This window comes from Pristis pectinata, chromosome 4, assembly GCF_009764475.1.
Source record: "Pristis pectinata isolate sPriPec2 chromosome 4, sPriPec2.1.pri, whole genome shotgun sequence".
Taxonomy (NCBI): domain Eukaryota; kingdom Metazoa; phylum Chordata; class Chondrichthyes; order Rhinopristiformes; family Pristidae; genus Pristis; species Pristis pectinata.
In genome coordinates, this window is record NC_067408.1 from 102,053,982 (window position 1) to 102,112,808 (window position 58,827).

At 40.7% G+C, this 58,827-nt stretch overlaps 1 protein-coding gene across 3 annotated transcripts; it reads left to right on the plus strand.

Moving 5' to 3' along the window:
* Nucleotides 1-2,420: 2,420 nt before the first annotated feature.
* LOC127569575 (uncharacterized protein C21orf62-like) lies at nt 2,421-47,359 on the plus strand. Of its 3 annotated transcripts, none has more exons than XM_052014338.1 (2): nt 2,421-2,569; nt 43,274-47,359. In XM_052014338.1, the coding sequence occupies exon 2, from the start codon at nt 43,327-43,329 to the stop codon at nt 43,990-43,992; it is 666 nt and encodes a 221-aa protein (XP_051870298.1). In that variant the 5' UTR covers nt 2,421-2,569; nt 43,274-43,326; the 3' UTR covers nt 43,993-47,359. The 3 variants fall into 3 exon arrangements, with proteins under 3 accessions (XP_051870298.1, XP_051870300.1, XP_051870299.1); XM_052014340.1 differs by lacking the exon at nt 2,421-2,569 and adding an exon at nt 4,111-4,144; XM_052014339.1 differs by lacking the exon at nt 2,421-2,569 and adding an exon at nt 35,784-36,035.
* The last annotated feature ends 11,468 nt before the right edge of the window (nt 47,360-58,827 follow it).

Consider the following 58,827-nt stretch of genomic DNA (forward strand, 5'->3'; position numbering starts at 1 on the left):
TGGCAGGATTGACTGGCCAAGAGTAGCTTTTCAAATTTGAACTCAGCCTAGGTCAATGTCGAGTGATCCATTCTGCTTAATTCCTTTTATCTTTTCTCATGACAGTTTGGTATAATTAACTGGCTTGCTAGGCCATTTGAAAAGGCACTTGAAAATGAGCTATGCTGCTATAAGTCTGGAGCTACATGTAGACCAGACCAGCTAATGATGGCAGATTTATTTCCTTAAAGGAAATTTGAAACAGATGGGCATATTTAATTTTCTAGTATATCTACTTCCTCAGTCTGATCACAACTTAAGTCAGAAAGCTGGTATCTCTACCACTACTTAAAAAGATCATTATTTAAAGTAAGGGAAATTGGGAAGCAGATCTGACACCCACTTCCTTCAGTTTTTTGGGAGCCTTGAGATGTAAAGCTTTAAGTGTGAAGTAATGCACTTCGAGAAATCAAATTTGAAGGCAGAATACAAGGTTAATGGCAGGACTCTTGGCAGTGTGGAGGAACAGAGGGATCTTGGGGTCCACATCCATAGATCCCTCAAGGTTGCTGCGCAGGTCAATAGGGTTGTTAAGAAGGCATATGGTGTATTGGCCTTCATTAGTCGGGGGATTGAGTTCAAGAGCCGTGAAGTAGTGTTGCAGTTCTATAGAACTCTGGTTAGACCATGATTGGAGTATTGTGTTCAGTTCTGGTTGCCTCATTATAGGAAGGATGTGGAAGCTTTAGAGAGGGTGCAGAGGAGACTTACCAGGATGCTGCCTGGATTGGAGAGCATGTCTTATGAGAATAGGTTCAGTGAGTTAGGGCTTTTTTCTTTGGAGAGGAGGATGAGAGGTGACTTAATAGAGGTGTACAAGATGATAAGAGGCATAGATTGAGTGGACAGTCAAAGACTTTTACCCAGGGTGAAAATGGCTAACATGAGGGGCCATAATTTTAAGGTGTTTGGAGGAAGATATAAGGGGGATCTCAGGTAAATTTTTTACACAGACAGTGGTGAGTGCGTGGAACGCACTACCAGCAGAGATTGTGGGGGCAGATACATTGGGGACATTTAAGATACTCTTAGATAGACACATGAGTGATAGAGAAATGAGGGCTATGTGGGAGGGAAGGGTTAGCTAGATCTTAGAGCAGGATAGAATGTCGGCACAACATCGTAGGCTGAAGGGCCTGTACAGTGCTGTAATGTTCTATGCTCTCAAATTTTAATTCATCACTGCTAGGTTGAATGCAGAACTAAGCAGCTTTATTGAACCACTGCTGCATTTGCCATGGTCACCATCTAGTTAAGGTGCTGCTATGAATCTATGATTTGTATTTTTCCTGTTTCCTATCCTCCTGAAAGTGCAGTGAGATTAGTGCTGGCAACTTAGCTAGTTGAAGATAGTTGGATCTAGAAAGCTACCTTGATGAACTCCTATATCAATGGTCTGGAGCTGCAATGTCTAGCAAGGACACAATGGGCCAAGTAGTACCCTCCTGTGCAGTAAATCTACATAATGTGGTAATTGCTTTCCAACAATTAAAGCCAACTTCCTTTGTTCTAGGTATGATTCCAACAATAAGAAAAGATTACTATCTTCCTCTGCCCACCCTCCCCTCATTACCATCCCTTACACTCCTATCCCTATTTTGTTAAGGCTCTCTGGTGCCACACTTGCTTACTACTCCAGTGGTGTCAAAGGCAGTCAATCTAGAATTCAAGTCAATGTTTGCACTGTGACTGTGGTGAGGTCCGGAACCAAATCGTCTTTTCAGAGCCCAGACTGAGTGTCATTAAACAGGAAATCAGTGAGTAAAAAAACACTTGATAACTTCTTACATCATTCTGCTGATGATTGAGTGTATTAATAAGATAGTATGTGACCAGGTTGGAGTTGTCCTGTTTTTTGTGGGCATAACATAAGACCTGGTAAACTTTCCAGTTGCATTCAAGATCTTTTTAAAAAAAAGTAATGGGAGGAAAGCTTCTCCAACCATTATGTGTTATAGATATCTTGAACATAGCAGGAAGATCTCCTCTCAAATATATTTCCAGTAAACTCATAGAAGTGTCTAAAAGAGCAATTTCCCAATTTTCTTGGAAACAGTGTTTGAAGGAAATCTTCCTGCTGATGATGTTAATTAATTTCAGACATGCTGATATATTTGTTATTTTTGTTCTCCTTAACCTTTTGTTCATGATTTTTAACTTAGTTTGGTAAGTAAAATTGTTATGAGTTCCGTAAACTCTGAATAAACTTCACAATATTACAAGTCTGAGACAGTGTACATTTGGAAGTTTGGAACAGATAGAATAAATTAAGGATACTTGTCATTCTGCTGTGTTAATAATTAAGTCATGGGTTTTGGGCTGTCCTTTTTCTTAAATCTGTTGCTGTGGTAACAGCTGAGGGTTATGGCCTCCACTGAGCATTGAAAAAACAAGTCCAAGATCACAAGGCACATTCCATTCACTTCCAGATTTATAAGACTGTCAAAGAGGATGGTTGGTGTGAGGCATGAGGTAATATAGCAAAAGAAACTGATTTAAACAGACTGGAGAAGACTAAATGTAATAGGGGGTAAGTAAAGCACTGTATTATCTGAATGTACTCCCTGAAGTTTAATGGTTTGGTAGCTTTATAATTCATTGGTGTAATTTTATGATCAACATTTCAGAGTTTAAATCAAAATTGTTTTCTGAAGAAGGAGAAAGTAGGGGAATTAAATGGTATATTTTGCAAGCAAAAGTAGGAAAAACATTGGAAGTAAAATTTTGAGTGGGTTATTTATGTTTCCTCTGACTTACAAAAAAAGTGTTACTGTCATCACAAATTCTAAGAGGGAAATCCTTCTGAGAGAATATAAAATTAGCAGAAACTAAGGGCAAGCAGGTTCCTTCTTGGCTCACTTGTGTTCCAGATTTTGGGAGCATTTTTCTTCCTTTTATTTGTTTCAACATCACAGTGTAGCCCAAATGGCTTGGCTCATCATGAAAATACAATGATTTACCCTCCATTCCTGTGCATACAACCATTTTATACTGTGGTTAGTGTTCTATATAAAGCAAATTGCTTGTTCCATGCTTTCTGCCAAAATATCTTGAGCTATATTGGCTTGGGTAGCCTTAGCATCATGAAAGTGTTGGTTTTAAATGTGTGATATGATGTTGTCATTCAATCAGTAGCAATCATCATTTTATTTATTAATTTCCATTAAAGTAGTGATCCTTGTATCCTACTGTGGTTAACATTTGGATATGGATGAATTTAGCAACTTACATCTGCAGTTCACTCCAGACTGCAACCTGATCCCATTTCTGGGACTTCAAGAACACATTCTATAAAATACAGTAGCTTTCACAGCAATGAATACCCACTTACCCTAAAACACAAGCTTCAGGAATGCTGACTGGAAGCCAAAAATTCTAAAATGAGCCACTATTTCCTGCCAGCTTGTTTGATTGTCTGTTCTGCAGTTGGACTCAACTCTAAACCCAGTGGCAGAGCAGTGTCATACTGAGGTGAGGAGATTGTCCACATACATCTTGTGTCTAGCCCATAGCATTATGTCAGGGAGGTTTGGTGTAGAGACAGTGCCCCCTTTCAATTGAATGAGGTTGTCAACTTTGTGGAAAATGCTCAGTGCTTGACTTACTTTATTTTAATATGCTTCTAATTTTTTTAAGTTACATTTTTTTATTTTAAATCATTTATATCTATTTTGAATAGTTTTGTTTTAAATGTGTCTGAGACATTGAAGAACTCCTAAAAGGCTTTTGACTGCTGGAGTGTTGAGAGAGGCTGGGCTCAGGATCCATTGCGCAAGGCAAACTCACCACTCAGAGCCCTCTCCATCTCAGCAGATGCTTCTCAAGTGCAGAAGCTCAGCCCATTCAGTCCATTCAGCCCTCTGCAACCAGAAAAGTACAGGTGGTGAGACTAGACAGTGGTCAGGTCCAGACTATCCCTACCCATTGAATAAGCAGAGCTGAGGTTCCCCGACAATGTAGTTCCCTGGAGCTCTTTGAAACATTCCATGGGAATACCTCGAGCTTGATGCTAATTTCCTGCAGTCAACCACTCCACTGATGTAATGAGCCTTGCTCCCCAATGTCCAGCGAGCAAAATGAGTACAGCAGATGCATGCCATTCAAGGTAAGCTGTTTCTATCACCGCACAACCACATGCGTTCCTCCTCCACACTGAAGAGCCTTTAATAAGGTACGGTTTTTTGTTCATTTTACCCCAAAACACTTACTGATCAGTCCTTAACAAATTCTGACCGTGAGGCTAACAGAGCTCCATTCTCAAGTCTTGGCTAGCAACATTGGGTCAAAGCAAGAAATTCCCAGCCCGTGTCCCAAGCCCTTGGGGAGTAATAGTGAAAATCAAAATAAAACTACAGATACTGGAAATCTGAAATAAAAACAGAAAATGCTGGAGACACTCAGTAGGTCAGGCAGCGTCTGTGTGGAAAGAGAAACAGAGTTAATGCTTCAGGTTGAAGACCCTTAATGTCCTGCTGGAGAGAGCAGACATAATGACAAACCATGGGAATCCTGTTCATAGTTAAAGACACTTTATGATCTTTCAGTAGGTCAAAGGAGGGAAAACTTTCATTCAAAAACTTCACCAGCTTGTTAGGATATAGTGAGACTTCCCCTGCTGGGGTATCTCAATCTCATAGTTTCACAGCAGTCAGCTCAGAAAAGACATTTCTTCACCAAAGAATAGTGAGTCTTTGGAATTCATGACCCAAGAGGGTTGTGGAGCCTCAGACACTGAGAATATTTAAGATAAAAATCAATAGATTTTTAGATATTACAGGATTCATGGGACATGAGATGACTGCAGGAATGTATCAAAAAAAAAGCTGAGTCCTGCCACAGACAAAACTGAATAAAAATAACCATCTCATAAAACTGATACAGCCATATGCTTGGGTTCAAATAAATAACATGAAAGAAAAGTTTTGTGGTTATGTAGATTCTTGTTTAATTATGTTTTCCAAATGCACATTTTTATATTGTACCTTTACCACAATAAACTGGTACAAGAAAAATATAAGTCAATACAATAGATCTGAAAATGAATCTAAGAATAAAGTAAGTGATTTTTGCAATTAAACTAAGGCAGTATGCTCCACAATGTTATTTTTTTATCTTTCCTGTACCACCAAATGTTTGCTAAGCTTTATGTACTGGAAACATCTCTCTTTTGCACGTGTATTCTAATGCTAACATTACATAATTATGAAAGCAAAATGTGAAAAATACAAACATTTTCAATCTTGTGAGAATGGGTTGATATTCAATGAGAAAAGAGGAAAAGACATTATAATACTAGATTTGTTGTTATCTGTTACTGACACCTGCTCATTTATTTGATAACACCACTCCCTTCAAAGTGTGTGCTGTTACATTCAGCCGTGAACTCTGAAGGCAATAACCTCGATCATTCAGAAAATATACATAAAAGCTGATGTTCATTTCAAAGAAGCTAGCTCTTTGCATTTCCTTCTATCCTCTGAGAGGTCAATCGTTTCTCAGTCCAGGTGTAAGGAAGCTGGACACATTTCCTTTCGATAACCAGTGTACTTTGCTTGATCAGCTTTCACTGGAAATCCAAGTTCACATACATATCACTGTCTCCAAGAAGAGTAAAATCTGGGATGAAACCATGGCATGGATGGTAACAAAGAATCTTACAGACCATTGTGCCTGTATCAGCTCTTTGAAACCACAGTTAGTGACAGCAAGAGATCTGTACCCAACAACACTGTACACTGGTGATTAATGGTGACAGATCTGTGCTCACCATTAATGTAATCCAATCTTATACAGTGAATGACCTGAGCACATCACTTTTGTATTCCAGCACAGTGCAGTGACATACAGTACTTCCTCCAGTGACTTACATTGACAGACTTGTATCCAACAGTACTGTACCCTGTTTTTGTTACAGACATGCCACCAGAGTGCTCTGAGGTAAGGATACTCAGTGAAAATGAAACAATGGCAGAAGCTTTTCAAGTCACCTTGGTGTGTGATGGAGGGAAACCTTTAGGTGGTGGTGTTTCCATTTCCCTACTGCTCTTGTCCCTATATAAAGTGTATTTAATGGGTTTGGGAAGTGCTCTGAAGAAAATTGGTCCTGGTTACGGCCAGAAGAGCCAAAATCATGCCACATGGGGTGAGTGTAGAGCAAGGATCCACAGATCAAGTTACTGACCTTTTCCTTGATTTAATCGTTGCATCCCACCACTAACATCAATCCTGGAGATTACTTTAAATCAACACCTTTAATCATTGCCATCACTCAAGGAGATCTGAAGGAACACATGACAAGCACCAGATTAGTTATGAAAATAAAAAGGATTTGATAACATATTTCTGCTGTTTTAAAAGATCAGACTCCAACACACTGCTCAGTAGTTTTGAATTATAACCATATTTCTTCACAGATTCTGCTCAAACATTTGTTCTTTTATTACTAAATAACCAGTTGAGTCACTACAGGAACTCCTCTCAGATATCACTTATGTGATATAATAGAACCATAGAACAATACAGCAAAATACAGGCCCTTCGGCCCACCATGTTGTGCCGACCTTCAAACCACATCTATTTTAAATTCCTCCATATGCTTATCTAACACTCTCTTGAACTTGACCAACGTATCAGCCTCCACCACCACCCCAAGCAACGCATTCCATGCACCAACCACCCTCTGGGTGAAAAACCTCCCTCTGACATCCTCCTTGAACTTCCCACCCATTATCTTAAAGCCATGCCCTCTTGTATTGAGCATTGGTGCCCTTGGAGAAGAGGCGCTGGCTGTCCACTCTATCTATTCCTCTTAATATTTTGTATACCTCTATCATGTCTCCCCTCATCCTCCTTCTCTCCAATGAGTATGAGATGTTGGAGAATTATTGGCCAATCTCACTTCTCAGAAGACTATGTTATGCATTTACCATCACTACTGTAACAGTGACATTTCATGCCCATGGCACATTCCTCAACAGAGTTGTTGTGTCATATAAAAGGGATAGAAATAATCACATTTATATACTGGATTTGACCGAGGTCTACCCTTTCTGTTTTTAAGTTTCTTACAAGAACACAGCCATTTGTTTAAAAGAAATCAATTTTTAGAAAATGTGAAAAGTTTAGATATTTAGCATGTCAAGATTAAAGCCCTTTAAAGATTTCAGTTTCTCTATGGGTGAATAGTTTTTTGTTTCATTAATGGAATGTTTGCGTCACTGTCAAAGACAAAATTTATTGCCCATATCTAACTGCCCTTGACAGTGATGTCAACATTCCATTAATGAAACATAAACTATTCACCCACGGAGATACCAAAATCTTTGGATTTTGGAAATGGTGGAGATGAGTCACCTTTTTGAACAAAGGCAGACGTTCCAGCTAAGGTACTCTTGTAACACTGTCGAAGATAGTGTTCCAGGATCTGGTTATCATGTCAAAGAGTGAGAGTCAGAATAAATCAGTAACAAGTGCAGTGCCCCAGGGATCAGTTCTTGGCCCACAATTATATACTATTTATATTAGTGACCTGGAGGAGGGGGCAGAGCATAAAATATCCAAGTTTGTCCATGCCACAAAATTAAGTGGAAGACATGTTGTGATTAGGTTAGTGTGACTCTGCAGTGGGATAGGTGAAAACTTAGCAAATTAAGTTTAATGTGGGAAAGAATAAAGTCATGCACTTTGGTAAGAGGAATCAAAAAGCAGACTATTATCTTAATGGAGAGGGAGGATAGTCATATCAAGAACGGCTAGAGAAGTTGGATCTGTATTCTTTGTAGTTTACAAGAACGAAGGGTAATATATAAAATCCAAAAGGGGCATGACAGGAAAGATGTTGAGATGTTTCCACAAGTGGGATATCCTCAAACCAGGGCATATAATTACAAGATAGGGGGACAGCCACTTAAAACAGAGGTGCATAGAAATTTCTTATCATAGAGGGTGGTGAATCTTCCTTGTCCCAAAGGGTTGTAGAGGCCAGATCACTGGAGGTATTTAAAGTGGAAGTAGATGCATTTTTAAAAGATCAGAGAAATGAGTGCTATGGGAACTGGTATAAAAGAACAGTTGAAGCCTGGGACAGATCAGCCATGACCATATGGAATGATGGGGCTAGATGACCTACTCCTGCTCCTTTCTCCTTGTGTTTTCCTGCGTTTAAATCCAGCAATGATGAAGGCATGTGATTTTCCAATTTAGGATGAAGTGCAACCTGGGGCAAGCATACTTTCATTCCCAAGCACCTACTGCCCTTGTCTTTAGTGTTACAGGTTGTGGGTTTGGGAGGTGATGTTGGAAAGTCTTCTTCTTCCACTTGGGCAGCAGATGACTTGCTTCCACATCACTTCAGCGGGTACTGAGGTGACTAATTGGACCAATTTTACCATAGGTGGGGTGAGATGTGCTCTGCAGGATGGGCATGTGGGTTGTTTGGGTGGTGGTGCCCTCCTTTTATCTTTTGCACTGGGCATCTGTGTGCTTCTCACACATAGATATGAGGTTATCAGTGCCATCCTGAATGTTTCTCCATTTTGAATTGTCATGTGACAGGGTGACCCAGGATTCACTGGAGATGTTACACCTTCTCAAGTGAGGTTTTGAGAACATCCTCGTATTTTTTTCTCTGTTCATCTGGTAATCTCTTAGCATGACAGAGCTTGGAATAGAGTTTCGGGTGTCTGATGCCAAGCACTAGAATGATATGGCCTGCCCAATGTAGCTGGTCGAGTGTAATTACAGCCTCACTGCTGGGGATGTTGGTTTTAGTTTTGCCCAGGAAGAAGATGCTCATGTTGGTTTGTTTATCCTGCCAGTGGATTTGGAGGATTTGGTAAAGACAGTATTGGCATTCCCTCTCCAGTTCCTTGAGGTGGCTACTGTAGGTAGTCCACTTCATGATGTCTACAGATGGGCAGGGATCACTGCTGCCCAGTGAACTATGAGTTTTGTGCCAGTTTTGAGCTCTTGACCTTCAAACACTGTTTTCCTCAGATGGCCAAAAAGCTTGAAGGCAATGGTGAATTTCTTCATTGATGGTGGAATAACTTGGCAAGTAACTGAAGTTCATTTTGTAGATGGTGTACACTGCAGCCACTGTGCACCAATGGTGTGTCTGTTTAGTAGGTGGATGGGGTGCCAATGAAATAGACTGCTTTGCCCTGGACGGTTTCATGAATGAAATTGGAGTTGTAGTCATCCAGGCAAGCGGAGACAATTCCATCATGTTCCTTAATTTGTACTTTGTAACTGGCTTTGGGAAATCAGCAGATTAATACTTCATCTTTGACCTGTTTATCTGCTGTATTTATGTTGGTGGTCTAGTTAAGATTCCGGTCAATGTTAACTCCTATATTATTGATGGAAAGAGACTCAGTGATAGTAATGTTGTTGATCATCGTTAGTTACACCCTCTCCTGTTGAATATGCCTAGTGCTTTGCACATGTACATCATGAATAATACTTGCCACTCAGTAGACAATGCCTCAATGTTGACCAGTGGACTGTTTTCCCTTTGGTACTCATTGACATTGATGTTCGTTTGCTTGGGTTCCTTCAGGCCATGCTTAGTCAAATGCTGTCCTGATGTCAAGGACAGTCACTCCCAATTCACCTGTTCAGCTGTTAGATCCTTATTTGGACTAGGGAATAACGAGACCTAGATCTGAGTATTCTTGGTAAAACCTGCACTGGGTATTAGTGAGCAGGTTATTGGTAAATAGGTGCCACCAGATGACGGACAACTTCCGTCAATTTGCTGATGATTGGGAAGTGACTGGGTGGGTGGTAATTAGTCAGTTTGTATTTGTTCTGCTTTTTGTAGTCAGGATATACCTGGACAACTTGCAACATTGGCGCTGATATTGGTATTTTAACAGCTAGTTCTGGAGAACAAGTCTTCAGCTCTATAGCTGAGATATTGTTTAGTCCCATGTTTTCATTACTACTATAATCACAGGGACTTGAGTCAAATTGGCTGGTTTCTGTGATGCGGGAGACCTTTGAAGGAGGTTGAGATGGATTATCTAACAATTAATTTCTGATTGAAATGCTTCAGTTTTGTTTTTGACATTTATGTAGGTATCATGTATTTAATTATATGCATGTGGCACTAATCACATCAGAATTTAAATTTAAATTTGCAGTCAATCTGGGGAAGCTGGAGTAGAGAAAAGGGCTAGAAAATCACAAACTGTCCTGCTAGCATTCTCAACATATACAGAGTTAGCAATTTTAAGCCTTGTGGTGAGCAGACCTTGTCGGGAAATTCTGGCAGTTCTATCCAAACTGCCAACATTTCCACTCACACCCTGCTCTTTGGAACCATCATAGCAACACCGCCCAAGCATGTTAGCCTGACTGCAGTAATACTGGAGAATCTGCCCGCTGAACTTGCTTTGCCAGGGAAGAGAAAGTGTAAGGTAGTTTGTATTTTTTAACTGTTTTCATTAATGTTTTTAATTACAAGTCTTTTAAGTTTGTTTAGTTTTAATAATCTTTAAAATTGCTTAATTAGTTTTTGTGCTTTTTGAGTGTTTCTGAATGTCAGAGACATTTGAAATCATTGACAGGTTTGACAGCTGGCAAAGCCCAGGTGTATATCACAGCCAACAGTCAATGTTTCTTTAAGCTGTTTTACGGGTGGTATGTTGTATTCCAACCATTGTTAAGCACTGATGTACCAACCTTTCATCCCGGAGCTTTAGTTCCTCAGTCCTGCTTCTCTGATAGGAAGGACATGGCTTGCTATATAACAGAAATATGGAAATTAGTCATAGAATTGCACAGCACAGAAATGGACCCTTTGGCCTGCAATACCCATGCCAACCCTTTTGCCCATCTACACTAATCTCATTTGTCTTCATTAGCAGCATATCTTTTTATGCCTTGCCTATTTAAGTGCCTGTCTAAATACTGCTTAAATGTAGTAATTGTATCTATTCCACTACCTCCTCTATCAGTAAGTTCCAGATATCGACTACTCTATGTGTAAAAAAATGTACCCCTCAGATTCCCTTTAAAGCTCGCTCATCTCATCTTAAACCTATGCCTCCTTGCTTTTGATACCCCTACCACGGGAAAAAGATTTTGACTGTCTACCCTATCTATGCCTCTTACAATCCTATATACTTCTATAAGGTCACACCTCAGCCTTCTTCAGCCCAGGGTAAAAAAGCCCAATCCACCCAATTTCTCCCTATAACTAAAGCCCTCCAATCCAGCCAACATCCTGGTGAATCTCTTCTGCACTCCCAAGTTCAATCCCACCCTTCCTATATTGTGGTGACCAGAACTGCACACAATATTCCAAGTGTATCTTGACCAGTATTTTGTAAAGCTGCAACATAACATTCCAACTCTTATATTCTTTGCCCTGAGCTATGAAGGCAAGCATGCCATATGCCTTCTGCACTACCCTATCAATCTGTGTTGTCTCTTTCAGGGAACTATGGACTAGAACCCTTGGGTTTCTCTGTCAACATTATTTAATGCCCTATTATTCACTGTATATGTCCTACCCCTATCTGACTTCCCAAAATGCAACAAATCACACTTGTCATGATTAAGTTCCATCCGCCAATGCTCCATTCCACTTCTGTAGCCTTAGACAACCCTCTTCACTATCCACAACACCACCAATTTTCGTGTCATCCACCTACTTACTAAACACACCTCCTACATTGGCATCCAAGCTGTCAATATATATCACAAGCAACAAGAGTTTCACCACCATTCCCTGCAGTACACCACTAGTCACAGATTTCCAATCAGCAAAATACATCCTTCCACCACTACCGATCACCAAGCCAATTTTGGATTCAATTAGCCAGTTCATCTTGGATGACATATGCCTTAACCGTTTGGGCCAGTCTACCATGTAGGACCTTGTCAAATGCCTTACTAAAGTCCAGATAGACAAAATCTACCACATTGCCTCCATCAATCTCCTTTGTTACCTCCTTGATAAACTCAATCAAATTAGTGAGGCAGAATTTCCTCCACAGAAAGCCACGCTGACTATCCCTGATCAGCCTCTGCCTCTCCAAATGTACATAAATCCCATCCCATAGAATTTTCTCCACTAATTTCCCTAGCACTGAAGTAAGGTTCACCAATCTGTAGTTACCTGTCTTACCCCTTAAATGAAGGAATACCATTAGTTATCCCCCAGTCTTCTGGCTTTGGTAACCTGTGGCTGACAATGATGCAAAAATCTCCATTAGGGCCCCAGCAATCTCCTCCTCTGTTTCCCAGAGTATTCTAGGATAGATCTCATCTGGCCCTGGGGACTTATCTACCTTTAAGGATTCCAAGACATTTAACACTTCCAACTTCTTCAAACAGATATGCTCCAAACTATCTACATATCCATCCCTGAAATTACTATTCTCCTTGGTGAAAACAGATGAGATGTATTTATTTACAACATTGTCCATATGCCCTGGCTCCACAGTTAGGCCACACATGAAATATTGTGTACACTTCTGGTCACCACACTATAGAAAGGATGCTGTGATGCTAAAAAGAGTGCAGAAACAATTCACTAGGATGTTGCCAGGACTGGAGGGCCTTATTTACAAGGAGAGACTGGAAAAGCTGGAATGATTCTCTCTAGAGCTCAGGATGCTGACAGGTGACCTTCTGGAGGGTTATAAAATTATGAGTGGCATAGATAGGGTAGACTGCCAGTGTCTTTTTCCCAGGGTAGGGTGTCTAAGGTTTATGGAGTCTATATCTAAGAAGACGTAGTTTTAAGGTGAGGGGAGAAATAGTTAAAGGAGACCTGAGGGCAAGTTTTACACAGGGAATGGTGGGTATATGGAACAAGCTGCCAGTAGTGGTGGTGGAGGCAGGTACAGTCATAGCATTTAAAAAGCATCTTGACAGTTACATGGATAGGAAAAGAATGGAGGGACTGGGGGCCAAATTCATCTGGGATTAGCATCGATGGGCATCTCGGTTGGTATAAATGAGTGAGGCTGAAGGGCCTGTTTCCGTGCTCTATGACTCTATGATTCGACACACATAGATTACCCCTGATGGTCCCTCACTACCCTCTTGATCCTAATGTATTTACAGAATGACTTGGGATTCTCTTTAATTTTACCTGGTAAGCACATTTCATGGCCTCTTTTTGCCCTCCTAATTTCTTTCTTACATACTCTCCTACATACTCTATATTCCTCAAGGGATTCTTTTGATTGTTGTTGTCTAAAATCATCATATGCTTCCTTTTTTTTCCTGATCAAACCTTCAATATCCATATCCTTTGTTATCCAAGGTTTCTTAATCTCGCCACCTTTGCCTTTCACCATTACTGGAACATACTGGCCTTCAACACTTGCTAACTCTGTTTGAAACAACTCCCATTTGTCAGATGTTGCTTTACCTGCATCCAATCTACTTTTGCCAGGTGCTCTCTCATGCTATTGAAATCAGCCTTCACCTTATATAGGAGTTTAACTTGTGGACCAACCTTACCCTTTTACATAACTACCCTGAAACTTACAGAATTGCGGTCACTGTCTCCAAAGCATTCCCCAACCTACACTTCCACCACTGCCTGGTTTCATTTCCTAAGATGAGTACAACTCCTTCACTGGTGTAGCAACATTGGTTTTGTAAACAACAAATGGGCAAATGACAGATAGTAAATCCCGAGTTCAAGTTCCCACTCTTGTCGTACTCAGCCTGACTATTATATTATTTCCCTATTCCTACTCCTCCTCAGAATATGAGATCTTTAGTTCAATGCAGATCAGTTCCAATAGGAAACCAATGAAGATTTCTGTTTTCCTACTGACTGTTAGTTGTGTGTTCAACCCATTCAAAGCTAATATTAAGAGCGATACTGGTAGTGTTCAATTGAGAAACAATCTCATTAAACTGCCCAGATTATAAATTTTTGTTATCTTTCTGTTGTAAACAGTAGTACTCCCCTCTCACCAAGTACAGGTGGAGATGAGGAGAGCAAAGAGCATGGCCATTTTCAGTCAAGACTGTTAATGTTCTAGTAGCAATCACAGGCAGACATGAAACACAGAGGCAAGACACATGTAACTACGTGATTCTTTTTTTTATTTCACAAATGGACTTCATTCATAATAAAAACTATGTACAAAAGAAGAAACAGTGCAAAACTTTTACATTCATGGTCATTACATTCAGTGGTGTTAACTTATTTTTCTAAAAATCCATAGCACCATTACTATACATGTGGCCCCCTGGGGTGATACACCCCTTCATTGTTTGAGGGGCTTCCCCACCCGACTCAGCCCCTCCATGTGCGGTAGCGGAAGGGGCCTATACTGTGGTCTTTCCCCACAGAGCCTTAGCATTGGCTGCATCAAGCTTCAGTGCATCCCTCAGCACATACTTCTGCAGCCTGGCCTGTCCCAGTCCGCAGTATTGCCTTATAGACATCGCGCTGTGCTGGAAGACCAACAAGTTTCGGGCAGACCAAAGGGCGTCTTTCACCAAGTTGATGACTTTCCAGCAGCACTTGATGTCTGTTTTGGTGTGTGCCCCTGGGAACAGCCGTAGACCAGAGAGTCCTCTGTTACGCAACTGCTGGGGATGAACAGAGACAATGACCCTTGCTTCTTTCTCCACACCTTCTTAGCAAAAGTCTGCAAAGAGATGGGTGACTTTCTCTTCCCCACCACAGCCATCTACTTGATTCATTATAGTGCATTCCAATGGCACCTTAAAGCAGTGCTAATTTGGTTGTTTGCCAGTAGTTCCTTATTTGCACTGATTTGGTTGTACTGAAGTTAGGAAGTTCCTTAAAATGGAATCACTTTATGGTGACTATGATAATCATTGTATTCAATACAGAGAGGCTTAACCATGGAAAAAATCAGTGTAAGATCTAGGTCAAAGTAGGACACAGACGTCAAGCAAACACAATGTTGCTTCAGAAACAGCAGTAATGCCAAGAGGATTGACTTTCTTGGAGTTTATCTCGAGATATTCACTTTCTCACCTCAACTGTCCCTGTAAACCAGCTGACTCTGAAAATGTGCCCCTTTCAAGAATGTGTGATCCTTTTTGAACTTCCCTATTTAAACTTCTTTGAGCAATTTAATGCACAGTGAGAGCAATTTAATCACCTTTTTATGCTATGTGTCATTAATGGTTGTGTCTTTTCACATTTTGCTGGTTTATAGACGGTGTTGTGTACAGTTAAAGTGGCATGGGATAAGTCTAGAAGCCCAAAATAGAGATCTCACTGTGACAAATAGTGAAACTGAAATGATAATTCTTGTAATATGTGGGTTGCAAATGTAGTGCCTTCTTAATGTGACAACAAGGTATTTAATTGTGAAAAAGAGCACTAAAAATGCAATGAAGTCAATAAGGAATGGATTATAAATTTGGCTTTGTCAGTGGTATCCACATGCAAGGAATTCCAAACCAGTAATTTCCCACCAGCAAAAAAAATCCCAAAGTACTCTGACACAGGAAATTCTGCAGATGCTGGATGTATCTGGAGCAATACACAAGAGGTCCTGATGAAGGGTCTCGGCCCGAAACATCGACTTTTATTTCCCTCCATGGATGCTGCCTGACCTGCTGAGTTCCTCCAGCACTTTTTGTGTATTGCTCCCAAAGTACTCTGTTGTGAGTGTCTATCAAAAAACTGACACCAACTCACATAGATGGGTAGATGTCCAAAACCTCAGAATTTAAGGTAGGCTTTAAAGAATGTCATTAAGAAGGAACGAGAGATAGAAGCACAAGAGTTTGTGTGGAGGGATTCAGGAGCTTGGGCCTCAGCAGCTGAAGGCATGGGTATTGTGGGTGGCATGATTACCAGAACTAGAGGAGAGCAAATATCAGAGGATCAGAACAAAGAAAGAGATATCAAAAATAGAAAAGGGCAAGCTTATGGGAAGCTTTCTAAACAAGAATAAGGATTTTAAAATCAAGGTTTTTCCTAAGCAGGAGCAAGTGTAGATCAGCAAACACAGGGGTGTCTGATGGATGGAATTTAAGAAGCTTTTGTAGAAATTTTCAATAATATTGTTTGCAGACAATAGAATGTGTGAGGCCAGATAAGTTTAGAGGTAACAAAAGCAAGAGCAATAGTTCCAGCAGCAGATGAGCTGAGGTGGTAGGGAGACTCAGGTCATGTCACGAAGGTTGAACTAAGTGATACTAGTGATACCACCTGAGGTCTGAAGCTGAGTTCAAGGTCAGGTGTGACTCCAGTTTCAGACATTGGCTAGGCAGAGGTGTGGAGTTGGCTTGGGGACAGAGATTGTGATGGGGACCAAAGAACAAGGTATCAGTCTTCCCTACATTTAATTTGAGGAAATTAAATGTAATGAATGTGGGAAAACAGTTTGAGAATTTAGAGCAGACAAGAAAGATGATGGTGAGGTGAAGTGAGGGGTCATTAACGTACATGCAGAACCTGAAGCCACATGTCTTTAGAAGTTGTTGAGAGACAACACGTAAAAAAGAAATGTCAGGGATAGATCCTTGGAAGATATCAGAGGTAACTGCATGAAAGGCGGATACAAGAATATAGATAAGAAAAGAAACAGGCGACTGCAGTCCCACTGAGCTGGATGACAGGAGAGAAGCACTGGATAGTGTTATGGTTAATTGTGTCAAAGGCTGCAGACTAGTTGAGAAAGTCAACGTGGTCCAGGTTACCTTTGTCATGACTACACGTGACATCATTAATGACTTTGATCAAGACTGCTTCAGTATTGTGACAGAAGTGTGAATCTGATTGCAAGGATTTCAAAGAAGGAGTTCTGTGTAAGGTGGACATGAACTGGGGAGCCTTCAGCACATTTAAGGAATGTGGTGAGGAAAGGGAGTTTGAAGATGGTGCAGTTGTTTGCAGGGAGGGGTTACAATGGGAGATTTGAAAGGAGATGTTGCCTACAGAGAGAAGTGCTAACACTCTGGGGTCAGCAAGAAAGGGTTGGTGGTCTGTAGTTTAGATGGGGTTTAGGATAAGGGTTTAGTGGACAAGATGAGTTTAGAGAGTAACCTTGGAAGAGAAACTAGAAAAAATGCAAATTTTGTCCAGAACTGGAGTGCTAACAGCACAATAGTTGACCGTATCGGACATCTAGACAGTGTAAATGTTAGTCGCACAAAGTGTTGTCTGTTCTACGTGGATAGACATATTCCCTGTTTTGAAAACATTCACCATTTTGTGTCTTCTTCTGGGTAACAGACATTTTGAAAGCCTCCCTTTATCCTGCCAGGAGCATATCATAGTATGGCAACATCATAGTAAGGCTCCCCTTGCTGGCAGGTGGAATGAGAACAAGTCCAAATTAACAGGCAATGTGAAAAACGTGCAGATGCAACAAAAGGAAATGAAAGAGGCCAAGAGAAACGCCAGCCAAATCACTACGTGGACAGCTTTAAGGAAAACAGGAAGTGCTTCCTGCTGCTCCTGCACTGTTATTGGCTTTTGTGTTCCTTTTTTAAAGTGTGTAGGCACATGATGCTGCTCAAAGCCAAAATGAGCTGTAAAACTATGACTGGGAAACACAACAACTATTCAGTTCTATTTCAGCCCGGCAATAAAGCTTTGTCCACGAAAGATTAAGAGTCTCCTATTTCCATACACTGCCTGGGCAAAAATCACCATGCAGCTCATTATCTGCATCATTTTTATATTGCAAGGATTCTACCTGCAAATTTCCTTTTGCATTTTGTGCCCTGTGTACTGTAGCAGTTTTCTTTCTCCAATTCTTAGTGCACTACTGTTGTGAGTATTGTAGGAAAAGGTTCTAAAGTTTATAATGGAGAAAAGCATTAGCTTTGGGACAATTGTGGAACTACACTAAGTATGTCTGTGCAATATGTTAACTCTCAGGAACAAGTTGGATTTTGATATTTCGGGTTTTTTTCTCCTATTCTCTTTATCTTGGGCATTTATGCCCTTCAAAGCAGTCAGGTGACCTGCTTCCAGACCATTTCGGAATCAGGAACTGCCAGGGGCACCATTCAAATAGGTAGAGTGGAATCATTAACAGGAAGGCATACAGTGTTTACAAAGGCTAATATTAGCTCTTTCTAATCATTATTCAATTAATTTTGTTTCCTGAAAATCTTTTTCCAACTCGAATAGCAATACAAAGAGCCCAATTCACATAATGTTTATAATTCATTTAAAGAATGCTAGTAATGTTGGCAAAGTCTGCATTTAATGCCCATCTCTCATAATAATCAATATATTGGACCAATGACCTCATGATATTTAGATTTAATATTGTTTTTCATTCATTCCAAAGGTTAGTTTAAACAATGCCAGAGTTTTTGAGCGGTTAAACAGCATAGGAAAGTTTTAGCCTCAGACTACATGGAACAGACATAGGGAAATGAAAGAGACAATGGTTATTAATGGAACCATTAAACATAAGACACCAGAAGCAGAGAAGCGGTTCTGCCCAGCTGTAGTTGAGCTGTGATGGACACGCAACCTAATGACCACAAGTTTAAAAACCACAACTTTGAATAATGTTCACAATAGTCAGCCCACAATGGGTAATCTTGTCAGGATACAAATCTATTCTTCGCCAGGTTGCCAATGAAGAAAAGTAGGTACATAATCTGAATCCATGAAAGAAGCAAAACATGGCATGACTGATATCATTCCAGAGTACAATCAATTGCCCAGCTTTTCAGACTAACCTTGACCGAAAACAAGCAAAAGAAGAATGGGCAGGCCATTAAGCTGCTTGTGCCTGCTCTGCCATTCAATAAGAAGGTGGCTGGTCTTTATCATATTGCCACTTTCCACAATCAGTCCAGTATCCCTTGTTCTCTTATTACCCAAAATTCTATCAACCTCTTGCTTGAATATATTCGGGGACTGAGCTTCCACTCTCCTCTTGGGTAGGGAATTCCAAAGATTCACTGCCTTCTGGGAAAAGTTTCTTCTCATCTCTGTCTGCAGTGATTGGTCTCTTATTTGAGATGGTGACCCCTGATTCTAAACACTCCAGTTAAGGGAAACCTCAACCCCATATGTACACCATCAAGTCCCATGGGAATTGTGTAGGTTTCAATGAGATCACTTTTCATTCTTCTCAATCAAGAAAGCATAAGCCCAATCTGATTGATGGGACAGGAGAGCTTGAGTTATCAGGAGAGACTGGATAGGCTGGGACTGTTTTCCCTAGAATGAAGGAGGCTGAGGGGTGACTTTATAGAGGTTTATAAAATCATGAGAGGCATAGATAAGGTGGACGGTCAATGTCTTTTTTCCAGGGTAGGGGAGTCTAAAACTGTAGGGCAAATGCTTAACATTAGAAGGCAAAGATTTAATAGAGACGTGAGGGGCAAGTTTTTCACACTGAGGGTGGTGCTTATATGGAATGAGCTGCCAGTGGAAATGGTGGAGGCAGGTACAGTTACAATGTTTAAAAGGTATTTGGACAGGTTCATTAAAAGGAAAGGTTTGGAGGGACATGGGCCAAGTGCAGGCAAATGGGACTAGCTCAGGTAGGCACTTTGGTCATCATGGACAAGTTGGGCCAAAGGGTCTGTTTAAGTGCTGTATAACTCTATGACTCTATGATCGATCTCTTCTCATACAACAAACTTGCCTTCCCAGTAATCAACCTCCCCTGCACTCCCTCTGTTGTAAGAATTTTCTTCTTAGGTTGGGAGAGCAGAGCAGTACACCATATTCCAGATGTTGCATAAGTGTAGCATTTGTCAAAGTAAGATGTTTGGTTATTTAGATGTTTAGATGTATTAGTCTCACAATACCAATAATAAACCAATACCAATACCAATCTCCTGATTTATACTGGGCCCTATATTACAGCCAGTGTTTTCTTCTCCTTGCTGTTTCTTTGCACCAACGAAACAGATTTTTCTTCTTGACTTTCTGAGGCAAGATCCTGTTCCTATTTTCCATTCTTTAATGTCAGAGCCATCTGCCTCCTTTTCCATTTTGCTTATCTTTTCCAAAAGAGGGTAAGAGCTATAAGGAGAGGTTGGACAAACTTGGGTTGTTTTCTCTAGAGTGTTGGAGGCTGAGGGGAGACCTGATATAAGTTTATAAAATTATGAGAGGCATAGATAAGATAGACAGTCAGAATCTTTTTCCCAGGATAGAAATGTCAAATACCAGAGTATATGCACTTAATGTGAAAGGGGGAAAGTTTCAAGGAGAAGTGCGAGGCAAGTTTTTTATACAGAGAGTGGTAGGTGCCTAGAATGGGCTGCCGGGGTAGTGGTGCATTCAGATACAATAGTGGTGTTTAAGAGGCTTTTGGATAGAACATAGAACATAGAAAAGTACAGCACAGGAACAGGCCCTTCAGCCCACAATGTTGTGCTGAACCAATTACATAAGTAATAAAATGGCCAACTAAACTAATCCCTTCTGCCTACACAATGTCCATATCCTACCATTCCCCTCACATTCATGTGCCTATCTAAGAGCTTCTTGAACACCCCTATCATATTTACCTCCACCACCACCCCAGGCAGCGCATTCCAGGCACCCACCACTCTCTGTGTAAAAAAACTTGCCCCGCACATTTCCTTTGAACTTATCCCCTCTCGCATTAAATGCACGCCTCTGGTATTAGACATTTCAACCCTAGGCAAAAGATACTGGCTGTCTATCTATGCCTCTCATAATCTTGTAAACCTCTGTCAGATCTCCCCTCAGCTCTGCCACTCTAGAGAGAACAACTCAAGTTTGTCCAACCTATCCACATAGCACATGCCCTCTAATCCAGGCAGCATCTTGGTAAACCTCTTCTCCACCCTCTCCAAAGCCTTGACATCCTTCCTATAATGGGGCGACCAGAACTGAATTCAATACTCCAGATGCGGCCTAACTAAAGTTTTATAAAGCTGCAGCATAACTTCCTGACTCTTGAACTCAGTGCCTCGACTAATGAAGGTAGGCATGGCATATGCCTTCTTGACTGCCCTGTCAACCTGTGTAGCTACTTTCAGGTAGCTATGAAGTTGACCCCAAGATCCCTCTGCTCAACACTCTTAAGGGTCTTGCTATTAACAGTGTACTGTCTTGTTACATTTGATCTCCCAAGATGCAACACTTCACATTTGTCTGGGTTGAACTCCATCTGCCATTTCTCTGCCCATATCTGCAACTGATCTAGTTCCCACTGTATTCTTTGCCAGTCTCCTATGCTATCCACAACACCACAAATCTTTGTATCATTTGCAAACTTACTAACCCACCCATCTACATATTCATCCATATTATATATATACCACTAGTCACAGACCTCCAGCTAGAGTAGGTCCCATCAACCGCTACCCTCTGTCTTCTATGGGCAAGCCAGTTCTAAATCCAAACGGCCAATTCACCATGGATCCCATGCATCTTAATCTTCTGGGTGAGCTTCCCATGAGGGGCCTTGTCAAACGCCTCACTGAAATCCAGGTAGACAACATCCACAGCTCTACCTTCATCAATCACCCTCATCACCTTGTCAAAAAACTCAGTCAGGTTAGTAAGGCACAACTTGCCCTGCACAAAGCCATGCTGACTGTCCCTAATTAGGCTATGGTTTTCCAAATGCTCATAAATCCTCTCCCTAAGAATCCTCTCCAGTAACTTCCCTACCACTGATGTGAGGCTCACCGGTCTATAGTTACCAGGATTATCCCTGTTTCCCTTCTTGAGTAGTGGAACAACATTAGCTACTCACCAGTCCTCTGGAACCTCACCCGTGGCTAGAAAGATATTGGTCAAGGGCCCAGCAATTTCATCTCTTGCCTCTCTCAATAACCTGGGGTATATCCCATCAGGCCCTGGGGACTTATCCACCTTAATGCTCTTTAAGAGACCCAACACTACCTCCTCCTTTATCCCGAAATGCCCTAGCATATTAGTATACTCCACACTGATCTCCCTAACCTCCACATCCTTCTCCTTGATAAATACTGATGCAAAGTACTCATTAAAGACCTCACCCACATCCTCCACTTCCAGCACATGTTCCCTCCTTCATCCTTGAGTGGTCCTATACTCTCCCTAGTTATCCTCTTGCTCTTGATGTATGTATAGAATGCCTTGGGACTCTCTTTAATCCTATTTGCCAAGGACTTTTCATGGCCACTCCTGGCTTTCCTAATACCATTCCTGAGTTCCTTTAGGGCTTCTTTGTAATCCTTAAGTGCTCTGTTTGATCCTAGCTTCCTAATCTTTACATACTTTTCCTTTTTCTTCTTGACTAAATTCACCATTTCTCTTGAGATCCAATGTTCTCTTACCTTGCCTTCCTTGTCCTTCCTTCTTACTGGAACATACCTGTCCTGTACTCTGTGCAGTTGGTCTTTAAACACCCTCCACATGTCAGATGTGTACTTGCCCAAAAACAGCTGTTCCCAGTTAATTTTCCCTAGTTCCTGCCTAATGCTCTCGTAACTTGTCCTGCTCCAATTTAATACTCTCCCGCAAGGTCCATACTTATCCTTATCTATAGCTATCTTAAAACTTAAGGAGTTGTGGTTACTGTTCCTTAACTGTTCTCCCACTGAAAGGTCAGTCACCTGGCTAGGGTCCTTACCCAACACCGGGTCCAGTATAGCCCCTCCTCTCGTTGGACTATCTACATATTGATTTAAGAAACCCTCCTGGATGCACCTAACAAATTCTGCACTGTCTAAACCTCTTACACTAAGGAGGTCCCAATTTATATTAGGGAATAATTTGGCCTGTTCCTGTGTTGACCGTTCAATCTTCTATGTTCCCAAATTTAATCATTTTGCATCATCTCTATAATAACTATTAGCTTATTTGATTTATTTCAATTTGGGCCACTAATTACCCTATCTTGTTATGAATGCTGTGTGCATTCAGGTAAAGAGCCTTCAATTTTGTCTCTTCTCCATTTTTTCCTGTTCGACTTTGTATGCACTGTCCCTTCCTGATCAAAGGCTGCGATAAGTGCAGTTGTGAAATCCTAGAGTGAAGACATACCCAAAACGAAATAAACAAACCCGTAAATAAAGTGTTAGTAAACATAATCACTGTTGTTTCAACACCTGTGTTCTCTTAATTAAACACTGTCGGACACACAAGACTGCACATTTGGTACTGGAAGAATTTATCTTCAAAGTTCTCCTCCACATTCCAAGGAAGTACTGCTTTCAGTGATGTTTACATATGGCAAATGTAGCCCATACAAACTCCTTAAACTCCCCACAGTGATCTGTAAGTAAGATAAAATGCAAACAACATTGACTAAGGCCTTGAAATTGGGCATTTTAATTATGTTTTTGATGAACACAATGTAAAAGTTTCTCCTATTGAAAATCTACATTGTTGGGGTTTTGCACTAACAAATGAGGCTCAACATGTATTTCCAATCTGTTATCTGACAGCTCAGGCTCTGTTGTTCTGCTAATCAACCTCACACTTTTCTATCATGGTATCATGAAATATCTCAAGGACTTTTACAAGTGCTGGTGAAGTACCTTGTGAATTATTATGATCAAAAAATTATGGAGGTTTGGGAAGTGACCGAAGACAGAGTTGAATATTAAGATTTTAAGTCTTTTGAAAATGGGAGTTATGGTAAAGGAAGAATGTTTCTAAGTACAGGTTCAAAGTGGCCAATTACTCTGCCTCCATTGAAGGAAGCATGGAAAGTCTGGTAAAATCCCATCCAAGTGAAAATGTCCTTTATAATGTTTTGGTCCTTTCAACTGATGCACTCAAAATAGAACAACTCGTGCCATGATACATAAAGAGGCACGTGAACTTCTATTATACTTATACTGGAACATTGCTGAAATCAGAGGAACCAACAATTTTTCAACTTTTGCTTTCAATTAAGAATAAAATTAAGTTATGAGTTCCTGCAAATGCTGTCTGTTTCAAAATAAGACAGTTCTTTATGTTTTAATTTAAAAATAAACATATTTTCTTTTAAACAATGGCATTGCTCATTACTTAACCAGGGCTGAAACTTTACCATGATATCTATCAATGACTGCACATTCTCACTCTACCACTGTTTGTAAAGAAGACTTTCCACATAACATTATGGGCTAGATATTAAAGAATGTCACTTTGTAATTCAATCACTCTGTTTTGCTTGCTCACCGACAATAACAATCTCAGTTGGTGCAGTCTCACCCACTGTACCACACTGAGTGTTGTTTTAAATTAACCTTCAACGTATTGATCAGATATCCACAACAGTATTACTCCAAAACTGTTAACATTACTTTCAATCCAAATCATTGTTCAACAAATGTCAGTGATTTACTTAAATCTCTAAAATGTCTATCAATAATATTTTGATCTGTGCTATTTTTTCTGTGCACATCCTTTAGATTGAGGAGAGTTCAAAAGAGTAGGTGGAAGTTGTGATTTTAGGGACTTCAGTAACCCCAGATGAATGATGAGGAATATGCATGTAAAATTGCAGCTGAAGAAGCAAACCACTTTCAGGTTTTCTCTCTAGCTGTTTGCAGATTTAGCTCTCATTCTGTGCTTGTTGATTAAATTTGCAGGGTGTCAACTCATACTGAGCATTTCCTTTCAAGTTTACCTCAGTAAGTGCTGGAGTTCATGCTTTAACTTGTTCTTGTGCAATTACAAAATTCTGCTAATTCCTACAAATAGTCCTCTGAGGCTTTATTTTCAATAACTTTCTTTTACGTGGGTTAAGGTTTAAAAGCAAATCTCTGAAGGCTATGTAACTATTTCATCCTGTTCGGAATCTATAAAAATCCTTTAAGTTACTCATTCTGGGAACTATAAAGTATTGGCTTGAATAGGTAAGCTTGTAGTTCTTTCAAGTTCAATTTTCCTGTCAGCACTTTGTTCCAATCAATCCCTCGTCCTCTCTACCACTGTGTTCCAATTCTTGTTTCTAGATGAGCTCCAGCCCTGACCTCTATATTGTGTGCCTCCCACCAAACTATGTTCAATGCTTCAGGCTCCCAGCTGCCCGCACTCCTTCATCTAAATATCCCTGACTGTGTTCCATTCCATTCCCCAATGCCTTCTCCCACTGGTTTACATTCCCTCTTCCCATAACTGTGTTTATATCCCTGTCATGGACGGGATGGGCTAAATATCACAAGGGTGTTTCATACCAGCCCCAAAGCAACCTCATGAGAGATCAGCTGCAATCATGGAATTTTTTTAATGTATGGGAACTAAAACACATTACTTTAAAAATTGGATTTCCATTCAAGAAGGGAAATTAAGTAGATCCAGAGGTAAAAAGCTATCACCATGGCAATAACAATATTCCACAAACAACATATTTTATTGACAGAAAGCGAACAGAACAGAAAGACCAGCACGCACTGAACCAGCAAAAGCTGAGTTTGGTTTTTGAACAGATAACTGAAACACCAGAGTAATTCAATGGAGGCACAAGAGACTGCAGATTCGGGAATCTAAAGCAACAAACAAGCTGCTGGAGGAACTCATTGAGTCAACCAGCATCGTTGGGGGGAAGGGATTTGTTGATGTTTAGGGTCAAAACTCTAAATCAGGACTCTGTTTCTAAACCAGAGTAGTTTGTACTCAGTCATTCAAAATGGTAAATCTATTTACTTTGGATCCAATAACAGGGTGAAACCATAGTCTCTAATTATATTTACACCCTTGATTTATCTTACTTCTTCAATTTTCAGGATATGAAAATAGCTGGCAAGGCCAACATTTATTGCCCATTCCTCATTGCCTTTGAGATGGTGGTGGTGCTGCCTTGAATTGTTGTGGTCCTTCTGGTGTAGGTACTTCCACTATGGTGTTGGATAAAAATTTTTAGACACAGGGGCGACAAAGGCTCAGCAATATATTTCCAAATCAGGAGGGAGTGGAACCTGGGTGAACCCAGGCAACTGGTGCAGGTGGGTGGGTAGTTTGTGAGGTGATGCACTCTTTCCACTGCTCTCAGGGCCTCTGGTTGCTTCTGACGCACGGTCTCAATATCATCTTCAATGATCCTTTTCCACTTGGAGTGGTTGTGGACCAGAGATCACCCAGATTCAGTGAGGAAGTTGCATTTTCTCAAGGAGGCTTTGAGCATGTTCTTGAAATTTTTCCTCTGTCTGCCTGGTAATCTTATCCCATGAACAGGAAGATACAGAAAAGGCAGGATTCAGAGGAATAAAGATTTCAGGGACAGGGTGTAGCATCAGAAACAGTTGCTAAGTTATGAGACAATGAAGAAATTTAAGGGTGAGAATTAGGATTTTAAGTTTGATGCATTGAGGAATAAGGAGCCAGTGAGAATAGGACAGGGTAGAATTAAAGAGTTCGGAAAATTTGGAGTTTATGGATAAAATCAGAATAAGAATTAGATTTATTATCACTGACATATGACGTGCAATTCGTTGTTTTGCAGCAGCAGTACAGTGCAAAGACATAAAATCTATAAATTACAAAAATAAATAAATAGTGCAAAAAAAAGGAATAATGAGGTAGTGTTCATGGGTTCATGGACCGTTCAGAAATCTGATGGCAGAGGGGAAGAAGCTGTTCCTGAATCATTGAGTTTGGGTCTTCAGGCGCCTGTACCTCCTCCCTGATGGTAGTAATGAGAAGAGGGCATGTCCTGGATGGTGAGGGCCCTTAATGATAGATGCCAAGTTCTTGAGGCACCGCCTCTTGAAGATGTCCTCGACGGTGGGGAGGGTCGTGCCCATGATGGAGCTGGCTGAGCCCACAACCCTCTGCAGCCTCTTTCAATCCATAGCAGGCTGTGATGCAAGTCAGGATGCTCTCCACTTTACATCTATAGAAATTTGACATACCAAATCTCCTCCAACTCCTAATGAAGTAGAGCTGCTGGTGTGCCATTTTCATGACTGCATCAATGTGTTGGGCCCAGGATAGATCCTCTGAGATGTTGATGCTCAGGAACTTGAAGCTGCTCACCCTTTCCATGACTGACCCCTCAATGAGGACTGGTGTGTGTTCTCCTAACTTCCCCTACCCAAAGTCTACAATCAGTTCCTTGGTCTTGCTAACGTATAAATGTATATGATGTGAAGAAATACAAGGGAGACTATAGCGCAAATATAGCTCAAACAATTGAATCAGAAGCTGAGCATCAGGGTAAATGGAAATTATAATGGAAAGCATTAGTGACGGTGATGAGGAGCTTATAAGATCAGAAACATACCAACTTTTATCAATGCACCATAAAAACCATGGACGGTAACAGTCTTTTTACCCAGGGTAGGGGAGTCCAAAACTAGGGGGCATAGTTTAGGGTGAGAGGGGAAAGATTTAAATGGGACCTAAGGGGCATCTTTTTCATGCAGAGGGTGATGAGCATATGGAACAAGCTGCCGGAGGAAGTGGTTGAGGCAACTACAATAGTATCTTTTAAGAAGCACTTTGATTGGAACATGCAGGAGAGAGCTTTAGAAGGATATGGGCCAAACACAGGAAATTGGGACTAGCTGGCTGGGCACCATGGTCAGCATGGATTTGTTGGGCCAAAGGACCTGTGTCAATGCTGTATTGCTCTATAAATTATTCTTGTGTTAACATGGGTACAGAAAATTAAGGGGTAATATAATTATTTTAAAATCAAAAAGGATTCAACAAAATAAAAAACAGCCAATTTGAAAAATACTCATTGTAGGAAATGCAAAATAAAGTTCCTCAATTTTATGGTCATATAATCTCATTTATTTAAACATTATTGGCTGTGGATAAATATTGACAAGTACTCACTGGAGAACTTCTCTGTTCCTTGTCAAAATGGGATCTTCTATTTCCATGTAAGTGATCAAATAGACCTTGGTTTAAATATTCAACCATGAGATCCACTTTGACAATTCCAGATTCCCATTTCTCTGGTGAAAGACTCAAACCCACCTCCTGGCTCACAGGTGAAGTACTAACCACTAAGCCACAAATGACACTGTAAGGATTGAGGAGTGGGAGAAGCCAGAACAAGTGTAATTTTAAAACTTAGAAACAAGCCATTTAAAGTGAAATTACAAATCAGTTTTTTGTTGCAGTAGATGATGGGAATCTGCACTTGTTCTCTCAAAAGGCGGTGGATGTTGAATCAATTGAAATTTTCCGTACTGAGATCAGTAGGTTTGGTTGAACATGGATATCAAAGTATGCAGTAAATGGAATTGATGTACAGATTACCAGACTAAAGGCTCGAGGAATGAAAATTTCTTCCACTGCAATTGACAATTATTTTTATTTATTCATTGTTTGGTCAGCTTTTTATAATCTGACTGTGCCACAATTGAATTGGATGTTGACAATAAAATAAATAAATTTTAAGTGGCAATTCCTTTCTAACAGCAACAGATTGTGGCAGTAAACCAAACAACAAAGCTTTCTCCAGAATACTTAGAATTGTATTACATTGTTTAATAGAGACACAAGAGACTGCAGATGCTGGAATCTAGAGCAAAAAAACAGAGGAACTCATTGGGTTGCATAGCATCTGCAGTGGGAAAGGAATTTTTGGGTCAAGACCCTGGATCAGGACTGTTACTTGACCCGCTGAGTTCCTCCAGCAGTTTTTTGTTATCTTGGACACCTATTCTGTTTACTAGTCTTATCTGGATGCATCCTGGCTTGGTACAGCAACTGCAGTGCCCAGGACCACAAGAAACTGCAGAGAGTTGGGGGACACAGTCCAGAGCGTCACAGAAACCAGCCTCCCCTCCTTGGACTCTGTCTTTACCTCTCGCTGCCTTGGCGAAACTGCCAGCATAATCAAAGACCCCACCCACCAGGGTCATTCTCTCTTCTCTCCTCTTCCATCAGGTAGAAGATACAGGAGCCTGAGGGCACGTACCACCAGACTTAAGGACAGATTCTATCCCACTGTGATAAGACTATTGAACGGTTCCCTTATACGATGAGATGGACTCTGACCTCACGATCTACCTTGTTGTGACCTCGCACCTTATTGCACTGCACTTTCTCTGTAGCTGTGACACTTTACTGTTATTGGTTTTAACCTGTACTACATCAATGCACTCTGTACTAACTCAATGTAACTGCACTGTGTAATGAATTGACCTGTACGGTCGGTATGCAAGACAAGTTTTTCACTGTACCTCGGTGCAAGTGACAATAATAAACCAATACCAATATTAATTCAATCGAACAGAAGATTGGTCTACAAAGAGAAAAGATTCATGCCTCATTTGTGTAGAGCCTGGGTAAGATCTGGAGTACCATGCTCAGTTCTAGGCTGAGCATGTTCCTGTTATCGCGAAGGGCAAACCTGGCAAGTCTATGGAACCTTGGCTGATGAGAGATAATGAAGCTCTGGTCAAGAAAAAGAAGGAAGCGTACATTGGGTTTAGGAAGTCAGGGACAGGTCAATCCCTTGATGACTATCAAAAGATTAAGAATCCTCTTAAGAGGGAAATCAGGAGGGCAAAGAGAGGGTATGAGATGGATCTGGCAGGTAAGGTTAAGGAGAATCCCAAGAGGTTCTATAGCTCTATTAAGAGTAAAACGGGGGCTAGGGAGAGAGCAGGTCCCCTTAGAGATCAGCATGTCTCAAGCCACAGGGGATGGGTGGGATTTTTAACAAATATTTCTCCTTGGTGTTTATAATGGTTGCTCAAGATATAAGAGAAACAAGTGGAGATGTTTTGGAGGACATTCATATTACCAGAGAGGAGGTATTTGCAGCCTTACAGTGCATTAAGGTGTGCAAATCCCCAGGTTCTGACTGAGTGCATCCTTGGACTTTGTGGGAGGCTAGAGAAGAAACTGCGGAGGACTTTGCGGAGATACTTGCTTCATTGTTAGCCACTGATGAAGTTCCTGAAGACTGGAAGGTAGCTAATGTTGCTTTGTTATTTAAGAAGGATAGCCAGGACAAGGACAAGCCAGGGAACTACAGGCCTTCAGCTTGACATCAGTGGTGGAGAAGTTACTGGAGGTATTTCTGAGGGACAGGCTCTACCAGCATTTGGATAGATAGTGTCTGATTAGGAGGATTCAACATGGCTTTATGCATGGAAAGTCATGCTTGACAAACCTTGTTGTTTGAAGAGGTAACCAAAAAGTTAGATGAGGATTGGGCAGTGGATGTTGTCTATTTGAACTTTAGCAAGGCATTCGACAAGGTCCCACATGATAGGCTGGTCTGGAAGGTTAGGTCCCATGGAATCCAGGAAGAGCTAGTTAGATGGATTCAAAATTGGCTCGGAGGTAGGAAGCAGAGGGTGGTGGTTGAAGGTTGTTTCTTGGAATAGAGGCCGGTGACCAGCGGTGTGCCGCAGGGGTTGGTGTTGAGACCCTTGTTATCCATTATTTATATAAATGATTTGGATGTGAATGCACAAGGCTTGACCAGTAAGTATGAGGATGATACAATGTTAAGAAGTATTGTTGATAGTGAAGAAGGTTATCATAGATTACAGGGGGATCTTGATCAGTTAGGGAAGTGGGCCAAGGAGTGGCAAATGGATTTCAATACAGATAAGAGTAAGGTGATGCATTTTGGGAAGTAAAACCTGTGTAAGACTTATACTATGAATGGTAGGGCACTAGGGAGTGTAATGGAACAGAGGGACCTAGGAGTATGAGTGCATAGTTCGTTGAAAGTGGCGTTGCAGATAGACAGGCTGATGAAAAAGGCATTTAGAATGCTGGCCTTCATCAGTCAGGACATTGAGTAAAGGAATTGAGACATTATGTTGCAGTTGTATAAGTCATTGGTGAGGACACACTTGGAGTACTGTGTGCAGTTTTGGTCACCCTGTTATAAGAAAGATGTGGTTAAACTGGAAAGAGTGCAGAAAAGATTTACGAGGATGTTGCCAGAACTGGAGGGTCTAAGTTATAGGGAGAGGTTGGCCAGGCTAGGTTTTTATTCCTTAGAATGCAGAAGAATGAGGCACGACCTTACAGAATTTTTTTATAATTATGAGGGGCATAGAAAGGTGGATGGTAACAGTCTTTTTCCCCAGGGTAGGGGAGTCCAAAACTAGGGGGCATAGTTTAGGGTGAGAGGGGAAAGATTTAAATGGGACCTAAGGGGCATCTTTTTCATGCAGAGGGTGATGAGCATATGGAACAAGTTGCCACAGAAAGTGGTTGAGGCAACTACAATAGTATCTTTTAAGAAGCACTTTGATTGGAACATGCAGGGGAGGGCTTTAGAAGGATATGGGCCAAACACAGGAAATTGGGACTAGCTGGCTGGGCACCATGGTCAGCATGGATTTGTTGGGCCAAAGGACCTGTGTCAATGCTGTATTGCTCTATAAATTATTCTTGTGTTAACATGGGTACAGAAAATTAAGGGGTAATATAATTATTTTAAAATCAAAAAGGATTCAACAAAATAAAAAACAGCCAATTTGAAAAATACTCATTGTAGGAAATGCAAAATAAAGTTCCTCAATTTTATGGTCATATAATCTCATTTATTTAAACATTATTGGCTGTGGATAAATATTGACAAGTACTCACTGGAGAACTTCTCTGTTCCTTGTCAAAATGGGATCTTCTATTTCCATGTAAGTGATCAAATAGACCTTGATTTAAATATTCAACCATGAGATCCACTTTGACAATTCCAGATTCCCATTTCTCTGGTGAAAGACTCAAACCCACCTCCTGGCTCACAGGTGAAGTACTAACCACTAAGCCACAAATGACACTGTAAGGATTGAGGAGTGGGAGAAGCCAGAACAAGTGTAATTTTAAAACTTAGAAACAAGCCATTTAAAGTGAAATTACAAATCAGTTTTTTGTTGCAGTAGATGATGGGAATCTGCACTTGTTCTCTCAAAAGGTGGTGGATGTTGAATCAATTGAAATTTTCCGTACTGAGATCAGTAGATTTGGTTGAACATGGATATCAAAGTATGCAGTAAATGGAATTGATGTACAGATTACCAGACTAAAGGCTCGAGGAATGAAAATTTCTTCCACTGCAATTGACAATTATTTTTATTTATTCATTGTTTGGTCAGCTTTTTATAATCTGACTGTGCCACAATTGAATTGGATGTTGACAATAAAATAAATAAATTTTAAGTGGCAATTCCTTTCTAACAGCAACAGATTGTGGCAGTAAACTAAACAACAAAGCTTTCTCCAGAATACTTAGAATTGTATTACATTGTTTAATAGAGACACAAGAGACTGCAGATGCTGGTATCTAGAGCAAAAAAACAGAGGAACTCATTGGGTTGCATAGCATCTGCAGTGGGAAAGGAATTTTTGGGTCAAGACCCTGGATCAGGACTGTTACTTGACCCGCTGAGTTCCTCTAGCAGTTTTTTTGTTATCTTGGACACCTATTCTGTTTACTAGTCTTATCTGGATGCATCCTGGCTTGGTACGGCAACTGCAGTGCCCAGGACCGCAAGGAACTGCAGAGAGTTGGGGACACAGCCCAGCACGTCACGGAAACTAGCCTCCCCTCCTTGGACTCTGTCTTTACCTCTCGCTGCCTTGGCGAAGCAGCCAGTGTAATCAAAGACCCCACCCACCAGGGTCATTCTCTCTTCTCTCCTCTTCCATCAGGTAGAAGATACAGGAGCCTGAGGGCACGTATCACCAGGTTTAAGGACAGCTTCTACCCCACTGTGATAAGACTATTGAATGGTTCCCTTATACGATGAGGTGGACTCTGACCTCATGATCTAACTTGTTGTGACCTTGCACCTTATTACACTGCACTTTCTCTGTAGCTGTGACACTTTACTCTGTACTGTTATTGTTTTTACCTGTACTACATCAATGCACTCTGTACTAACTCAATGTAACTGCACTGTGTAATGAATTGACCTGTACGAGCGGTATGCAAGACAAGTTTTTCACTGTACCTCAGTACAAGTGACAATAATAAACCAATACCAATACCAATCATGATTTGAGCAGTGTTTTTCTTGGAACCAAGGCAGCATTTGATTAAATATGGCATCAGAGAGCCCTGGTAGAAATGAAGTCAATGGGCATCAATGAAAAACACTCCAATGGTTGGAACCATACCTTGCATAAAGTAGGATGGTTGTGGCTGCTGGAGATCAACTACTCCAGTCCAGGACATAATTGCAGGAGTTTCTCTGGGCAGTACCCTACGCCCATTCCTCTTTAGCTGCTTCATCAATGACCTTCCTTCTATCACAATGAAGGAAGTGAAGGTGTGCACTGATGCTAGCACATTGTCCAATTCCATTCACAGCTCCTCAGAAAATCAGGTAGTATATGTCTGTGTGTAAGTGAAATTCAAATAAACTGCAGATGCTGGAAATCTAAACTGAAAAAGAGAAAACGCTGGAAATACTCAGCAGGTCAGGCTGCATCTATGGGAAGAAAAACAGAGTCAGTGTTTCAGGTTAGAGACCCTTCATCAGAACTGAAAAGGAGAAAAAGGGAAGCTTGTAAAGCTGCTGCAAACAGGGTAGGGGAGAGGACGTCAATGATAGGGTAAAACTGGGGGGACCTAGGGGATAAACTGTAAACAAGTTTATCTGATTAATGAGTGACTGGGAGCAGTTAGAGGGTAACTGCCCTCTGGACTAAAGAACCTAGACAAAAGAATGTGGGCGTTGTGAAATGCAGAGCTGGGCAGGTCCTGCATTCCCAGAAAGGAAAATGAAAAGTAGGAGAAAAGAAAACAAGCTGAGTCAATATTAGAGGTGGATGACTAATAAGATAAAATTTCTTTATTAGTCACATGTACATCGAAACACACAGTGAAATGCGTCTTTGCGTAGGGTGTTCTGGGGGCAGCCCGCAAGTGTTGCCACACTTCTGGAACGAACATAGCGTGCCCACAACTTCCTAACCCATACGTCTTTGGAATGTGGGAGGAAACCAGAGCACCTGGAGGAAACCCACGTAGACACGGGAAGAACGTACAAACTCCTTACAGACAGTGGCCGGAATTGAACCCAGGTCTCTGGCACTGTAATAGCGTTACGCTAACCGCTACACTATGGTGCCTATCAAGTAACCTAAAATTGTAGAATGTATCTAGCAAGACCTGGACACATTCTGGCTTGGGCTGAGAAGTGGCAGTAAAATTCAAGTCAAGCAAGTGGCAGGCAATGACCTTCTCCAACAAGAGAGAGTCTAACCATCTACTCAATCACCATTCTGAGGAGTCACCATCAACCAGAAAAAAACTCAACTGGTCCAGTCATATAAAAGCATGTCAGAGACTGGTATCCTGCAATGATTGACTTTTCTTCTGATGTCCCAAAGTTTCTCCACTATCTGCAAGGCACACATCAGGAGATTGATAGAATATTCTCTACTTGCCCAGATGAGTACAGCTCAACACTATTCACAACAAAGCCTTGACTGGCATTCCATCCATCCTAAATTTTCATTATTTTCACTACCGGAGCGCTATGGTTGCAGTGTGTGTCATGTACAAAATGCACAGCAATTGTGTGCCTAGGCTACTCTGAGACCATGTCCCATATATGCAACCTCTGCTACCATGAAGGAGAAGTTCATTATAGGAACACCATCACCTGCAGACTCCCCTCTAAATTGCAGATGTAACTGATTGGGAAAATCTCTTGATGTCCCTTTATCCTTTTTTGGATCAGGAACTCCCTATATAACACCATGACTCTATGTGAGTATTGCAGGGGTATCTTCAGCAGAAGAACTGTAGCAGTTCAAAAAGGTATCTCACCTTCTGAGATTTGTAGGCCTGTTCTCCAAATCCTTCCATTCTTCTACACTTCCTAGTATCCTACTATTTATCACATATTCCCTTACCTTGCTTGCATTCCTCAGATGCATTACCTCATATTTCCTCAGATTGAATTCCATTTGCTACTTTTGTGACCACCTCATCAGACCTTCCCATGCTTTATACCTCCTTTCTCACTATTAACCACAATGCAAATTTGGTGGAATTGACAAACTTCTTAATCATGGCCCCAACATCTAGTAGGTTCCCTTGATGGCTGGGACCAGTGGTAACATTTACTGTACAAATGTACCATGATGTTGGAAAGGCAGCACACACTGACATGAAATCACCCTTAGCAAACAAAGGCAAGAAGAGGAACAAAAAAAATATTTTAAATTTCTATGCATTGAAAGGGGAAAACTGGCAGGGGTGTCTAAAGGGGACAGATTTAAGAAAACTGGGGAAACGTACCAGGGAGAATATTGAAGACATTTGCTTTTTCCTGAACTAGGTTATATGAAATAACTGGTCTGAAAGTGTGGCAAAAGCAGCATCAATAGTAACTTTCAAAATAACATTGGTTTATAGTTAAAAATGGAAAAAAATGGTACCGCAAAGAGAAAAATAGGAGAGTGGAACTAAATGGATAACTCTTACAAAGAGTCGGTGCAGGCATAATGGGCTAAATGCCCATTCTTTTCTTTTCAACTGTGTGAACTTATAGGGTTTTCTAAACTCGCATGCTTGAAGTTATCTCATTATAAAAACCTAGTAGGAGGTATAGAAACCTGACTGAATCTTATGAGTGTTTTTCCTAACTTGATCCATTTCAAGTTATCCACTTTTATTTTGCAGTGTGGATCTGTTCCAGTTTGTGTGCATATGCTGCTGACTTCTGCTCTTCCCCTGTGTCATAGCCCAGTGATTGCCAAGAATCAAGCAGCAAGAGAATGGTGATCAACAGCAGGAGTACACAAACTGTGCCTGCAGAATCTTTACCCCCACTGCCAAAATCTCACTGTTACAACTTATTGCCAGAAAACTTTAAAAAGGAGAAACAAATAGCTTTCTCTGGCTCCAGCTATATAGTCTCTTTTTTAAAAAAATTGCAATAGCTATTAGCGACAATAGGTTCAGTACAGTAGTCTGGTTTCTGGATTAACGATATAAACAGTATAATTGGAACCATCCCCATATATTTCACAGTAGACACCTAAACCAACTGCCAGCAGGTTGCTATGAAAGCGGTGATATGCATGCAACAAGAAGCAGATGCAATTGGAGAAAATTATTCTTCTGTCTGATGACTAAGTGAAGTTGGTTTACCTGAACGTTATTCGAGTATGGTGATGATAATTGATTTGGAATTATCTGCGCATCGTAAGTCATATGGTTTTTCTTTTTTATGTGTATCTTGCCTGTGGATCTTACTGCCTGATGTGTGTGTTGGTTCAGACTTCAGAAACAACACACCCTTCCTTCTTCCAGCTAATTAACTTTGGTAGATGTTAATCTGCTTGACAAATTGACATTCAGCTTTGCACTTATTTCCACATGCCCGATTTTCCATCAAAATATAGTTTGCCATTCTGAAAATGATCAAATAGAAAGCATTCATCTGAAATGAGTTATATGTTTGGTGAAAGCATCTAAATTGCATGGAAGACTTCACTCGATCTGCCCCGATAGCTCAGTAGGAGAATAAGCCAGATGGTAGGGCACCATGCCATGGCACTCAGCATGGCTCACCCGGGAATTGAAATATGACTGCTTTTGTCCACACATACATAAATACGTATGCATATTTGTGCTTCCTCAATGATTATTGCGTGTGGTCCTTGTCTCTACTGACCCCTCCAATGCACATACCCCTAGTGGTCAGGAAAATGCCAGGCTCTGTGCTGAATTGGCTGGTTTCAGCCAAAAAATAGCTGGAGTTTCACAGTTGGACTTGTTAAGTGAAGATCTTCAAGGATGTCGGGGCACAATCAATGTGTGTAATTACGCATATGAATTCTGGGTGAGGACGGGGTTGGGCTCAGTTTTTATGTCACATCATTCACATATCATTGACACATCAGTGGTGGCCACTTGGCCCAAAAACCAGAGGGCAGCTGGTGCCTGCAGAGCCAGAACTTGACATAAGCTGTTGCTTTCAACAAGAGCAGGAGAATGAAATGTAACAAATTAGGAATTCATCACTGATGCTGATAAAACTAAAATTATGACCCCTTCTGGATAAATCCACTGCCAACCTCACCATGTGAAGCCAAACAAGCAGCCCCTTATGATCATAGCATCAGTGGGTTATGTCAAAATTGTTAATGTATTTAGCCCTGCACCTTTGAACTATTGCACTTCACTGCTTTTCTAAAGCTCTTTAAGAAGGCATGTGGCACACAATGGAAATGTTGCTGAGAATACTATTATAATTGGAGAAATCATTTGAAAAACATGAATTAACTGTCATCTCCTCTATAGGGTGTGTCTAATAGTAAACAAATTTAAAAAAAGAGGATCATACTTTGAAATGTCTTCACGAAATATCTTACAATAGAAGTTACAATAGATTTACATTTTATTTAATTGCCTGGATTACATAACTCATTTGGTTTCTTCCAAAGATCTATTACAATGTTTCTTTCCACTGTTCTTGATGGATAAAAAAAGTTTATGTAACATGATCACATATGCCCTTGAACTCTGCACTATGATTATTGAAACTATCAAAGCCATTTTTGATGAGTGTGGATATTTTAAAATAAATGGCCTTGAGTCACTACTTGGCTTAAAATTCGGACTTGAATTGTATCACAGAGCTGTTTGGAAACAAATCTTGAAGAGAAGGTATAGTGGGTTGATTTTGTCGGAGTTGAGATTGAATAAAGATAATCCTAGCTCTTGGTCTTGATGCAACTGAGCTTGGAAAAATTCAAGGCAGAGGTAAATTCTGAGTCAGTCAAGTTGTAGCAAACTGCACTTTCACGGTCAATGATTCTCAGATTTATATTTGTTGCTGTGGTGCGCATGTCCCAGTTCCAATCAAGGGAAACAAAGGAAAGAGAAAATTTAGTTTGAGCTGAGCAATCCAAAACTGTAAGTACATTCAAACAAAAAAAGTTACGCTGATGTGTCTGTTGTCATCCCATTAAGGAAACAGTCATCTGTTAAAATTTTCAAAGAGCCTTATGATGATTTGCTACTACAAAGGTGATAAATGTTGCTGTTACTAAATTGTGAGAGTTAAGGAAGTTGAAATAGATCACGGATATAGAAATGTATGGGAAGCAATATCAGTTGGACAGTAAGTCTGAAATGCAAATTAGGCCTCATCAGGGACCTCCATATCCTACAGGTAAATCAAAGCTTTCTTTCTTTCTTTTTCAATCTTTTTATTAGTTTTCAAATTAATACAGATTAATATGTCAACGTTTATACATGTAATACAAAGAGATCAGGAGAACAATCATGACATGGATAATCATAAAGAACAATAAAGTATTTTAAAAAATCTGTAGATCCAACGATCTGTTAGTGAATGAATATAAAAGAAAAAGGTTTATTATAAAATATAAAAGAAAGAAAAAAAATCCCCAAAACAATAAGAAAAATTATAAACAATATATCAAACCAAACTAAGCTAAACAAAAAAAAATTCAAAAAGAAACAGAAAAAAAAACTGGACTAAAATTTCTCAGTAGAAACAGAGCAATATTATGTTGTCAACTCCGTTCCTCTAAATTGAAAGGTTATTATAAGGGGATCTATATCATGTGAAAATATTGAATAAATAGACTCCAAACTTTCTCAAATTTAAGTGAAGGATCAACAGTACCACTCCTAATTTTTTCCAAGTTTAAACATGATATAGTTTGAGAGAACCATTGAAAAGTCGTAGGGGGTATTGGATCCTTCCATTTAAGCAAAATGGATCATTTGGCCATTAATGTAACAAAGGCAATCATACGGTTAGTGGAGGCAGATAGATGGCCAGATTCTATCCTCGGTAAACCAAAAATTGCAGTGATAGGATGAGGTTGTAAATCAATCTTCAATACATTTGAAATAATGTTAAAAATATCTTTCCAATATTTTTCCAAAAGAGGACAGGACCAAAACATATGTGTCAAAGAAGCCACATTCGATTTACATCTGTCACATAGAGGATTGATATGTTGATAAAAACGAGCTAGCTTATCTTTTGACATATGGGTCCTGTGAACTACCTTAAACTGTATCAGGTAAATCAAAGCTTGTGTAGTTATGTTTCATCACTGAAAATAGTGAGCATTTCCATCCTGCCTGCCAAAAAAAGTGATAGATTCTGATTAATCACCCTTTTTACACCTCAACAATGGAATGAATATCGGGCTAAGGGATTCATCTGATTATTTCATTTTTGTGCCAGACAGGAAAGGTTAAAATTATGCCCTCCTGCTTCCTGGGTTAAAAACACAATCTGTTAACCAAAAGTTATGACCACATTTAACAGTTATCTTTCTTGTTTAAAAAACAAGAATAGATGGAACAGTCTAGATTTACTGTAGTAGATCTCAACTTTGCATTAAGGTGTAATATGTGTGGTGGTGTCAGTCTCCTTTCAGTCTCCAATCAGTCTCCTATTTTACATTTTTTTCATATTTTTCTTATATTTTCTTATGACATGGAAGGAGGCTACTTGACCCCTTCAGTCCATGCTGGCTCTCAGTAGTCCCGTCAGTCATATTCCCTTACATATTTCTCTGAAGTCTATATTTTCTCACATGCCATCAAGTCCCCACTGAATCTCCTGCCATCCTAGTTGTACTAGGGACAATTTATAATAACCAATTAACATATCATTGGGATGTGGGAGGAAACTAGAGCACTTGAGGAAAACGTGTGGTCACAGTGTGAGTGTGCAAAATCCACACAGAGCACCCAAGATCAGGATTGAACCCAGGTTGCTGGAACTGTGTGGCAGTCGCACCAACTATGTTGCCCTCATCTCTTATGTCCAATGAAGTAGCAAAACTAATGCACTTGGTTAAAATGATAAAATCCTGGTTTATCAACTAATATGTTTGTAACTGGAAATTGGTGTCATGATTTTATTCTTTGTAATTACAGTCACTCTTTAGTGTTGCACTGGTTTTCCCCTGCTCTGATTCTACTTGGGCACAGATTCAGAAGGACTACAGGGAGCCCTGTAAAATTTAAAATAAAATAGGAGCTCAGGAAATATTATCATGTTAAGATTGTTATATAAATGCAAGTTACTGCTTAGGTCATTTTATGATGTATTTTTGTGACCTCAGTAAAGCTCATGAAGTACTTTTGAAGTGTAGTCACAATTGTAATGTAGAAAAAAATGAAGCCAATTTTCAGAAGAATCAGAAGAAGAATCAGAATCAAGTTTATTATTATTGACTTATATGTTGTGAAATTTGTTGTTTTGCAGCAGCAATACAGTACAAAGACATAAAATTGCTACAGATTACAAAGCAAATAAATAGTGCAAAAACAAAAAGAATAATGAAGTAGTACTCATGGGTTCATGGACTGTTCAGAAATCTGATGGTGGAGTGGAAGAAGCTATCCCTAAATTATTGAGTGTGGGTCTTCAGACTCCTGTACCTCCTCCCCAATGGTAGAAATGAGAAGAGGGCATGTCCTGGATGGTAAGGGTCCTTGAGGCACTGCCTCTTGAAGATGTCCTCGCTGGTGGGGAGGGTTGTGCCCGTGATGGAGCTGGCTGAGTCCACAACCCTCTGCAACATCTTGTGATTCTGTGCACTGGAGCCTCCATACCAGGCTGTGATGCAACCAGTCAGAATACTCTCCACCATACATCTATAGAAATTTGCAAGAGTCTTTGGTGACATACCAAATCTCTTCAAACTCCTAATGCAGTAGACCAGCTGGCGTGCCTTCTTCGTGATTGCATCAATGTGTTGGCCCAGAATAGATCCTCTGAGATGTTGACGCTCAAGAACTTGAAGCTGCTCATCCTTTCCACCACTGACTCCATCAATGAGGACTGGTGTGTGCTCTCCCGACTTCCCCTTAATGAAGTCCACAATCAATTCCTTGGTCTTGCTGACGTTGAGTGCGGGGTTATTGTTGTGACACCACTCAAGCAGCCAAACTATCTCACTCCTGTTGCACACAGCAAATTTCCACAAATAATGTGATAATGCCCTGATAATCAGTCACATTAGTGGTAATAAAAAATAGAAAATACTGGAAATATTCAGCAAGTGAGGCAGCATCTGTGAAGAGAGAAACAGCGTCCATGTTGCAGCAATGACCTTGTATCAGAACACATTAGAAGGTCTATGATAGACAGAGACTGAATGACACAAAAGGTGGTGATGCTGGCTGAACCAGGGTAGTAAAGGTTTGTCTAGAGAAGGTAAAACTAGGAGAGGAATGAGCCATGAGTGAGGAGAATATATATTGGTAGAAATGGATAAGACGACCAGAGTGTCAGAGAGTGAATGGAATGTGAAAGGCTGAGCACAGTGGAAGAGGTGTTTGGTGGTGGTATCATATTGGAGGTGTTGGAAATTACGATGGCTGATTCATTAAATATGGAGATTGGTGGGGTGGAAGGTGAGGTCACAGAGCATTCCATCCCTCTTCTGGGCAATGCTGCTGGTAGTGCAGCTCTCTCACAGCTCCAGCAACCTGGGTTTGATTCTGACCTCCAGTGCTGTCTGAGTGTTGTTTTGCATGTTCTCCCGACTAGCATATGGGTTTTCCCAGGTGCTCCAGTTTCCAACTGGTTGTCAGGTTAATTGGTTACAGTAAATTACCCCGATACAGCTGGCTGGTGAAAGAATTGGGGAATGTTAATGAGCATGGGGAATAGGTCACAGGAAGGTAAGTGGGGGAACGGCCATGATGGGATTTCGCTGAGATCCAGCGTAAATGGATCCTTCTATGTTGTCATGAAATTAGAAGTATGAGAGCAGAAATGATAGAACTAAGTTTATAAAAAATTACAAGGGGATCTTGATCAGCTAGGTAAGTGGGCCAAGGAATGGCAAATGGTGTTCAATCCAGATAAGTGCAAGGTGTTGCATTTTGGGATGTCAAACCAGGGTAGGGATTTTACAATGAACAATAGGGACTTAGGAGTACAGTACATAGTTCCCTGAAAGTGGTGTCACAGGTAGAAGGTGTTTGGCACACTGGCCTTCATCAGTCAGGGCATTAAGTATAGGAGATGGAGTTGTACAAGATGTCAGTGAAGTCGCACCTGGAATATTGTGTACAGTTTTGGTTACCCTGTTGTAGGAAAAATGTCATTAAGCTGGAAAGAGTGCAAAGATTTACGAGAATATTTCCAGGGCTTGAGGGTCTGAATTATATAGAGAGGCTGGGCAGGCTAGGACTTTACTCTTTGGAGCATAGGAGACTGAGGGGTGACCTTATAGAGGTGTATAAAATCATGAGGGCAATAGATAGTGTGAATGCTCAGTCTTTTTCCAAGGAAAAGGGATCAGAAACTAGAGGTCAAAGGTTTAAGGTGAGAGGGGAAAGATTTAAAAGGGACCCAAGGGGCAACTTCTTCATGCAGAGGGTGGTGCACATGTGGAACGAGCTGCCGAAGGAAGTGGTTGAGAGATGTACAATAACAAAATTTAAAAGACACTTGCACGGGTACATGGATAGGAAAGGTTTAGAGGGATATGGACCAAACGTGGGCAAATGGGACTAGCTTAGATAAGCATCTTGGTTGGCATGGACTAGTTGGGCCGAAGGGCCTGTTTCTATGTTGTATTGCTCTATGACTCTAAGTACATAAGATTATGAGAGGCATATATAGGATAGATAGTCAAAATCATTTTCCCATCATGGGGGAACCAAAAACATCAGGGCATAGGTTTAAGGCGAGATGTTGGAGTTTTAAAGGAGAGCTGATGGGTAAGTTTTTTACAGTGGGTGGTTGACATCTGGAAAGCACTGCCAAAGGAGGTGGTGGAATCAGATATAATTACAACATTTAAAAGGAATTTGGATCACTACTTAGATAGGAAAGGCATAGAGGGATATGGGCCTAATGCAGGCAAATGGGATTAGTGTAGACAGCCATCACGGTCAGCATGGACAAAGTGTTTCTGTGCTGTACAATTTTATGATTCCATGATTCTATTGGAAGCATAGATTTGGAAGATAGCACAAGAAAAACAGATGTGACAGAGATGGGAGAATTGAGAGAATAGATTCTTTACAAGGTGCAAGGTAAGAGAAAGTGAAGTCAGGGTAGTTGTGGAAATCCTCAGGGGCTTCCAATAGATAATGGTTGCTAACCTATCCTCTGAAATGGAGATAGAGAAGTCAAGAAAGGGTAGGAAAAAGTCACAGCTGGACCAGGTGGAAGTGAAAACAGGGTAGAAAGTGGCAGAAGTGCTGTTGAGACTTTCGAGTTCTTTATATGAGCAGGAAGCTGCACCCCCGATTCAGTCATCAATGTACAAATGTACTCTGGCGGTTTAGCAATTTAACCACCCTTTATGTAAAAATCAGAACAACTTGAACAAAAGGTTTTACCATATTGTTTTTAAATGACCTTCCAAAGATCAAGAAAAAGTTACAAACTATTTCCTTGTTTGTTTGTTTGTTTGTTTCAGACCAGAGAAAAATGGAAAATTTCTGTTAAGCTGCCTAACACTTTGTTGAAAAGATGATGAAGACTACTGCTGCGTCAAACCAGCTGGTGCTCTTTGCTCTATGGTGCTGTGCCTGCGTCTCTGTATTAAGGAGCAGTAACCACACACTTATCTTTCAAAAAGAGAGCAACTTCCGGAACTGCAGCTGCATCTCCAGCATCCCAGACTGTGTGTTCGCTCTTGCCAACCTTGTGTGTAACTGTCGGACCGTCTTCTCTAAGGATATTGATAAAGCTAGCCCAACTTTTAGTCACGGCAGCAAATTAGTAGTGTGGGTATCGGATACCACTACAGTGGGACTGCTGCTGAACTACTCATCAGTCCCGAGCCTCAGACTTTCTTTGTGCAATCCTGATGCTGTACTGACTGAGTACCTTGTAATCTTTGGCCTGAAAGAGCTCTGTGTGACAAATCCTGCAGCAAATGTGTATCCACTGCAAAACATAACGATATACAGCACAAGGGGTGCAGTTGTTGAGTCATCTTTGCAGAATGGCACTGGGTTCTCATTTTACATTTCATTCTTGAACATGGCACTATTAAATGGAGATTCTAAATTAAAAGCATACTCAGTGCCAAATGTCACAAACATTGCAGAATATTTTCCAGATCTTCAATATGACACAACTTCTCTGCCTTTGGAGGCTGGCAGTTCTCTTGTTACATTCATCTATGTTTAGAAACTGCGCAATCAGTTCGCTTTTGGCCACTCATAAAGAGCCATGTAGCTGCTGCACTTGCAAAAAATCCATTTGTGCACAAGTTTTGAGGAACTTCTGAGCTCAAATGTTCCACTAATCATTTCACTCCAATTCTAACATATTTCTGCAGAAACATCCCTTATGGACAAAGGGGGAAAAACACAAGAGAAATATGTACATTTTGATCTGGGCTAACATAATGCAAACAAGAGGTTTTACTGTAAAAAAAATCTGTTTTGTATTGTAACAGAGAAAATATTGGTCATGGTAGTAACGTTCAAGGCTTCTTCCATGGAAATATATGTAATCACAAAAGACAGACTTTTCTCTCCACTTTGCATCAACTTTAAATGGCACTAACAGCAACTGACTATGCCATATTTGGTCCCATTTCCTCTAGTCTTGTATGGTCCAAACTTTCTCAGCACCAAATTCTTGGAGCTTTTTGGGTCAAGAAAAAACACTTAATAAACAAATGAAAAGGAATATTAACAGTGGTATATATGCTGAGCAAGTGGGCCCAGAAATTCCTCTGCATTTTTTCTAGCATTAAGATAACAATGCAGGTCATCATACCCTACTTGTCAAAGTCACATAAAGGATGAGAACATCAATTGTGAGCTTCTCAGAACAACATTGTTGTATTTCCCTGAAAAAGGTGGCACCAAGAAGGACATTGCTGGTTTCAACTCAGCTGAATGTGTTGCAAGTTCTTGCACTGGTCAGCATGTAGGGTAGCCGGTGCAACCATTGTAGCCAACTCTTGAAAGGACATATCACTGTGCAAGCAAAGCTGTCTGAGCCACTCGGGTATTGTTCCTGAATGAGTGGATACTGCACTGATGTCAAGGTGAGGCAATGGGAGAGTGCTTCCAGTTGTTCAGAGGAAAGTGGACAGACTGTGCCAAGAACAGTGCCAGAGGAGGCATGTTGCTTGAGCAAGAACATGACAGAAACCCTCCAGATGCTCCTGGGAGCTGGTTGCCGGGAGCATGTTTGCCAGGACATAAATTCCTATGAATTCCTGCACTTCAGAGAAGCAAAATATCTGTACCCACTATACCTGCTCTTGTAGGCTGAAGGAATAGTGGAGCAAGTTTTCTCTCCTTGAGTGTAGAGTGTGGGTGGTCACTTTAATGCAGCAGTGAGCAGTAAACTGTGAGATTTGGCAGAGAACCACAGCAGCCTGGAATGACACTGGGATTGAGAAGTTGAGAGTGACCACAACCCTGACTTCTGCAGGCAAAGTAGCCAAAGCATACATGTAATGCTGTATTTGAAGTTGCAGGAGATCACAGAGTTAGTAAGAATGTGGCTTTCAGACCAGTGAGTTTGAAAATCACAGTGCAGATGAATGTCACATGATGCTCCAATTTTAACAATAAGGGGATTTTTACACCAGAAAAGAAAGTGTTAGGGATAATGAAAATTGTGCTGAAAAGGGAAGAAATTGATTTGAAATTGGTGTGAAAAAAACACACAAATGTGCACAAAATTGCTCTTCTCTGGATGAAGCTGATTTTCAGCAACACAATATTGTTTTTTTAGCTGTGTGAACAAGTTTTTGGCCCCTGGACCATAAATAAATTTATGCATAAGATGACTTCCATCTGCTGCAACTTAAACCTTGAAGTAATCCATGCTGTATGTAAAGTGCAGTCTTATTCACCATGCTTTGCAAAGGAAATTTACTGTTATTAGAGAAAAGCTGTTCCCTTGGCGTTCATAGGAAACAGGATACAGGAACAAAAGAAGTGGATCCATTTGAGCATATTTTCATCCACAACTCACACATTTTACCCTGGGTTGATCAGACTTCTGTGCCCGATGCACCTTGGCACCACTGATGTTTACCCAGCATCAGTCATGCGTCTGATGATATCACAGGTCACACACTGCACACTTCCTCCATTGCCAGTATAAACTGTACCATTTGGGTGCAACCTGGAACCTTTGATATTCACACACAAGAAGAAACTAGGAGCTAGGAATTCGCCACTCAAAGACTGATAATGAGACATAAATTAGAGGTCTGCACTGTGCGATCAATGCTATGCACACAGCATCCACCAATCTCAGTTTTCAATGGTAAGGATTATGGCATCTGCATCAGTAGTCCTTTCACTGTCCACTTGCTTTTTGTACAAAGCAAGTCTGAGCTAGATGTAGCAATCATTGATCCCTTAGACAGCCAGTACCTCACAGTCATGTGGGGGTACTCATGGCACACCACACAGACGGTCACATGGGGATTGCCCAGACCCATTGTGTTCCCCATCCCACATTTTCCCTCTCATTCCCAATATCCATTTATGCAGGTATTCTGTAGCTACCTTGAGAAGAATACTTTAAGCTCTGGGGTCATCCGAGAAATAATGTGGCAGCTATGAACTCATCATGTAGTTTCTGTCAGGAACCACACAGGTCTCAATTTAGCACATGATTCTGTCCACGAGAAATGGCTTGTAACATACTTCAGCACAATTTCTTGACTTTCTTATGTGGGATTCCAATTGGGCATTGACACTTTATTTAACACACTTAAAAGAGGGTGAAATTTAATTTCCAGGTACTGGAACCTAGGGTAGATGAGCAAGATAACTAGAAGCTGTGAGAAGAGAGAATGAGATATTGGGACCACAGAGAAGAACACAACCGAAGAGTTCAAAATAAGGATATCCGGACTGGGCGTGACAAATACAATCCTGTCACAAATAAAACTATGCTTTATAATGATGGAAAATATCCCACTTCTGCTTTAAATCCTCAAATACATAGCCTTACACACAAACATGTACGTATTGAACATAGAGCAGCACTGCACAAGAACAGGTCTTTGGGGCATGATGTTTGTGCCAATCATGATGCCAATTTAAACAGCACATCTGCCTGTACATGATCTACTTCCATCAATTCCCTGCATATTCATGTGCCTGTCTAAATGCCTCTTAAATACTGCTATCATATTTGCTTCCACCACTTCCCCTGGCAGCATGCTCCAGGCACCTACCACTCTCTGTGTAAAAAATCTTGCTATGTAAATCTCCTTTAAATTTCCCCCTCTCACCTTAAAGCTATGCCCTCTAATATTTGATACTTTCACAACAATATTCAAAGCTTTATACAGCTGCAACGTGACTTCCCGGCTTTTATACTCAACACCCTAACTGATGAAGGCAAGCATGCAATATGCCTTCTTTACTACTCTATCTACTTGCGCTGCCACTTTCAGGAAGCCATGGACTTACAAACTATTGTAAATAGCACCAGATTTTACACTGACAGGATGATATGTTGACTGTTTAAAGACAACCTGACACTGGAACTCTAATAATGTACCCATATGAGAAAGGTGTGTTACGCTATATATTAAAATGAATTCACAATTCAAGGCTTCAACATGGCTCTAATCTATAAAGAAATGAAGAAGTTACAGGTGTATTTTATGACCTTCCTAAAACTTACCTCAAGATATCTTAAAGTGCTTCACAGCAAGTTATGTAATTTTGAAGTGTTGTCATGTTCTGTGCACAGCAATCAATCTGTCCACAGAACAAACCTGCACTCAGCAATGAACTATGTTACAAAATTGTTCTGAGTATAAAAAAACACATTGAAGTGGCCTACACCAACTGTATTCAAGATCTCAGAATGGGAATGGGGCCATGCATGTACTAACATGTACAATGCAAAATTGATTATGTGTCTTAGAATCAAGATTCCTGAGTCTTCTGCTGGTAATCACATCAAAATCACAAAGATATGTGAACTGTGCAATATCCTGCTTGGAACCACAACTTCATGTGGCAGGTGGCTTACTGGGGACAGGCACCTTGCATCTCCGACAGCCAATGGAACAATGCACTTTGGATGAGGACATCTAATGTAGGGAGTCCCATCATCAGAACCCCCCCCCCCCCCACCAACAACGAAGAAGAAATTAATTGGGAGATCATTGAACACCCAGAAAGTTGCAAGCTTCACCTTACCTCAATGTTGGCTCAGGATGAGCCCTTTAACATGTTGGAGTAAGCCTAACTCTCTGTAAATGGCTTGCCCCAGCTTTCAACACAATCTATGAAGCACAAAATGATGGAAGAATATCACAGCAGCAGCATTGCAACTTGGCACTATATGCCAAGTGAATGCATGTATGTTGCCTGGGATGGTGCATTTCATCGATGGGGAGAGACTGAATCAGGTGGGCTTGTTTTCTTTGGAATTAAGAAAGTTGAAAGCAAACCTGATTGAGTTAGACAAAATTAGGAGGAGCAAAGGTAAGGTAAGGTAGTGAAAAACCTTCCTTTGAGCAGAGGTGTCTATCACAGAGGGCATAGGTTTAAGGTAAAGGTAGGAGATTTAGAGGAGTTTTGAGGAAGAATTCTTTTCACCTAGAGGGTGATTGGAATCTGGAACAGTCTGCCTAAGGGGGCAGTGGAGACAGGCACTCTCAAAGCATTTACAAAGCCTTCGTTTGAGTGAGCACTTGAAATGTTATGATGGCCTAAAGGGCGATGGACCAAGTGCTGGAAATTTGAATGACTATAGATAGATATTTGATGGTAAGCAGGGACATAGGGGACTGAAGAGCCTATTTCTATGTTGTATGACTCCATGACTCTATAACTTTATGCTGCACAAACAAAGGCTTCTGTGTGCAAATGTTAAACACATAAGGTGGAATTGCCAATCACCTTTTGCAAGTCACCAGTCAATACAAAAACTATTGAGTATTGCATAAAAACATGACACTACACGATAGAATTTACAGCCCCATCTACTGTTAATTGAAGAAGTGTTATCCAAATCATGGGGACAATTCCCGATCTGAGTAGTTCCATGAGATCTTTACGTGAAAGGATATACAATAATGACACAATTTAACGTCACATCGAATTTCAAGTTTCATCTCTGTATTATCAGATTATATGTTCATATCCCTGGAGAGGAGTTTGAATCCATAACCTTCTGGCCCACAGCCACAATTACCAGCTCTCAGGCAAGGATAAAGCTAAAAATACTGTCTTAATGCTTCTTGGTGACTCTGTGTATTTGGGATGTTTAACACTGAAGGTGAGCAAGGGAAATTGGGGTGTGGGCATCAACATTTAGTCAGGCCTCTTTAGTATTGAAGATCATACACATTGTAATCACTCTGTGCTAGAATTATTAATGCAATACCTGAACCCAACAGTCTACAGTACTCTGCTGATCCAGCTGGTTTGATTTATTAAAACAACTCAAAAAGAAGGCCAACCAATGGTGCTCAGAATCCTTACAATTCAATTCCTAGTAACCCTGTGCCATGAAGACTATAGGGTGATCCAAAAGGGACCAGCAACAAGGCTAAACTGTACAGATTTAATTGTACACCAGCAAGACTCCTACAAACAATGGAGTCATTGGTAGTTCTGTGGTGACAGCACCAAAACTACCAATGACTCCATGAAAAGCTATCATGATGAGAAAAATATCGTCATTACCTACTGCCTATTCTCTTTATTTACAATTCTGAAGAATTTGTTGTCAAATTCTACTTTATTGAGTAATTGAAGGGAGAAAATAAAAATTCATGCATTTGTGCAATGTTTGCATGACAGGCAGTCCATAATTCCACTTCGTGGTATTGTGGGTAGCAGTCAACTGCACAATCACAAAGACTTTCCAGATTGCCTCATAGGTTAAACATTTTTTTTAGATAGCTATTTTTTAGTTTTCCCCTTTATTTAATTTCACAAATCCTCCCACGTCATTTACTATTCTCAAAGTAGCTATGAGAAATACACATGCGAAGCAAAAGGTTATTGTTCATTTCTTCTTTCCCATCCAACCTACAGAGAAACATTTCAGCTCCCACATACTGAGAGGACAAAGCTAATGCATAGACATACGTTACACCATATCAGATAGCAACTGAGATATGGCAGTATGCTTATGAATTCCTCCTCTTGCTACTTAGTTCTTTTTACTGTATGATCATTTCAATAATTGCTGAAAATAATCTGTCATGTGCTCCTTATTGCAACCCTTCTCAATCTTGAAGAGCTCCATTAATTTGCCCCTTAGCCCAGTGAAATAAACCCAATCATTAAATCTTTATTCATAATTAAAATGTCCTTTACTATTGCTTTGAATTCTTTCTAATAATGCAGTATCTAAAACTGTACCTCAACGTAGCTTAACTAATCTGATCCTAACTTCCAAATTACATTCTTGCTTTATATTCTGTGATTTTATTTGCATTGTTAGGGCTTGTGCTCCCAATTTAGTGACCTATTTATCTGCACACCAACATTCTTTAGTTCCTCCAATTCTTTTAATATCTTATTATAAGTATTTGAAACTAAAGGGATGGTTCTTCAATCTAGTACTTCCACTGGAAAGTAGCATTCACAAAATATAAACTATGTGCAACCAGCATGAAAGAATCTAACAAATAATTTGCCATACAAAAAGAGGTTTGTGATATTTCACAAAGAAATAAAAACAAATAATTATACTGATTGTGAGTAGAAGTAGTTTTTTTGGAATCCTTGTAAAGGAAACAAGGATTTATTCTAATAGTAAGCAGTGATATACTTTCAATATCATTGCGTCATTGTAAGGAAATATATTTCCTTACAATGCAGAAGGAGTTCATTTGGCCCATCAAGTCTACACCAGCTGTCAGAGCACACCCACCAGTCCCATTCCCCCTCTAATCACCATGCAGCCTATTCCGTCACACTCCCTGACTATCCCACTTCTCGGGATCATTTACAGCAGCCAATTAACCTAACAGCATGGCTTTGGAATATGGGAGGAATCCATTACCCCCAGGTGAACCCACATAGGCACAGGGAGCATGTGCCGACTCCAGACAGATAGCACCTGAGGTCAGGATCGAGCTTAGATCACTGAAGCCATGTGGCAGCCTCAATAACTGCCGTAGCACTGTTGGCAAAAGTCAGGCTTTCTTGTGCAAAATATTTCATGTCACCTTTTACCCCTTAAAGCAAGTCACATTTTTAGATTATTCATTGTCCTCCTCAAAGAAAATATTTTGCTATGTTGCAATCATTTTGAATTTAAACAAAGTGAATTTGCATATTTTTGTTAAGAATGTGATTGTGGATTAAAGCCAAGCAAGTCAGGTGTTGGAACAATAGTTTATATCTATTTTAAACAGACACAACCAGAGTTTGTTGTACCATCTCAGCTGTTATACAACAATTTGTTCTGAGAATAGAAGAGATGCGTTCTTTTAACCCTGCACCTAAAGGGAGGCAACTTGCAACTGGTTTTGTGGCTATATGATTGATCAAGGAATGATAGCCTTCTCATTGATTGAATACACAGGATGAAAATAAAGACATCTCATAAAATTGGGGTTGTGGGGAGGCAGAGGGTGCTTGTCTCAGGAAGAGTAAACTTACCCCAGATTAAACTCTAAACCAGAAAGATAATGAAAGTACATAATTCTGCTGAGGTAGTATTCTCAGTAAATGCTCTGTATTTAGTTGAATCACAGTTCAATTTTATTATACCTGTTACTCAGTAGATCCATGCTATTTACTAAATATAAAAGCTTGATGAATCATTCCTTGACTTCTGCTACCGAAGTGCTTCAATTTACTTTCAGAAAGTGTGGAAATACCCGTGAGGAGAGCTGCAAAAACCTTATTGGCTTAGATTTTGTTCTCAAAGGAAGCTGCTTCTTGCACAGACTGCTGATAGTTGCCCAGCAATTTTTCCACCCTTATCAGCATACATTTTCACTAATCTAGAATCTTTTTCAATTCTGCCACAGAGCCCAAACTAAGAAATATAAGGCAGGAAAATTAGATTTAAGTCATGTCAGAAAGCAAAACAATGGTGGGGAAAAGGAATTCAGAGAGACTGTTTTTTTGATGTTAATATTTTTTATTATACCTATGATATTTGTTTTCCTCTGCAGGATTAATACAATTCTTTTGAATCCACCTAAAAGTGTCGATAGAACCTCAGTCCTGATGTAGAGTCTCAACCCAAAATGTTGACATAACTTTTGCCTCCACAGATGCTGCTTAACCTGCTTCTTCTAACGTCCTTTTTCTTTGTTGCAGATTCTAGCATCTGCAATCTCTTTTGTCCTCAATTTAACATCTCATCCAAAATAGTGTGCCTCTACCTAGGCAATAATCCCTCAGTATAACATTAAAGAAATCAGCCTAGATTTTTGTGCTCAAGTCTTTGGATATGAGCCCAGAACCTACTGATTAAGAGACAAGAGTGCTACCAACTGAACCACAGCCAACAACACCTCTCAAACAGAGATTACGGGTAAACGTCATTCAGCCATATGAAAGTAGGAAATTAGACTAAACACAGCATATACTTTGCCCTCCACCATCATTATGGTGAAGTGATATAATGATTCATAACAATCAAATCTATCAGTTATACTACAACAACCCCAAAGTAATGCAAGGAAATCTCCTATGGTGAATCATAGGTCCAAAGCCACCATTTTCCTCCCAAATGAGCCACATTTGTCATATGTCAAGTGATGTCTCAAATTATTCATATATTGCTTCGCAAATCACTCATCTCTGAAGAAAGTCTACCTAGCTTGAATACGAAAGATCCACCTACCTGCTTCAGCATCTCCCTCATGAAACTGTGAGATAGATTGCCTACTTGCTTTCTGAAATGACGGCCCTGATATTAACTGCCCCATTTGGTGGAAAACTGGTTAAGAAGGGCTCAAGGGTGGTGCAGACTATATGAGCAAGTTCCCATTAATATTCTGTTTCCATCCCACCATGTCCTGATGTTAACTTGTTCTGTTGAATGGGCAAGCAGGGCACCCACCTGCAGTAAGCAGGGCCTTCATTTAAATAAGCAGATTGAGTCCAATGATGCGCAGTTTCATGCTTAAGTTGGCTGGGAAAAGGTCAGGAATGGTATTGCGCTCTTGCAGAAACTACCAGTCACCAGATCCTGCTTTGGAAGAGGCCCAGAAGGAATACGAAAATCAAGATAAAACCTAGCTTCTGGGCCATCTCATCTGGAACACAGACCCCAATTTCACCCACAAGAATACCCTATAACCTCCCCTCCATCATTGCGGTAAGTGACCCATACCCTTCCTGCCTTTTCATTAACCTCAAGGCCATTACTTCCATTGATTAGTTCTGAATTTAGATCATCTCAAGCACAGCCCATGAACTCTCATTCTTAAAGATGGGAAATAACTTTCTCTGATCAAACATTGGGTGGACCGTTGGCGCAGCTAAGAGCTGCAGACTCAAGGATATTGTGATCTGGGTTCAATTTGGTATTATACATTTTCCCTGCGACCACGTGGGTTTCTTACGGATGCTCTGGTTTCATCCCACACACCAAGGATATGCAAACTAGTAGATCAATTGGCCGCTGTAAATTGCCCCTTATGTGTAGGAGAGTGTGGTCATAGTAGCAAAATCTGGATGGGATTAATATAAATGGGTAGTTGATGGTTGTCATGGAATAGCTTTATGTGTGATAAGCAACTGAATTTCTCGGAAAAATATCCTTTAACTGATTTTGGGGAGAAAGCTGTAGATGCTTTTGGATTCAGTGCATTGAAAGCTGAAACTGATGGATCATTGGACAATAAGAATCAAGGGATATGCAGATTGTGTACAAGTGGACAAGTTACAGGATCAGCTCATTGATCAAAACAGGCATAAGGTGATGTTTGGCTTATTCCTGCTTCCATAAGACCATAAGACATAGGAGCATAATTAGGCCATTCAGCCCATCGAGTCTGCTCTGCAATTCAATCATGGATCATTTATTTTAACCCCATTTTCCCACCTTCTCCCCATAACCCTCAACCCGTTCACCAGTCAAGAACCTATCAACCTCTGTCTTAAATACACCCAATGACTTGGCCTCCACCACCTTCTGTGGCAATGAATTCCACAGATTCCCCACCTTATCACTGAAGAAATTCCTCCTCACCTCAGTTTTAATGGGACGTCCCTTTATTCTGAGGATATGCCCTCGGATCCTGGGCTCTCCCACTAAAGGAAAAAACTGGCTTTAAACTGATCATCCACTTTGAGTGTGAGGCATGCCATAGACAATAAGGAATTTCCTGATTTCAGAGGATATTCATTTTCATTACAAGTTAATATTTTGCAGCAGCTTTGTAATTAATTTTTGGCATTTGAAGTATGTGTGTTCTCAGTTGGTTCTTAAACCCTAATGCAGTCAACCATAGAATGTAAAGAGTTATACATGAGACATGTGGGTTCTTAATTGACAGCTGCTGTGACCTTCTATAAAACGTTGCTGCAACCCAGACAGTGATTAGTACATGATGTAAGCCTTAAAATAACAATCATTGTTCACAAAGAGTAGAGTGAACCACAGGTATTTTAAGAACTGAACAGATAATTTCTCAGACTTCATGATGGGTTTGTGGTTTATTGGTTTGAAAACTGACAGCAGCTTGAAATTTCATTTTTGTCAGACAATACAGCATTTACCTTATGTCTGAGCTAACTAAAAGATTGATATCGCTTTCAGAAAGTGGACTTTCCATTCTGTGGTCTTCCATTCTGAGGCACAGTGATCAAGATATCATCTGCTTTAGCCCTTGTTACTTAAAATTTACTTCAAATCTAGCTATCGTCATAGCATTTAAAAAAAATACTTTTTTCGTCACAGACACTAGGAGTGATTTGTAGATGTTTATTGGCTTATTTAGTTATCAGTAACATTTAACTACTAAATAAATGGATAGGTCATGCAAAAGCACAAAGGTGAACTGAGAAAATAATGCCCAGGAATCTGAAATAACAGTGCTGTGTTTTTCAGTTTTATGCATCTTAGCAGCATTTTTTTCCATCGTAAAATATGATTGCAACTATATCCAGGTCAAACTGCACCACTCCAGAAATTCAGCTGGACAATTCAATTGCAATTCATCCTTTCATATCTGACACACACCCCCATAAGTTGTGTATGTGATGACGAAATTCCCAGGTAATGCTCTTTCTAAAGTGTCACAAGGGAACTTAGAACAAGTTGTGCCAGAACCAGCCATCATTGAACGTATCTGGGACAATTAGGTCTTCACAAGGCAGTGCTGGATTAGGACCACTAGTAAGACCTTATACTTTTCTTTCAACCTTCAGGCAATCCCACACAGAGCCATCCACCCTAACTACTGATCTCCATCCTGAATCTCGAATTGCTTAAGTAAAAATCAGATACATAGTACAAGCCAGATTCTTAACAAAAGCAATGGTGACAATTGGCACTAGTATCTTTGATTCCAAGTTCCTCCAAGTGGCTGCTCCTGTATTGCTGTGTTCTATTTACTGTAATCTTTCTTCTTCTAACTGCGTCGATGATATTTAAATTCTTGTTATTTCTAAACATCATTTCCATCTTTACCATTTTTTCCAGCAGTCCTTTATCATTGTTTCTCATTTAGTCCTTTGCTGAAGCCTTTCCATTGGATCCCTCCCTGAAGGTCCTTGCTTCTCATATTTTCAGTTTCTCATGACATAAAAAGAGGCTAAAAAGAGGCCATTTGGCTCATCAATTTTATGCCAGCTCTCAGAGTATTCCATCAATCCCACTCCTTCCCTTATGTCAATGTAACCCATTCTCTCTCTCATTTCCATCAACTCCTCCTGATTCTTCTGCCATCCTTTGCACATCAGGAGCAATTTACAGTGGCCAGTCAACCTACCACCATGTCTTTGGGACTTGGGAGAAAACAGGAGCTCCCAGGGGAAGCCTCAAGGTCACGAGTAAAATATGCAACTCTGTTCAGACAACATCCAAGGTCAGGATTGAATCATAGAGTCACAGAAATGTACAGCAGAAATAACCTACTAGTCCTGAATCAGTGAAAGGCCAGTTTATAAACCCAGGCAAATAGAACCAATTCACTCTTCACAAATGGAACACACCTGACAACTACATGGTTTGTTGCTTAGCAATTATTCAGTGAAATGAAAACGGAGGCTCTTTTCCTTCCAAAACCAACATCAAGTGTTGCCAGGAGAAACTGTTTGGTCTCTGAGCAGATCTGCCAAGATCCAATTCTTTCTGCATGAGACTTATGTTTTCTTTCCAAAATATAATTGATATGCTTTCATATATCTCACATGTTAAACAGCATACTGACACAACATTTACAGACATCACGAAAGGGGGAGAGGGCAAGATATGTCTATATTGGGGATGAAGGGTTCAAAGCAAGCTAATAATTTGAAATATTTGAAACCTACAACAAATTGATGCAATGAAATTTCCACTCTCTGCACACCCTGTAAGTTACCTAGCTGAAATTAGCTTCTGCAGTGTTAACTCACTTCCTGCTGTGTTCACACCATTTCCTTTTCCCCATTGCCATTCACTCCAAACCAAGCAGCTCCTGCTGCCAAGAGAGCAAGCCAACTATTGCAGTGGCACCCTTGGCTAGCCACCACAAAAAGTAAGATCAAGCTTGTGGTTATATAGTGCTTCATCATAACTGAAAGACATGGAAAAGGATTTCACATTCCCGAATTATTTTGTAGTAATGGCTATAATGTGGGAAAAACAGAACTCAGTTTTGAACATGGCAGGATTCAGTAAACACCAATGAGAGGATCGACAAAATGATTTGTTGGTATTGGATAAGAGGAGAATGTTTGGCAGTGTTTGCTACTGAAATGGTATGTAGTTTCCAACTCAAAATCAACAATGATGGAAATTGGGTGCTTTGAGAAAAGGCAGCTGATAGAGTCACAGAGTCATACAGCATGGAAACAGGCCCTTTGGCCCAACTGTTCTGTGCTGACCAAGATGCCCATCCAAGCTAGTCCCATTTGCCCATGGTTGGCCCATATCCTTCTCAACCTGTTCTATCCATGTATCTGTCCAACTGTCTTTTATAAGTTGTTATCGGGGTGGGCACAAGGTGGTGATAGGTAATAATAGTGATAAGCAGATGCGGGGGAGGAGGGGAGAGCAGATCCACCGGGGGATGGGTCAAAGGTATGGAGGCAGGCACCCCATGGGGGAGGAGAGGAGAGGACAAAAAAGGCGAGGAGAAAAAAGAGAAATAGGCTAGGAAAGGGAAGAAAAATAATGAAGAGGCATGACGTGGGGGGTGGGGGTTGGGGGGTTAGTTTGATGTACTTAAAGTGGGAGAATTTGATTTTCATGCCTTTAAGCTGTAAGGTCCCAGGACGGAAAATGAGGTGCTGTTCCTCCAGTTTGCGTTTGGAATTCTCCTGGCAGTGGAGGAGGCTGAGGACTGTGATAGAATGGGAAGGGGAGTTGAAGTGACTGGCAACAGGGAGATCCAGATCGCAGCTACAGACAGATTGCAGGTGTTCTATGAAACAGTCATCAAGTCTGCGTTTGGTCTCGCCAATGTAGAGAAGGCCACACTTGGAGCTCCGAATGCAGTAGATGATACTAGGGGAGGTGCAAAAATCTCTGTCTCATCTGAAAGGACTGTTTGAGTCCCTGGATAGAGGTGGTGTAGGGGCAGGTGTTACACCTATGGTAGGGGCAGTGGAAAGTCCCTGGGGAGGGAACGTGATGGGTGGGGAGGGAGGAGTCAACGAGGGAGTTGTCAACGAGGGAGTTGTGAAGCAAGTGGTCCCTGCGAAAGGCAGAAATGGGTGGGGAGGGGAAGGTATGCTTGGTGGTGGGGTCCCGTTGGAGATGGAGGAAGTGGCAGGGAATGTTGTGTTGGATATGCCAGCTGGTAGGATGAAATATGAGAACAAGGGGGACCCTATCCCTGTTGGGTCTGAAAGGGACGGGGGTGAGAGCAGAGCTGCAGGAAATGGCAGAGACGTGGGTGCAAGCTCTCTCGGCCACAGTAGGGGGGAAGCCACGGTTAGTAAAGAAGTTGGACATCTCAGATGTCCTGGATTGGAAAGCCTCATCATGGGAGCAGATGCAGAAGAGACATTGAGAGAAAGGGATAGCATCCTTGCAAGAGACAGGGTGAGAGGAGCTGTAATCAAGGTAGCTGTGTGCTTCAGTGGGTTTGTAGAAGATGTTGGTAGATAAAGAATCTCCTGAGATGGAGATGAAGAGATCGAGGAAGGAGAGAGAGGTATCAGAGATAGACCAAGTGAATTAGACAGCCAGATGAAAATTAGGGGCGAAATTTATGAACCTGCCGAGTTCCACATGGGTTCAAGAGGTGGTGCCAATGCAGTTGTCGATATAGCAGAGAAAGAGTTGAGGAATGGGGCCAGAGTAGGCTTGGAACAGAGACTGTTCAATGTAACCAGCAAAAAGGCAGGCATAGCTGGGGCCCATGTGACTACCTATCACTACCTTGTGCCCACCCTGCCTCCCCTCTTTCATCCACTTGTCAGTGCTCTGTTCCCCCCCCCCCCCAAACAGTATATTGGGCTTCCCCTTTTCCTATCTTCAGTCCTGAAGAAGGGTACTGACCCAAAATGTTGACCATCTGTTTTTCTCCATGGATGCTGCATGGCCTGCTGAGTTCCTCCAGCATCTTGTTGTTTTTTCTAGATTCCAGCATCTGCACTCCTTTGTTTCTCTTGAGCCAAAGTCTAAATTGATGTGACAATTAAGTGAAGATAAAAGGGTTTTCTTTCAAAAAAGGCTTACATTTTTATATTATATGCCTAACAGAACCTCAGATTGTCACAATGCACTTCAAAACAACAACTTTCACATATGAACCACAGGAGGAGACATTAGGACAGAAAACTGAAGGCTTGGTCAAAGAGGTCAGTTTTATGAGATTCGCAGAGGAGCGAGAGCTGGAGAGAGAGGTTTTAGAAGGCATTTTCGAGTTTTGGACTTGGCAGC

Excerpts from the sequence above, each read along its gene's own strand:
- LOC127569575 (XM_052014338.1), top strand. The coding sequence starts at position 43,327 with ATGATGAAGACTACTGCTGCGTCAAACCAGCTGGTGCTCTTTGCTCTA.